The 72,089-nt window shown below is 55.1% G+C and overlaps 3 protein-coding genes across 4 annotated transcripts in view; 1 reads left to right on the top strand and 2 right to left on the bottom strand.

The window, feature by feature from the left end:
* LOC144950391 (uncharacterized) overlaps window positions 1–9,650 on the top strand; it is a 16,370-nt gene extending 6,720 nt beyond the window's left edge. Inside the window, exons 2-6 of the mRNA XM_078880507.1 lie at window positions 2,396–2,548; window positions 3,891–3,984; window positions 5,798–6,183; window positions 8,022–8,206; window positions 8,364–9,650. Of these exons, the coding sequence (XP_078736633.1) occupies window positions 2,398–2,548; window positions 3,891–3,984; window positions 5,798–6,183; window positions 8,022–8,170 (780 nt within the window). The 5' untranslated portion in view covers window positions 2,396–2,397 and the 3' untranslated portion in view covers window positions 8,171–8,206; window positions 8,364–9,650. The remainder of the gene's footprint in view (window positions 1–2,395; window positions 2,549–3,890; window positions 3,985–5,797; window positions 6,184–8,021; window positions 8,207–8,363) is intronic.
* Window positions 9,651–13,260: 3,610 nt separating this feature from the next.
* On the bottom strand, window positions 13,261–28,894 carry PACRG (parkin coregulated). Of its 2 annotated transcripts, none has more exons than XM_078880505.1 (6): window positions 28,768–28,894; window positions 24,825–24,937; window positions 22,566–22,700; window positions 21,109–21,280; window positions 14,498–14,647; window positions 13,261–13,498 (listed from the first exon to the last, which is right to left on the bottom strand). In XM_078880505.1, exons 1-6 carry the CDS (start codon window positions 28,874–28,876, stop codon window positions 13,338–13,340), a joined length of 840 nt encoding a protein of 279 aa, XP_078736631.1. In that variant the 5' UTR covers window positions 28,877–28,894; the 3' UTR covers window positions 13,261–13,337. The 2 variants fall into 2 exon arrangements, with proteins under 2 accessions (XP_078736631.1, XP_078736632.1); XM_078880506.1 differs by having other exon boundaries at window positions 28,763–28,846.
* A 5,656-nt stretch (window positions 28,895–34,550) lies between these two features.
* Window positions 34,551–60,174, bottom strand: LOC144950389 (runt-related transcription factor 3-like). The gene is made up of 7 exons (XM_078880504.1): window positions 60,114–60,174; window positions 43,821–44,179; window positions 41,193–41,349; window positions 40,455–40,559; window positions 39,370–39,483; window positions 36,915–37,073; window positions 34,551–35,008 (listed from the first exon to the last, which is right to left on the bottom strand). The coding sequence occupies exons 1-7, from the start codon at window positions 60,172–60,174 to the stop codon at window positions 34,551–34,553; spliced, it is 1,413 nt and encodes a 470-aa protein (XP_078736630.1).
* Between the last annotated feature and the right edge of the window lie 11,915 nt (window positions 60,175–72,089).

Here is a 72,089-nt window from a genome sequence, read left to right as displayed (position 1 = left end):
GGGTGTTTGTGCGTATGTTGGTGTGTCTGTATGTGTGGGTGTTTGTGCGGATGTTGGTGTGTCTGTATGTGTGGGTGTTTGTGCGTATGTTGGTGTGTCTGTATGTGTGGGTGTAGCGTTTAACGCACCGCGCTACGAACCCGGCGACCCGAGTTCCATTCCCGCTCGTGGCCAACACCGGTGACGATTATCTGACCCGGTCCTGGGCCTCCTCTAGGTCGACTGAGCCTCTAATGGGTACCCGGTGTGGTGTCCAAACATCACCACTATGGAGACAAAGGTGGCCGGGCGTCGTGTGCCGTGCCAGCCTTCATAGGTGTTTGCTCGATAACATAGCTTGCCCCAACAGTCTGTTAAAGGCTATACGGGGAATCTTTGTCATTGTGTGGTCCACCAAAAACAACCCCCATCTCTATGAAATGTTGTCATGGCTGAACCCAATCGACTCTTTCCCTTCATGGCATTTGTAGCCCCCATTGCGGCTAACTGGGGCTCTGGGCGAGTGTGAGGGGCTGATTGCCGCATTATTTTCATTTAAAATGATCACAAAACCGCGTGTTAAATAGGCGTTTATCAACGGTCTCCTGGCCAAACCCCATCTGGCGGATCCGCGAGGCTGAACCGGCACCCTCGGGGTTCCTCCAGAAACGGTAAAAAGCCATTGCGAGTGACCACGTGAAATGTTCAAATGCTCACTGCCGATGAGAGGCTGTCACTTCTCTGTCGGAAGCTGGACCAAAACCGCCTGGATCTCTGGCATTCAGGAGGTCCGGTGGACTGGCTCTTGGTCCAGTCACCATGAGAGATAGACAGTCCTCCACGCAGCAGGGAGTGGCTCTTCCTCTGAGACAAAAGGGGGCATGGGAGGTGTGGGAAGCTGTAATCCCCAGGCTACTGTGGGTTCACCTCTCCACCAATGGGAGGCAAGAATTGGTGGTGGTTGTTTACTGAAGATGAACATCGGTGGATGGATGGAGGCAAGGCCGATGAGTCAGATGCCTCCTATGACCTCCTGTCAGAGGTGCTAGCTAAAGTGCCCCCTCAGGATAGAGTCATCCTTTTGGGTGACTTGAATGCCCGAGTGGGACTGGAGTGATTGGAAGGCATGGGCCAGATCAGCTCAATAACAACGGTAGGAGGCTGCTAGACTTCTGTGCAGCCCATGGGCTTGAAATTACCAATACGCTGTTCCGGCATCGGTGCATCCACACAACATCATGAATGTGTAGAGGTGTTACGGGAAGGCAAACAAACACACCGGGCGTGGTTATGCCTGTACGCCAAGAGGTGCTTACATCCACGTCCGCACCGTTGAGCCTGGGGGGCTAACACGGCGCTGGGATACCCCGCGGCCCCACCCCTCGGGGGGGGAGTTGCTATATAAGGTGGTGAGCCGGAGGGCTCGGGGGGCAGTGTTCAGCCTTAACCAGCGAAGCAAGAAGACCGGCTAGATAGGCCCTGGGACTCCCCTGGATCGCTGTCCTTCTCAGGACCGACCAGGGCAAGCCAGTGGCGTGGCCCCGAGAGCCCAGAGCCGATGCTCTTGTAAGAGCCGGTCTGAGGACTCAGGGTGCCGTAATCCCAGCTTAACCAGAGCTGGGTCAGCTAGCCTCCCCTAGCCCTGTAGTGGAGGACCTAGGAGTAGGCTAGCCGGGACAGAGATTGTGGGATCTCCCTGTTAGACGGGTGAAGGGGCCGATACCCCTTCGAGTGTTGTACATCTCGGCCTGTAATATACAACTGTGGTTAATAAATAAGTGTGCCTCCGACTACGTCGTCCAAGTCTCCTTGAACCTACTACAAATGCATGCCGGGTACAAGCAAGACTATCTGCTGGATGATATAGTGATGGAACAGCCCATATCCTTGACACCAGCACCTACTGTGGAGCTCATGTGCCCACTGACCATCAGCTTGCCATCTGTAAGATGCGCCTGCCATTCTTCCACTCCTGTGGTGAGTGTCCATCTAGGACCACATTCAACCCCACAGTGGCCTGGTCTCAGCTAGCTGATGAAGGTTGCAAGTGAGAATTTCATTTTTTCATCGGCTGCATAACGCTGCTGTGTGGAAGCTAACTGGTGTGTCGCTCCACACGAATTGTCCAGTCTTCTTGGCCGCAGTCATGCCCTCTATTCTCTTTGTTTGCGAAATGTGGACCCCCCCCACTAACGGAACTTCTGCGCCGGTTAAAAACATTCATGCTGGCCTGCCTACGATCTATCCTGGGTTTAACCTGCAGACTGAATCACAGTGTGAGGACCTCACAAATCCTTGAAAGATCTGGACACAGTCCCATCGGTGAGCTTCTCCGGCAGGCAAGGCTGCGTTGTTGCTGCTGATGTTTATGTTGTTGTTGCTGCTGCTGTTGTTGTTGTTGCTGTGGTGGTGGTAGGGATGTCGGAGGGGCGCGGCAATGACAGTGCAGTGGGGGGGCCGCAGACCCCAGGGCCCCAGGAGGGGTCCCCGAACGCCGCCCTCGCCGAGTTGTACGAGGAGTACGAGTACGAGTACAATGTCTCCTTCGAGGGACTCTCCGCTAACAAATGTGAGTACTCCCTCCACCTCCATGGAGAGGAGCACGTGGTACTCCCCCACCCCCCCCCCAAATTTACATGGCTCTGCTGGGGGGGGGGGGGTCCCGACGCTCACCGTTGGTCTCGACGCGACCGCTTGGGCCACAGTTGTTCTACTCTTGCTGCCGTGATGATGCCGGCAGCAGCAGCAGCAGCAGAAGGAGCCATGAGTTCCAGGAGCTCGATGCCGACGTCGAGGTCTGTTGTTGGCCACGACGAGAGCACTGCAGCCGAGAGAGAGAGACAGAGAGAGAGACAGAGAGATAGAGAGATAGACAGAGAGAGAGACAGAGACAGAGAGACAGAGAGAGAGAGAGCGATAGAGAGAGGGAGACAGAGACAGAGAGATAGAGAGAGACAGTTCGTGTGGTGGTTTTATTTTATTTTTCCCTTCCTACCTCTCCAGAGTGGTTTCTGGGACGGTCCATAGTTTGGGTTGCATGGCCACGATCGCACCACTTGCAGCATCGTGTCTCGAGCCGCAGTGATTGGAGCGTGCCAGCCCCATTGTAACCCAACAGTAGTGGTCCCAGGCTGCCAGACTTCTGTGTGACAAGCCGGGGGCCCATGATGACCAGTGCGCCGGGTCCAAGCGAGAATATCGGCAGAGTGACCGATTCACCGAATGCCGTCCCATGTCCTCGACGGCGGAGCTGATCTGCCCGCTGACCATCGTCTGTGCGACACGCCCGCCATTCCTCCACCGCGGCGGTGCGACTTGTGTGTAGGGGACCCGAGCGAGCGAGCGAGCGTGAGTGTACGGGGTCAGGAGGCGGTCGCACTAACAGTGACAACCGCCTGAGTGAATTGACGGCTCAGAACTCGGGGTCGGAGGTCACTAGCACAGTAGAGACGGGGACGGGACCCCAATCAGGGTGCGGGGCTCGACCCACGATCCTCGCACGATCCCCAGAGGGTCCCAGCCCCCCCCCCCAACCTGTCACCCCCCACCCCTTCCACCCCCCCCCCTCCCCGGTAAATTAAAATGTCTGTGAGTGCGGAGGTGTGAATCGGCGAGGGGGGGAGAGTATAGAGCGGGGGGAGGAGGGGTTAAATTGAGTGGGGAGAGGGTGGAGAGTGGGGGCGATTGGAGAGACTGGAGCGTGTAGAGAGGGTGGAGAGAGGGGGGAGTCGAGAGAGGGTGGAGAGAGGGGGGAGTCGAGAGAGGGTGGAGAGAGGGGGGAGTCGAGAGAGGGTGGAGAGCGGCGTAAAAGTCTGAGAGGGATGAGAAGGGAGTAAGAGGCGATTGAAATGGAGTACACAGGTGGGGGAGTGTGACCCCATGACCTCTCGTGCCCCCCCCCCCTGCCCAAGACTCCATCGTGATTGGCTTCTGGATCGGCCTGGCCGCGTTCGTCGTCTTCCTCTTCACCGCGCTGGCGCTCATGGTCAACATGACCAACAGGAGGTGACCCCCCCCCCCCGTGACCCCGCGTGACCCTCACGAGTTCCCAAGATTCCTCACGATTTCCGATGACCCCGTGACCTCCCATAACTTCCCGTTTCCCCTCCTAGAGTACCAGTTCGACCCCGTTCGAACCCTGACGCCTGCTGCTGTATATTTGGAGTTTGCGTGTCTCTCTCTCATCATCATCACGGTGGCTAGGAGATGTTAACTACCTCGCCTGGTATACAGGAGGTCGTGGGTTCGATCCCGACCCTGACGCCTGCTGCTGTATATTTGGAGTTTGCGTGTCTCTCTCTCATCATCATCATCACGGTGGCTAGGAGATGTTAACTACCTCGCCTGGTATGCAGGAGGTCGTGGGTTCGATCCCGACCCTGACGCCTGCTGCTGTATATTCGGAGGTTGCGGTGTCTCTCTCTCTCCCCGTGGTCGCTTGGATTTTTCTCCGGGTCCTCCGTTTTTTCCCCTCCACGTTTAGAATCAACGTCACGCGTTTAGAGATTATTCGCCTACTGCTAATACATTCCCTTATGATGGTGATAATCCACTTTGGTTGAGCTATAACGTTTGATGGCCAGGTCGCTTCTGAATGTGAGCTGTATAGCTCAGTGGGCCTTACCTGGGAAAATAAAAAAATGCTGCAGTTCTGGTTATAAGAAAAAGAATACCCACCTTATAAAATATAGCGCCAGCTCCGTGTGTAAAGACAATATTATCCTTAACAGACTGTAGGATCACGCGCGCAGTCATTAAACGTGAAAGTGACGGCTGCTGCGGAAACATGAAACCTTGGTGACTGTTTTGAGAAACAAGCCAAGCAAAGAACAAGTAAACCCGTAAAAACAAAGTTTTTCACTATAAATCCTTTATATGCGTGGCGGCTAGAGTCTTCTCGTCCTCTGGCTTGAGATGGCTGCCACTTATGGGTCAGATGATTGTCTGCTAGTATTAAGCAATTGGTAATTAAATATTTAATTTGTTTTCCCTAAACAGTGTAAAATGTAGGAATTTTTTTTCACGAAAATTAATTGTCACACACAACGAGTCTGTGTGGAAAATATCAGCTCGATTGGATCACGGGAAGTGGGTTAAAAAACGAGCGAAAGATTTGCACGGTCCTAAGCAAGCAAGCGAACTTAATATAAAGGATTTAGAAATATATTCGCCTGTGGAGGACGCGGGGATCGATCCCGCGACCTTTGGCATGGGAAGCGAGGGCGCTACCAACTGCGCTACTCCGCCACGGCCTGTGGAGGGGTTACGCTCTGGGCTCTTACACTGTGACGTTCAGCCAAAGCCATGAATGAGTTATATTTGAATATATGTAAAATAAATGTTTTTTGCCTAAAAAGTGTACAATTTTTGGAATTTCTTTTCACGAACATTAATTGTCTCGCACAACGAGTCTGTGTGGAAAATGTCAGCTCGATTGGATCACGGGAAGTGGGTTAAAAAACGACTGAAAGATTTGCACGGTCGTAAGCAAGCAAGCAAGCACGCAAGCAAGCAAGCAAGCGAACTTAATATAAAGGATTTAAAAACGGCACAGCATTAGACACGAATAATGGCTGCTGTCTCTATTCCTGGCTGCGTCTCTCCACTCTCACCCTGCCCCTCCCCCTGCCCCTGTCTCTCCCCCTGCCCCTGTCTCTCCCTCTGCCCCTGTCTCTCCCCCTGCCCCTGTCTCTCACCCTGCCCCTGTCTCTCTCCCTCCCCCTGTCTCTCCCCTTGCCCCTGTCTCTCCCTCTGCCCCTGTCTCTCACCCTCCCCCTGTCTCTCCCTCTGCCCCTGTCTCTCACCCCCCCCCCCCCAGCGCGCTGCGAGGGGCGGGGTGCGAGCTGAGCCACGAGCGGCGGCGCTGGCACCGCGGCAGCAGCAGCAGCAGCGGCGGCGCCTCCCCCGGGGGTGCCGCCCGACTGGTGCTGGGCGAGGGCGGCCCGGACCGCGAGGCCGGGCTCCAGGGCCCCGGCCAAGGGGACCCCGGCCAAGGGGACCCCGGCCAAGGGGACCCCGGCCAAGGGGACCTTCCTGAGCCGCGGTCGCCCCCCGCCGCCCCCCCTCGCGCTCCCCCGCGTCGTCCCGGGAGTCCCGGCCCCCCCCCCACCGCGGACCCCGGGTGGGCCGGGATGGCCTGGGCCTCGAGCCGGGACCCCGAGGTGTACTCAGAGTGCCGGATCCCCCTCGTGGGGGGCCTGCCAGGTAACGGGGGGTGCGGCGGGGGGCACAGGGGGTGAGATGGGGGCACTTGGGCAGTAACAGAGATAATTTTTTTCGGGAAATGTATTTAAAGTGACATTTTTTCCGTGAGTAAAGTAATTTAGATATCTTCAGTCTCTACTCTGATCTCTGTCTGTCTCTGCTCTGATCTGATCTCTATCTGTCTGTTTCTGCTCTGATCTCTATCTGTCTGTCTCTGCTCTACTCTGATCTCTGTCTGTCTGTCTCTGTCTGATCTCTATCTGTCTGTTTCTGCTCTGATCTCTGTCTGTCTGTCTCTACTCTGATCTCTATCTGTCTGTCTCTGTCTCTGATCTCTGTCTGTCTGTCTGTCTCTACTCTGATCTCTATCTGTCTGTCTCTGTCTCTGATCTATGTCTGTCTGTCTTTGCTCTGATCTCTATCTGTCTGTCTCTGTCTCTGATCTCTGTCTGTCTGTCTCTACTGTGATCTCTATCTGTCTGTCTCTGATCTCTGTCTGTCTGCCTCTACTCTGATCTCTGTCTGTCTGTCTGTCTCTGCTCTGATCTCTATCTGTCTGTCTCTACTCTGATCTCTATCTGTCTGTCTCTGATCTCTGTCTGTCTGTCTCTACTCTGATCTCTATCTGTCTGTCTCTGATCTCTATCTGTCTGTCTCTACTCTGATCTCTATCTGTCTGTCTCTGCTCTGATCTCTATCTGGATGTCTCTGCTCTAATCTCTATCTGTCTGTCTCTGCTCTGATCTCTATCTGTCTGTCTCTGCTCTGGTCTCTGTCTGTCTCTGTCTCTGATCTCTATCTATCTGTCTGTCTCTGTCTCTGATCTCTATCTGTCTGTCTCTGCTCTGATCTCTATCTGTCTGTCTCTGCTCTGATCTTTATCTGCCTGTCTCTGCTCTGATCTCAATCTGTCTGTCTCTGCTCTGATCTCTGTCTGTCTGTCTTTGCCCTGATCTCTGTCTGTCTGTGCTCTGATCTCTGTGTGTCTGTCTCTGCTCTGATCTCTGTCTGTCTGTCTCTGCTCTGATCTCTGTCTGTCCATCTCTGCTCTGGTCTCTATATGTCTGGCTCTACTCTGATCTCTGTCTGTCTGTCTGTCTCTACTCTGATCTCTGTCTGTCTATCTCTGCTTTGGTCTCTATCTGTCTGTCTCTGCTCTGATCTCTATCTGTCTGTCTCTGCTCTGATCGCTGTATGTCTGTCTCTGCTCTGGTCTCTATCTGTCTGTCTCTGCTCTGATCTCTGTCTGTCTCTGCTCTGATCTCTGTCTGTCTGTCTCTACTCTGATCTCTGTCAGTCTGTCTCTGCTCTGATCTCTGTCTGTCTGTCTCTGCTCTGATCTCTGTCTGTCTGTCTTTGCTCTGGTCTCTGTCTGTCTGTCTCTGCTCTGATCTCTGTCTGTCTGTCTCTGCTCTGATCTCTGTCTGTCTCTGCCCTGATCTCTATCTGTCTGTCTCTGCTCTGATCTCTGTCTGTCTGTCTCTGCTCTGATCTCTGTCTGTCTCTGCTCTGGTCTCTATCTGTCTGTCTCTGCTCTGATCTCTGTCTGCGTCTTTGCTGTCTGGTTGTTGTCAGCGTGGTCATTGTGGCAGGCCCCGGCCTCCCTCTCGCCAATGAGAATCCCCTCTGGCGCTCTCTCGGGCCCTCGCCTCGCTACACAAAATCTCAACGTGAAGCGTGAATCTCGCCAAGCAGATGCTGACCCCCCCCCCACCTTGCCCCCACCCCGCCCCCCGCCCCTCCTTCCCTTGCCCCCCCCCACCTTGCCCCCCCCCACCTTGCCCCCCTCCCTCGCCCCCCCCCCCCCCCCGTTCGCCCTCTGCTGCTGCCGTTCGCAGCGCCGCTCCCCGCGCCGTCGCTCCCCGTCGCCTCTCCCGACGGAGCCCCCCGCGGCGAGGGGCGACCCCATCCACCGGTCTCCCCCCTGGCACTGTCCCCTCCGCCGGTCCCCCTCCCGGGACGACTCCAGCTCTACCCCGACCCCTAGCGGGACGACTCCACCTCGACCCCAACGCCTAGCGCCGTGCGTGGAGATCGTGCCATGCTAGGGTCTCAGCAAACCACTCGCCCACCCACTCACTAACCCACTCACCCACCCGTTCACCAACCCACCCACGTGCTCACCAACCCACCCACCCACTTCTCCCCCACTCACTCACTCACCCTCTTCTCTCTCTCAGAGTTGACTGCTACGGTTGTCATGGCGCTGCAGGGCGCTCGTCGTGCCACGCAGGGAGGCGCCACCACCGCTGCCGCCACAACCGCCACCACCGCCGCCACCACCGCCGCCACCACAACCGCCACCACCGCCGCCACAACCGCCACCACAACCGCCACCACCGCAACCACCGCCGCCACCACCGTCGCCACAACCGCCACCACCGCCGCCACCACCGCAACCACAACCGCCACCACAACCGCCACCACCGCAACCACCGCCGCCACCACCGCAACCACAACCGCCACCACAACCGCCACCACCGCAACCACCGCCGCCACCACCGCCGCCACCACCGCAACCACCGCCACCACAACCGCCGCCACCACCGCCACCACCGCAACCACAACCGCCACCACCGCAACCACAACCGCCACCACAACCGCCACCACCGCAACCACAACCGCCACCACCGCAACCACAACCGCAACCACAACCGCCGCCACCACCGCCACCACCGCCGCCACAACCGCCACCACCGCAACCACAACCGCCACCACAACCGCCACCACCGCAACCACCGCCGCCACCACCGCAACCACAACCGCCACCACAACCGCCACCACCGCAACCACCGCCGCCACCACCGCCGCTACCACCGCCACCACCGCCGCCACAACCGCCACCACCGCAACCACAACCGCCACCACAACCGCCACCACCGCAACCACCGCCGCCACCACCGCAACCACCGCCGCCACCACCGCTGCGTGGTTCTTAGCCCTTCGAATAATTTTAACAAATTTTTGACCATGACGCCGGCGCACCAAATGGCCGTGGTACCCGTGTCGTGGTCACTGCGTGCACGCGATACGGCAGCGTTTACCAGGGGCGGCCTGCCGGGCACCAACCGCGAGACCGCCGCGGCGAGCGGCCTACAGCTGGATCGCGTTACCCGGTGTTTAGGCCTCGGCAAGGTAAGGTCAAAGTTAGGAGTTAAAAACGAGCCTACCTTTACCCTACCTTTTACCTTACCACAATACAATCACTCTACCCTACCTTTTACCCTTTAGCAGGTAAGGTAAAAGGTAAAAAGTAACGAGCCTACCTTTACCCTACCTTTTACCCTTACCCCATACAAATTACCCGATTACAGGGTAATTACTGGGGAACTACACATAAAAAAGGCTTATAACGGTAAATGCTGCAAGGTAGAGCGCTTTATTCATATAGAATACTCTCGATGATTCCAATTTTACATGCTTGATCTTGTCGTTGATGTCATTGTTGTCGTTGTTGTCGTCGTCGTTGTCGTATCCTAAAATCTTATAACTCAATTTTAACCCACTTCCTAATGTGGTATCGACTGCAAACTTGGTATACTTACGTCATACTGATGACAATACTATATTCTATCATAAAAAAATTATATATTTTTAAACATCATTTTTTACATGTTATGTTTCGGCTTGGGTCTAATTGTCCACGCTCAACTGACGTTGGCTGTATTTGGCCACGGTCCTTTATGCTATGGCAAGCTTCGGGGCCACTTCCTGGAGTCGAGTTCTGCCATTACTAGTACATTTCATAAAAGCGTGTTTTAAAAAAAGTTTTTACTTATTAAATGGAGGCCACGGACTGCGCCACGGAGCTTTTAGCGGTAAACAAGGCACCGTATTTACCGGGTAATACTTTGCGCTACCTTTACCCTACCGGGTAATTCTTTCGAGCTACCTTTACCCTACCCTTCACCTTACCCCTTGCCATGTCGACACCTTTACCCTTTACCCTTTTACCCGGTAAAAAGGGTAAATTACCTTACCTTGCCGAGGCCTACCGGTGTTTATCGTTTAGCTACGGATACTGGGGGCCGGGGGGGGGCTGTATAGAACGTGTCGTGTGTTTGTGTTGTTAGATGAAGGCTGCCCGGAGTCTATGGTTTTGTGGGTCAGGCCACGACGGGGTTAATGACCTGGGGGAGTTTGTGTTGTGAGTCCCCTCCACCACCCCACCCGATTCAGCGGATCGAATTAAAGTCGCGTGGCGTGCGAGCGTCTTAACGCGTTGCGGCGAATACTCAGCCGGTGAGCGAGAGAGCGATTGTCACACTCGCTCACCCACTCACACCCACACTCACCCGGTGAGCCAGAGAGCGATTCTCACACTCGCTCACCCACTCACACCCACTCACCCGGTGAGCGAGAGAGCGATTCTCACACCCGCTCACCCACATTCACCCGGTGAGCCGGAGAGCGATTGTCACACTCGCTCACCCACTCACACCCACACTCACCTGGTGAGCCAGAGAGCGATTGTCACACTCGCTCACCCACTCACACCCACGCTAACCCGGTGAGTGAGAGAGCGATTCTCACACTCGCTCACCCACTCACACCCACACTCACCGGGTGAGTGAGAGGGCGATTCTCACACTCGCTCACCCACTCACACCCACACTCACCCGGTGAGCCAGAGAGCGATTCTCACAGCGAGATTCCGCAGCGATTGGAGACCTCGACGTTGGATGTGAAACTGCCTCGGGCAACATTCCAGGATGCGGCGCATTCGCCACTTGTTGTAGATGTTCGCGGTTTGAACTCATCGGCCGCCTTGGTTAATCCAGGTGGTTTAGACGGGGGGTGGAAGACCAGGGGGAGGAAGTGTGGGGCTGTGGGCTGCAGGCTGCCCGGGGAGTGCATGATAGTTACTCTGGAGCGGCGGTAAATTTTTCTCGCTGTCGTTTACGTTCGTCTGGATAACGGGTAGAATGTACGGATACGAGGATAGGTGTATGCCCCCCCCCCCCCCCGCTTAACACCCCAGCCCCCCATGCCTGGGAAGCGATTCACTTCGGGTTGCCACCTGTTCCGGGTTTGACCCGGTTTCGGTCCGGGAATCGGCGTCATCTGCGTTCCGGGTGGCAGCAGCAGGAATTGGTTTGTGCCGGTGTCTCTGCACGGCACCTCACGGCAGGATAGACCTACCAGGTTTGACGTTCATCGATAACTGGGGCTGCTGAAAGTACACCAAAACATTGACCATCGTGGGGGGGGGGGGGGTCATGGTTTCTTGGAAAATAGCCCCGCAATCGGCAAATCAGCGATGGGGCAAGGGTTTGGCGTACATAGCAACGACGAGACGTCCGCATCGTGCGGGAACAATAGCAGTGCGGGCTGGATAGACGACGGCAAAGCGACCGCAATGCACGGACCCTCTTCAGAGGAACCGCTGGTGGTTTCCGCACAGCCAAACGCACGTTTTGTGTTGTGTGTGCCAGCGTGTCGTTTGAGAACCTGGAGCAGAACGAGAAACGGTGTCCGCGCGCGTGTGGATCTCGAGTGGAACAGGTGGTGGCGGCGGTGGTGGCCGATGCGAGAGGTTACAGCAGCATGAATTCCGCAGGCTCGCTGCGCACCAGTCGAATACGTGGAGTGGTTGATTGCAGGGCAATCGCGGGGCGTGCGTGACGAGCCTTGATGAGACACCCAGCGAATGAGATCATCGCAGAAATTCAACCTCTTGAGTTCCTCATGGTGCATTTCATTTGATTGCATATCGTTTTACATTTATATTCAACGTCGACTCGTAACGCTGCCCAGCCGCTAAACGGGACGACTTAGGGAGAGAGAGAGAACGACTCAGCGGTGCCAGGAGGAACCACAGACGAGCAGGGAGGCAGCAGCAGCAGCAGCCACGTGGTGATAAGCCAGCGCTACCAACAATTGCCAAGCTCTGCGGTCCTCTATATATCCAGGTGTTTTGAGCCCACTAATGGGTGAATATTGCGTGTGTGTGTGAGGAAACCGGAGTACACGGAGGAAAATCCGCGCGTGCGATTGGTCAGCACTCTATCCCTTGAACTTCGAACTTCTTTCTCACCGTACATAGCCAACCGTGCTAATCGGTTGGCTCCATCCCGTACAGATGGAACAGATGGAGTCAACATGTTTTGCTATTACCACCTTCTCCTGGCGAGCCAGGAGGGTGAGGCTCCTCCTCGACGCCCATGGAAGGAAGTTTCACGGCATCTGTGTGTGATCCACCAACCCTCGCCGCCTGATCCACAGTGCTGAGTCACATGCCAAGAACATTTAAGTTCAAACCAGGTTCATCATCATCACCAGCCATGAACTATCCACTGCCCGATAAAGGACTCCCACCCCCCCTCCTAAGCCGCCTTTATCATCTCTGTAAGGCCACGCGATGGAACGATCCGTCTAGCGCGCAGCTCTAGACACGCGAGGATCCAATCTCATGGACCGCTCCATCTCCCCAGTGGACGTCCTCTGTCGGGCGCGTTCCATTCCGACCCCCGGTGGAACGGCCCGAGGGCAGCAGCACTCGCTACACGCTGGAGAGTTAAAGCTGCGTGCATTGTCTCTCTGCTGGAGGTGGGGGGGGAGAAGAGTGTTAGCGAATATGACAAAGATTCCCCGTATAGCCTTCAACAGACCGTAGGAGCAAGTGCCGTGAGTCAGTAACACCTACGAAGGCCGGCACGCCACACGAGGGGGTGGGTGGAAAGCACCGCGCCCGGCCGCCTTTGCCTACCCAAAGTTTAAGGCTGAGTCAACCCAGGGGATGCCCTGCACCGGTTCAGATATTCGTCACTGGTGTTGGTGGCCGTGAACGGGAGTCGAACTCGGGTGGCCGGGTTCGTGGCGCAGTGCAGTGCTAACCATAGCGCCACCGCTCCTCACGCTCGCACACGTTGGTGGACATGACTCACACTGATTGAAAAACTTTATTTAAACCATCTCAGTAGAGCGGCGGGAGAGGGGGTTGGGCCAGTCGCGGGAGACTGGGCAAGCTGAGTGGGGGGCCCGGGTAGTTGAGTGGGGGGCCGGGCTGGTTGAGTGGGGGGGGGGCGACTGGTTGAGGGGGGGGTGGCGGGCTGGTTGAGTGGGGGGTGGGGGGGGGCGACTGGTTGAGGGGGGGGGGGAGAGGCCCGGCTGGTTGGGTTGGGGGGGGTGGTCGAGTCAGGGGGGGGTCCCGGCTAGTTGAGCAGGCAGGACTCGTAGGTGGGCACCATGTACTTGATGTTGATGAAGGCATCCTCGCCGCCGTGGCGCTCCAGCGTCTCCAGAGTCTCCTCGATCAGCTCGCCCACGTTCTCGCGCTTCTGCTGGCTGTAGTCGATCTCGTCGCCAGAGTTCCCTACGGGGGGTGGTGGGGGGTGGGGTGTGGGGGAGGGGAACCGGGGAGAGCGTTACCGGAGTGGCACCTGGGGGCAGGCAGAGCTGGTAATGGTGGTGGTGGTGGTAGTAGTGGTATAGGTGGTGGTAGTAGAGGTGGAGGTGGTGGTAGTAGAGGTGGAGGTGGTGGTAGTAGTGGTGGAGGTGGTGGTAGTAGTGGTGGAGGTGGTGGTAGTAGTGGTGGAGGTGGTGGTAGTAGTGGTCGTGGTGGTGGAGGTGGTCGTGGTGGTGGAGGTGGTGGCGGTGGTGAAGATGGCGGAGGTGGTGGGTTTATCTTGGCTGATTGTCTCACGGTGTTCACTTCACTTGGCACTGTCAGGGACAGGCGCTGAGACGGGGTCAGGGCTGGAGAGAGGGTCACAGTCACAGTCAGAGTCATGGTTGTAGCCAGGGATAAGGTCGATCAGGGTCAAGGTTAGAGTCGTCAGGGTTGGAGACAGGAGCAGGGTCAGGGTCACGGTTGGGAGTTTCATATCCGCGCTGCACCGGAGCAACTCGGCTGTTGCTACACGCGATGCAGTAGATTCTGATTACTATCTAAAACAATGTTGCAGGGTTTTAACGTTTTTTAGCGGTGAGAAAGAATGCGTGTACTGGGGCGTTGCACGTGACTGAGTTGCACGTGACTGAGTTGCACGTGACTGAGTTTCACGTGACTGAGTTGCACGTGACTGACTGAGTTGCACGTGACTGAGTTGCACGTGACTGAGTTGCACGTGACTGAGTTGCACGTGACTGAGTTGCACGTGACTGAGTTGCACGTGACTGAGTTGCACGTGACTGAGTTGCACGTGACTGAGTTGCACGTGACTGAGTTGCACGTGACTGAGTGAGTTGCACGTGACTGAGTGAGTTGCACGTGACTGAGTGAGTTGCACGTGACTGAGTTGCAGCACGGGGCTGCTCGCTCGTGTGTGGGCGAGGAGCCCGGCTGGGTGGGGGGGTTCAAGTCTCTGCTCACGGTTCTTGTTCTTGAAGATGTTGAGGATGGGCAAAATCTGGCGGTAGTAGGGCACCAGCGCCTCGCCCACCATGTCGGCCGACAGCACCAGGTGCTGCAGCACCTTGAGCGACGTGCACATCACCTGCGTGTTGCGCGTGTTCAGCGCATCTGGACACACGCACAGACACACACACAGACACACACTCACGTGTAGCCATAGTACACTGACGTGTAGCCATAGTGCACACACACACCCATGTACACATAGTACACACAGACACTGCCGTGTAGCCATAATACACACACACACTGCCGTGTAGCCATAGTACACACACACGCTGACGTGCAGCCATAGTACACACACACACTGACGTGTAGCCATAGTACACACACACACGTGTAGCCATAGTACACACACACACTGACGTGTAGCCGTAGGTGTCTCTGGGTGCGTCTCTGGCATCTCGTCTGAGATGGTGTCTTCCAGGTGCTGAACCCCACTGGCACAGGTGGACCTGTCCAGCGCCAGTGGTTCCAGGCTGGAGGGATTGATGTTACAGTGCTTCAGCAGGTCCTTTTTGTGGTCGTTGAAGCACTTTTTCTGTCCTCCAGCGTTTGGTTGCGCTGAGTTGGCCATAGAGAACTCGACGGAGGAGGCGGTGGTCAGACACGCGGATCACGTGGCCAAGCCTGCGGAGGTGTCATGTGGCCATGCTTGCCTCAATGCAGGACGACTTGGTGTTGGTGAGGATCTCAGTATGTGGAACTTTGTCCTTCCAGGGTAGCCCGAGGATGCGCTGGAGGCATCTGATATGGAAGGCCTCCAGGATGTTAATGTGCTGCCTATATGGGGTCAGGAGTGCACGGTCGTCTGTATATTGCAGTTCAAAGATCTGTTGGGTTCTGGGTTTTGTGTGGGCTTGGAGGCGTCTTAGGTTTAAGAGATTTCCATCCAGACGGTACTGTCGCTGGATTCAGTCGATTGAGTTGAGGGAGTTGTGTGCCAGGCTTGTGATGGCAGCAAGGAGCCGTGTTGAATATGACTGGAGTCAGAAAACGGCCTTGCTTGACCCCGACCTCCACGTTGAAGGGCCCTGATTGAAGCCCACCAAGCACCACTCTGGCATGCATTCCTTCATGGAACTGTTTTAGAATGCTTAGAAACTTGGGAGGCACCTCAAGTTTAACGAGCTGCTGTCAGAGTATCTCGCTGGTTGATGGTGTCGAATGCTTTGGTGAGGTCGATACAAGCTATGAAGAGGTTTTTGTTTTGCTCCTGGAATTTTCCCTACAGTTGCTTTTCCACATGCCGGCCTAGTACCCTGGCATTGAAGTCTCCCATGAGGAGTAGCTTGTCGGTATGTGGTGTGTTTTTAATGGCAGTGTCGAGAGCTTTATAGAAGGCCTCTTTGGTGTCATTGTCTGCTTCTAGTGTAGGCGCATAAGCACTGATGAGCGTGGCAAAGCGCCCCCTATTCAAGGGAATGCGCCACGTCATCAGCCGCTCATTAATGCCAACAGGGGATTCAGTGACGCGTTGAACGATTGAGGTTTTCACAGCATGTTGGCAGCGTTCATCTTCTGGAACACCCTTCCAGGTGTAGCACCAACCTCTGTGAGAGAGTCTTCTCCATGTAAGTGGCTTTCACTGAGCGCTGCAATGTCGATGTTGTATTTCCTGAGTTCATGGGCCACGAGGGCTGTCCTTCTGTACGGTCTGTCGGTTTTTTCGTTGGAGTCCAGGAGGGTGTGGACGTTCCATGAAGCAACTTGAAGGAGTAACCCAGTCTTGGATTTCCTTGAGTTTTGGCCGCTGAATGGGATGCTCCGGTGGTAGCGGCTAACCACTCGGCGTGAGTGAAACAGACAGTTTTTAGACCACCTTTTCTAGGTCCTTTCCCATCAGGGGTGAGCAGTGCGGGGTTGCTCAGACATGATCGAAGCTGCCGAGGAGATACGCTGTCCCATTACGTGTCTTGACGACCTACAAGCCATCGCCGCCTATGTGCAGAGTTTGGCTAGATGCTACCAGTCACATCCTTGACCTGCACGTTCTGCCATTCGCTGTTGCCGCAGGGCTTAAAAAAAGGGGGGGGGGGGGAGGGGTTGGAGAAAAAAGCCTGCGCTGGGAGTGGATTAAGGTGAGAGTCGGTGTGCGCAGTCCCTACGCCAACCATCTTCACTCAAGCCAAACAGACTCAGGTGGCATGAGGAACTCATTACAACCTTCGTCTGACAAGAGCTGCAGGGGACTTCTGGAGATCCAATTTGTTGAAAACCGCCATTGCGGGTCCCCACCACAGATTTGGAGTCAGGGTTTTCTCCCCTAGCCAAAGTTTACCCACAAGGCAGTGGGGTAGTGGTTGTAGATGCCTCTGAGGACCACTGCAGCTCCGAGATCCCCTACTGGGTTGACCTGGTGTCGCGGGACAACCATTACTATGGGCTGCCAACGGGGAGGCACAGTCGGAGTCTTGGCGATGGAGAGGCTCTGTACTGGCAAGGAATACTTACGCACTCGGCTTCCTGTTTCACCATGATGGCTAGCCAGCGGCAGCGTTTGAAAGCAAGGGTAGCAAAACATAGCAAGCAGAGCAGCAGGCAGGCAAGCAAGCAAGCGGGCATGCACCTAAGCTAATTATGTTTACTGCACTAGGTGCATCACATCACCCTGTGGTTTAGGCAACCACCAACCCACCAGCCATATTATATAGTACACACATAGTCCACACACACACAGACTCCCGTGTAGCCATAGTACAACACACACACAGCCACCCGTGTAGCCATACAGACTGTACATACAAAGACAAAGATGCCCTGTATAGTCTGAGAAGACTGTTGGGGCAAGGCCGGCCTTCATTATTTGCCACTGCGCCCCACCGCCTTTGTCTTCAGATAATCATCACATGGTAGGGATGATAATGATGGTGGCGATGATGGTGACGACGATGATCGTGATGGAGACGCCGCTTACTCTTTACGGTAATGCTGATGGTGACGACGAGGGTGACGACGATGATGGTCTCTCCAGTGTTGCCGCTTGTTCAAAGTGGAGAGACCAAGTACTACGAAAGCACTTGCAAATGGCCACATCATCACCCCTCGCACTTTCCTGTTTTTTCACCAGCCAGCCCAGGCCTGCCGGCATACTGGAGCTGGCTTCTCATTATTGCTGGGGACGTCGAATTGAATCCAGGCCCGTTTTTCCCTTGTGGCGGCTGCGGCAAGAACGTCAATGCAAATACTATCCAACGCAACGGTTGTCAAGCTTGGTACCACAAACGCTGCACTACTTTAGCCTGCATCCCCAGTTCAAATTCCGACTGGTTCTGCAAATATTGTACATTATCCACTCCAACAACTCCACCTTGCACAATCACACTAGCACCACCACCTCATCCATTGCAACCACTGTTTCAACCACAACAAAACGTCCACAACAAAAACAACCTAAAAATCCTTCAACTAAACATCAACGGCATCAACAACAAATCTCTTGAACTCAACACCTTCCTACAACAAAACTCCATTAATATAGCCGCCATCCAACAAACAAAATTAAAATCCACTTCTCGCACGCTCAAATTTCAAAATTTCACTTTCCTCCGTCGAGACCAACCAACAGCTGGTGGCGGTCTAGCTTTCCTCATCCATAACCGCATTCAATTGGAAGAAATTTAGATCCCAATGCCTCCTTCTGATATCACCACAGAAGTCTTAAGCATCCGTAGAAAATCCCATCTAGGCCCACTTACTATAATCAATATCTACATCCCACCGACCAGTTCTTGCCCTCCCAACTATCAGTTCAATATAAATCGACTTTTACCAAACAACGACTCAATTGTTATTGGAGATTTCAACGCCCACAACAAACTTTGGCACTCTTCCCTTTCAGACGCACGTGGCGACCTCATTGCCAATATCTTCAACGGCTCCCCCTATGGGGTACTCAATTAAAATATTCAAACCAGAGTTCCATCATCTGGCCCTTCATCCTCACCAGATATATCAATATCGTCAGGAAACCTCCTTTCATCAATCAACTGGCAAGTCTTTACGACCCTTGGATCCGACACCTACCTATTGTGTTGACCCTCAATGCCGCCAAGCCTTCACAAACTCCTTAAAACCGCTTATATTACAACTTAATAAAGCCAACTGGCCACTTTTTACTTCAGAATCAGAAGCATTATTCGCTGACAACATCAACCATATCCACCAATCCGCACATAACTTTGAAAAGGTTTTCAGAAACATCATCGCAACTAGCACCAAGCACACCATCCCGACGGGTTGCTACTATCAACACCTTCCCTGCCTCCCTAAAGAAGCCTCGCTAATAAACCAATGAAACACTATTAGGAATAAAAATCCTACATCACCACAAATCCCAGCCTTCAATATTTAAATCACAAAGCTAATAAATAAAGCCAAGACAGAATGCTGGCACGAGTTTGTTGAATCTTTTGACCACTGCCAAAACTCATCAAAACTTTGGAAGACCATCAAAGCCTTAGACCGACACTCCAGACCACCACCAAATCGTGCAATCACTTTCAACAACAAATCCGTCATAAACAACAATAACATCGCCAACCACTTCAACAAACTTTTCTCATCAGTCGTACCACACTCTTCCAATAAATCCACCTGTCAAAAAATCCGTCAAATCAAGGAACTACCTCTAAACGACACCTCCCAATTTAGCCTTGAAGAGGTGAAACTAATTATTAAAAAAGCCAAAAATAATTCCGCAATTGGCCCCGATGGCATCGCGATGCCCCACCTCAAACACCTCGGCCCCCTTGTCATAAAGTTCCTTGCTTCCACCATCAATGCCTCACTCCAGTGCAACCTCATTCCGGCCATCTGGAAATCATCGACAATCATCCCGCTTTCAAAACCCGGCAAAGACCTAAATCAAGCAACGTCCTACAAGCCGATTTCCCTACTTTGCCCATCAATCAAGATTTTAGAGGCCCTCATCCTTCCAATCATCACCACCAACTTACCTCCATCAGCTCACCAACATGGCTTTCGCCCTGCACACTCAACAACAGCTCTTCAACCTAACCACCCAAATTGCAAACAGTTTCGATGAGAAAAAGCCCCCATGCTGCACTACCGTCGCTTCCCTTGACCTTACAAAGGATTTCGACACCGTTAACAGCCTCACGCTCATCAACATCATCCAGGGTTCCACACTACCATCAGGTCTTGTTTGCTGGCTTACAAATTACCTAAGGGGCCGCCAATAACGCACTCTCTTTCGTGATATTCAATCCTCCTCACGAAACATTCATGCAGGAATACATCAAGGTTCCATAATATCCCCGGCGCTGTTCAACACCTACCTCCACAATCGACCAACTCCTCCAAAAAGAGTACAAGTAGTCAGATATGCTGACGACATCACAGTTTACACTTCTAATCAAAATATATTTAAAATGGAAAATTGCATCAACTCCTATCTAAAACGGCTCAGCACTTTCCTCGCCAATAGATCGCTTCAACTCTCAACATCCAAATCAACAGTCAGCCTTTTCACACCTGATCCTCATCAAGCCAACTTACATCTTTTGACACCATGTTCAGCTTCGCTCAACACGGCAGAAACGTCCACGCAAAAGTTAACAACCGAAATAACATCTTACGAGCTTTAGCCGGCACATCTTGGGGTCGTTAAAAGGAGACTTTACTCCTAACCTACAAAGCCATTGGACGTCCCATCATCAATTATGCCAGTCCCATTTGGTGCCCAAACCTCTACTCTACAGGTTACCAAAAGCTCCAAACCGCCCAAAACCAAGCACTTTGCCTAGCCACATGATGCCACCTCATGGCGCCCATTGACCATCTCCACTAAGAAACCAAAGTTCTTCCGATTAAAGAACACTGCAAGCTTCTCACCGATCAATATCTGGCTTCATGCCACTCGACAACGCATTCTTGCACAAAGCTACTCAAAGCCCCTGCACCTGCTAGGAAAATGAAATCCACCTTGCTTTCCTTCAGCTCTGCCAACGTGCAATCTACTTAACATGCTCTTCCACCAAGTAGCACCACCAAATAATGTTTTAACCACTTGCACATCGCTGGCACCATGCACTGCCTCACCGGCTACAAGCCCAATGTCGTGCTAGGGGGTTGGCCTCCACCCATAGCAAAAATCCATGACCCGGGCAACTCGCACAAAACTGGCTAAATTCCATTCAGGTTACTGCTCCATGCTAGCCGAATACCAAAATCGAATCGACCCAAACGCCCCAAACTGCTGCACTTTGTCCCAAGCAACGCCAGAAGACGTCTCCCATTTTCTCAAGTGCCCAAAACGCGGACCAAAAATTACATCGATTGATCTCTGGTTAAACCCTTCCAAAGTGGCGACACAACACCACCTATAAACAGAAAGTGCGAGGAAAACAACAACAACGATGATGGTGACGATAGTGACAATGGTGATGATGTTTGTGATGGTGACTACGATGATGATGGCGACGGAGGTGCCGCTGACTCTTAAAAAAGATGATGATGGTGACGATGATAGTGACGCTGATGATGGTAATGATCGTGACGATGATGATGGTGACGACGATGATGATGGTGATGGAGGCGCGGCTCACTCTTGACGGGGATGATGAGTTGCGGGATGACGGGGAGGACCTTGGCGGCGCCGTGCTCCAGGAGGTCGTGCACGCCCTGGCGCGCAAAGAACTCGTAGGGGTGCGCCGTCTCGCAGAGGCCGTCGAAGAAGAGCGGCAGGTAGTGGTGGTAGTCCAACTTCTCGATCTCCACCTGGGGAGAGGCGCTCGCTAAATCGTCGGCTCACAGTCGTCTGCCTACTTCTCCACAGTCTGCCTACTCTTCTTCTTGGTTCTTTCGGTAAAGTCACGTAGAAAGGAAACAATGAAATAATAATAATAAAACATAATAAAATTATTCTCACGACGTTTCGGCCACAACGCAAGCAGCCGTCCTCAGGTGAAGAACAGGTCTGTCGGAAAGACAGCGTCTGAATGAAACACCACCAGGCTTGAAGCGTATATTTAAGCTGGGTTGGAGGGGGAAGAGCGCCTTGACAAAATAATTTGCATATCAAGATGAATTTAGCATATTTATTTAAATTCAAATTCCTCTTGATATGCAAATTCTTTTGTCAAGGCGCTCTTCCCCCTCCAACCCAGCTTAAATATACGCTCCAAGCCTGGTGGTGTTTCATTCAGACGCTGTCTTTCCGACAGACCTGTTCTTCACCTGAGAACGGCTGCTTGCGTTGTGGCCGAAACGTCGTGAGAATTATTTTATTATGTTTTACTTTTATCATTTTATTATTTCCCTTCTACGTGACTTTACCGAAAGAACCAAGAAGATGAATCCCTGCAGTCACGAAAGCTTTAAATCGAAGTCTGCCTACTCTTCCACCGTCTGCCTACTCCCCCACAGTCTGTACTCCTCCAGTCTGCCTACTCCCCCACAGTCGACCAGGGTTGAGGCCAGGGTTGGTGGATCACGCAAGTGTTGTGGTGGTTATGCCTCCTGGCGCCTCTGAGTCGCCCCCCCCCCCTCTCTCTATCTCTCGAGGAGCGAGCGGACGCCGCGTAGCGGCGGTGACTCTGCTCCACCGTTACCGTCCCAGGCATCTCCGGCAAACGACGCTCTCCTGGTCCCCCCTCTCACCTCTCGCACCCCCTCCCCACCCCCACCGTGTCTGCGACTAGAAACACCGCGTGCCCAGCAGTGTCACGAGGACCCCTCCTCGGCACCCTCCCCCCTTGCCCTTCTCAAGCTGCGCCTCCTCCCCATCTCCGACCGAGTCCACCTCCTCCGACCGCCCACCACCAACGCGCGACGACTCCACACGGCCAGCGGCGTGGCCAGCGGCGTGGCCACCGCCCCCTCACTGGGCCCCGATCCCCACGTGTCCCGCGCGCACGACGCGGCCTCGGCCGGCACCCGCAGCTCAACGACGACACCGAACCTCAAGTCCTCCTCCCCTTTACCACCCATCGCTGTGCATACCCCTAACTCTGCACGTTCACGGGGGATCTGCATGCCCCCCCCCATCCACCCCGCCGGTCACCTTCCACGCGATGCGGTTGCCCTTGGTGTCGTGCTCCAGGGCGATGGGGAAGTCTCCCCGCTCGTAGAACTTGCGAAACGCCGTCGGCTTGGAGGGGCGCTCGCGGAACGCGCCCGCCGACGGGGGGCCCAACACCTGGGACGAGGGGGGGGGGACAAGTGCGAGGCACGCAGGGGCGGGGGGGGGGAGGCACGTGGAGAATGTGGTTACAGATGAACGGTACGGGGGGGGGGGGGGGCATAGGTGCGAGTAGGGGACACGAGGGGGGGCACATTGTGTGTGCGTGTCTGTGTGTGCGCGCTCGAACAGTGCAGTGGTTGACGCGCTGCGCTATGGACACGGCGACCCGAGTTCGATGGCCAACACCGGTGACCATTATCTGAACCGGTCATGGGCCTCTCCGAGGTTGACTCAGCCTCAAACAGATACGTAGTGTGGTGTGTGGTGCTGGCTACCCACGCCCTCGTGTGCCGTGCCAGCCTTCGTAGGAGCTCCCGAACAGCACTTGCCCCAAACGTCGTGGTCCACAGAGACCGCCTTCCTACTAGTTCCCTGTCCTTCCCCCGCACCTCCGATTAGCATGGTTGGCTACGTACAGTGCGAAAGAAGTTCAGCGCACATACGAGGCTAAACCGGGGGGGGGGGTCTTTATTTGTGCGTTTTTAATCGATAGTGGGAGGGGTGGTGCAATGGTGTGTCCATATAATATCGTGCATGGCCAGCTTCCACCAACTAGGACCACGATCCATACATCTCCCACAACCATCATCGTCGCAATTGTAAGATTGTCAACTCAAAATCGTACACATCAGTGGCATTAAATCATCACCACCACTACACCACCAGCAGCATTACTACCATCACCAACATCACCATTATCCCCCATTATCATAGCTAACATCACTGCTACCATCAACACCATTACCTACACTTCCCCATCACCACCATCACCACAACCAAGATTACCTACACTACCATCACCAACATCACCATCACCAAAATCACCGCTGCCATCATCACCACCACCAGCACACCACCACCATTGTCCACACTACCCCATCGCCAACATCACCAGCACCATCACCACAACCAAGATTACCCACACTACCATCACCGCCACCACCACCACAGCACCATCAACGTTATTCACACAAACATCACTACTGCCGGCATCATAGCCACCATCACCACTTTACCATCAACATCACCGCTACCACCACCCTCACCAATATTACCACCACAACCCCATCACTAACATCACCACCCCTATCAACATTATCTTCACTTCCAACCCCACCACCCCTCTGCCAAAATCACCACTACCATCGCCGAAACCACCATCAAGCGGATATCACCGCCGCGACCATCACTACCAACAACATTACCCCCACAACAACATCACCAACATCGCTAACGGCAAGTGCCGTTAGCGAGCACCTATAAGGCCGACACGGAACATAAAGGGGATGGGTGGCCAACACCACGCCCGACCGCCTTTGTCTCCCCAGTGGTGATGTTTACACACCTTCATCAGGTACTCATTTGAGGCTGAGTCGACCTAGGGGAGGCCCAGGACCGTTTCAGATAATCGTCACTGGTATTGGTTTTGTACTACTATCATGTTTGTGTGTTGTCGTTGGAACGTTCTTACCCGCCCCTACTGGGCATCTGTGAAAACGATCTTTATAGGTCATCGGAGTCCTGCAGCGTAAATAAATATTCTGATCCCGGCTCGCCGGATTCGTAGCGCAGCGCGCTGATCGCTACACTACCGCTCCCCCCACACCCCCATCACCAACATCACCAACAACAACAACAGTACCCCCACTACCAGAGCCAAATCACCGATACCAGCACCAACAACAAAATCCACACCACCATCACCACCAAAGACAAAGATCCCCCGTATCGCCTTAGACTGTAGGGGCAAGTGCTGTTAGCGAGCACCTGTGAAGGTCGGCACGGCTTGCGATTGGGTGGGTGACCAGCACCACGCTCGGCCACCTTTGTCTCCCCAGTGGCGATGTTTACATACCGCACCAGGTACTCAATTTGAGGCTGAGTCGACCTAGGGGAGGCCCAGGACCGGTTCAGATAATCGTCACCGATGTTGGCCGTGAGCGGGAATCGCACTCGGGCTGCTAGGTTCGTAGCGCAGCGCGCTGACCACTACACCACCACCATCACCACCACCATCATCACCACCATCATCACCACCACCATCACCAGCAGCAGCAGCAGCCACCACGAGGATCTCACCACGGCGTTCTTCATCCTCGCCTTCACGGTGAAGCCCTGGGTCATAGCGCCATCTCCACTCCTGCCGCTGCCGTTGCCTCCTCTCATCACCTCCATGGCCAGGGGCATCGCCACTGCACACACGGGGGAGGAGATGATGGGGGAGACGTGAGGGAGGGGGGGAGATGATGGGGGAGAACGTGAGGGGGGGAGATGATGGGGGAGACGTGAGGGGGAGGAGATAATGGGGGAGACGTGAGGGAGGGGGGGAGATGATGGGGGAGACGTGAGGGAGGAGATGATGGGGGAGACGTGAGGGAGGGGGGGAGATGATGGGGGAGAACGTGAGGGGGGAGATGATGGGGGAGACGTGAGGGGGAGGAGATAATGGGGAGACGTGAGGGAGGGGGGGAGATGATGGGGGAGACGTGAGGGAGGAGATGATGGGGGAGACGTGAGGGAGGGGGGAGATGATGGGGGAGACGTGAGGGAGGAGATGATGGGGGAGACGTGAGGGAGGGGGGGAGATGATGGGGGAGAACGTGAGGGGGGAGATGATGGGGGAGACGTGAGGGGGAGGAGATAATGGGGGAGACGTGAGGGAGGGGGGGAGATGATGGGGGAGACGTGAGGGAGGAGATGATGGGGGAGACGTGAGGGAGGGGGGGAGATGATGGGGGAGAACGTGAGGGGGGAGATGATGGGGAGACGTGAGGGGAGGAGATAATGGGGAGACGTGAGGGAGGGGGGGAGATGATGGGGGAGACGTGAGGGAGGAGATGATGGGGGAGACGTGAGGGAGGGGGGAGATGATGGGGAGAACGTGAGGGGGAGATGATGGGGGAGACGTGAGGGGGAGGAGATAATGGGGGAGACGTGAGGGAGGGGGGGAGATGATGGGGGAGACGTGAGGGAGGGGGGGAGATGATGGGGGAGAACGTGAGGGGGGGAGATGATGGGGGAGACGTGAGGGGGAGGAGATAATGGGGAGACGTGAGGGAGGGGGGGAGATGATGGGGAAGACGTGAGGGAGGGGGGAGATGATGGGGGAGACGTTGAGGGAGGAGATGATGGGGGAGGCGTGAGGGGGAGGAGATAATGGGGGAGACGTGAGGGGGCAGATGATGGGGGAGACGTGAGGGGGGAGATGATGGGGAGACGTGAGGGGGGAGTTGATGGGGGAGAGACGAGGGAGGAGATAATGGGGAGACGTGAGGGGGAGATGATGGGGGAGACGTGAGGGGGAAATGATGGGGAGACGTGAGGGGGGGAGATGATGGGGGAGACGTGAGGGGGGAGATGATGGGGAGACGTGAGGGGGGAGATGATGGGGGAGACGTGAGGGAGGGGGGAGATGATGGGGGGAGACGTGAGGGAGGGGGGGAGATGATTGGGAGACGTGAGGGAGGGGGGAGATGATGGGGGAGACGTGAGGGGGGGAGATGATGGGGGAGACGTGAGGGAGGGGAGGAGATAATGGGGAGACGTGAGGGGGGGAGATGATGGGGGAGACGTGAGGGGGAGGAGATAATGGGGGAGACGTGAGGGGGGGAGATGATGGGGGAGACGTGAGGGGGAGGAGATAATGGGGGAGACGTGAGGGGGGGAGATGATGGGGGAGACGTGAGGGGGGAGATGATGGGGGAGACGTGAGGGGGGAGATGATGGGGGAGACGTGAGGGGGGAGATGATGGGGGAGACGTGAGGTGGAGATGATGGGGGAGACGTGAGGGAGGGGGGGGATGATGGGGGGAGGACGTGAGGGAGGGGGGAGATGATGGGGGAGACGTGAGGGGGGGGGGGGAGATGGGGATGAGGGGAGACGTGAGGGGAGATGATGGGGGAGACGTGAGGGAGGAGATGATGGGGGAGACGTGAGGGGGGAGATGATGGGGGAGATGTGAGGGGGAGATGATGGGGAGACGTGAGGGGGGAGATGATGGGGGAGACGTGAGGGGGGAGATGATGGGGGAGACGTGAGGGGGGGAGATGATGGGGGAGACGTGAGGGGGGAGATGGGGGAGACGTGAGGGAGGGGGGGGAGATGATGGGGGGAGACGTGAGGGAGGGGGGGAGATGATGGGGGGAGACGTGAGGAGGGGGGAGATGATGGGGGAGACGTGAGGGGGGAGATGATGGGGGAGACGTGAGGGGGGGAGATGATGGGGGAGACGTGAGGGGGGAGATGTGAGGGGGGGAGATGATGGGGGAGACGTGAGGGGGGAGATGATGGGGGAGACGTGAGGGGGGGAGATGATGGAGGAGACGTGAGGGGGGAGATGATGGGGAGACGTGAGGGGGAGATGATGGGGGAGACGTGAGGGGGAGATGATGCGGGAGACGTGAGGGGGGAGATGATGGGGGAGACGTGAGGGGGGAGATGATGGGGGGAGACGTGAGGGGGAGATGATGGGGGAGACGTGAGGGGGGAGATGATGGGGGAGACGTGAGGGGGGAGATGATGGGGGAGACATGAGGGGGGGAGATGATGGGGGAGACGTGAGGGGGGAGATGATGGGGAGACGTGGGGGGGGAAGATGAGGGGGAGACGTGAGGGGGGAGATGATGGGGGAGACGTGAGGGGGGAGATGATGGGGGAGACGTGAGGGGGAAGATGATGGGGGGAGACGTGAGGGGGGAGGTGATGGGGGAGACGTGGGGGGGGGAGATGATGGGGGAGACGTGGGGGGGGAGATGATGGGGGAGACGTGAGGGGGAAGATGATGGGGGAGACGTGAGGGGGGAGATGATGGGGAGACGTGAGGGGGGAGATGATGGGGGAGACGTGGGGGGGGGGGGAGATGATGGGAAGACGTGGGGGGGAGATGATGGGGAGACGTGAGGGGGGAGATGATGGGGGAGACGTGAGGGGAAGATGATGGGGGAGACGTGGGGGGGGGGGGGAGATGATGGGGGAGACGTGGGGGGGAGATGATGGGGGAGACGTGAGGGGGAGATGATGGGGGAGACGTGAGGGGGGGAGATGATGAGGGAGGGAGATTCATTATACAAGGAGGCGATGGGGGGGGGGGGGGGGGTGTCAGAAGGAGATGTAAGAGAGATGTAAGGAAGATGTAAGGGAGATGTAAGTGTACAACACGTGAGATGTACGGGAGATGTAAGGGAGGTGTAAGGGTACCACACGGGAGATGTAAGAGAGATGATGTAAGGGAGATGTAAGAGAGATGATGTAAGGGAGATGTAAGGGAGGTGTAAGGGTACCACACGGGAGATGTAAGAGAGATGTAAGAGAGATGATGTAAGGGAGATGTAAGGGAGATGATGTAAGGGAGGTGTAAGGGTACCACATGGGAGATATAAGAGAGATGATGTAAGGGAGATGTAAGGGAGATGATGTAAGGGAGGTGTAAGGGTACCACACGGGAGATTTAAGAGAGAGATGTAAGGGAGATGTAAGAGAGATGATGTAATGGAGATGTAAGAGAGATGATGTAAGGGAGATGTAAGGGAGATGTAAGGGAGGTGTAAGGGAGATGTAGAGAGATGATGTAAGAGAGATGTAAGAGAGATGATGTAAGAGAGATGTAAGAGAGATGATGTAAGAGAGATGTAAGGGAGATGTAAGAGAGATGTAAGGAGATGATGTAAGAGAGATGTAAGGGAGATGTAAGAGAGATGTAAGGGAGATGTAAGGGAGATGTAAGGGAGATGTAGGAGAGATGATGTAAGAGATGATGTAAGGGAGATGTAAGGGAGATGTAAGAGAGATGATGTAAGAGAGATGTAAGGGAGATGATGTAAGAGAGATGTAAGGGAGATGATGTAAGAGAGATGTAAGGGAGATGTTAGAGAGATGATGTAAGAGAGATGTAAGAGAGATGATGTAAGGGAGATGTAAGGGAGATGTAAGAGAGATGATGTAAGGGAGATGTAAGGGAGATGTAAGAGAGATGATGTAAGAGAGATGTAAGGGAGATGTAAGGGAGATGTAAGGGTACCACACGGGAGATGGAGTCGAGACGCTGCGTTGCGGCAGAGAAGCGAGCGGCGCCGTTGGAGCGGCGTCGTCTCCACGGCTCCAGTTTGTCAACACCGGTTGCCATGGCGACCATCGCCACCTTGGCAACGGGGCCACGTCACCCCCCCCCCACCAAACTCCCCCCTCCACCAGCCCCCAGCCCCACTGACCCCGCCCCTCCCACCAATCGCCTCCACTCATCACCGCTAATTGCCTATTAATTCCATCCGAATTCCATCTGAATTGCATTTTAATTGAAAACGACCACCGCTGCGGGTGCCCCCCCGGGTGCCGTTGACGCGCGTAGAGCAAACAACCCCTCGAAGGCAAAGGCCCCCCGGGTAGCCTTCGCAGACCGCTGGGGGCAAGTGCTTGCTGCGAGTAGCAGTGGATAGAGCAAGCGCCCATGACATCCGGCCGGCACTGCGGCGGCGCACGAGCGTTGTGGGTGGGCCAGCACGGTGGCCCGGCCGTCTTTGTCTCCCCAGTGTCGATATTTACTGCACCCCCCACCCAGCCGCCAGGCACATCAAGGAGGCATTGGTGCTGCCCGGGCACGGGGCGCTGCTTCCCCACGTGTCCCCCTCCTATCTTCGTTATCTCTTAGAGATGTATCGTCATTAACTCTTACAAATGTATCTTCATTATCTCTTAGACTCGTATCTGCATTATCTCTTAGAAATGTATTTTCATTATCTCTTAGACTTTCATCTTCGTTATCTCTTAGAGATGTATCGTCATTAACTCTTACAAATGTATCTTCATTATCTCTTAAACTTTAATCTTCATTATCTCTTAGACTCGTATCTGCATTATCTCTTTGTGTGACGGGGGGGGGGTGTTTGAGAAATGTGACGTCACATCAAAATGCACAACTTTAAATAAATATAGACAACACGTTCTACTTAATTAAATAGACTTTTTCATAAATTATGTTCCTACACATTAAATACGCACTACAATGACAATAGTTTAAAGCGATTTGAAGCATGTTTTATTTTCAAAATGGAAATATGGTTCTGGTGACAAGAGAACAGGCGGGAGTGGTTAAGGAGGGGTGTGGGGTAGTGATGGGGGTAGTGATGGGGGTAGTGATAGGAGTAGGGGTGGTGACAGGGGTAGTGATAGGAGTAGTGATAGTGGTTGGGGTAGTGATAGTGATAGGGTAGTGATAGTGGTTGGGGTAGTGATAGTGGTTGGGGTAGTGATGGGGGTAGTCATGGGGGTAGTGATAGGGGTAGTGATAGGGGTAGTGACAGGGGTAGTGATAGGGGTAGTGACAGGGGTAGTGATAGGGGTAGTGATAGTGGTTGGGGTAGTGATAGTGGTTGGGGTAGTGATGGAGGTAGTGATAGTGATAGGGTAGTGATAGTGGATTGGGTAGTGATAGGGGTAGTGATAGTGGTTGGGGTAGTGATAGTGGTTGGGGTAGTGATGGGGGTAGTGATAGTGGTTGGGGTCGTGATAGTGGTTGGGGTAGTGATAGGGGTAGTGATAGGGGTAGTGATAGTGGTTGGGGTCGTGATAGTGGTTGGGGTAGTGATAGGGGTAGTGATAGGGGTAGTGATAGGGGTAGTGATAGTGGTTGGGGTCGTGATAGTGGTTGGGGTAGTGATAGGGGTAGTGATAGGGGTAGTGATAGGGGTAGTGATAGTGGTTGGGGTCGTGATAGTGGTTGGGGTAGTGATAGGGGTAGTGATAGGGGTTGGGGTAGTGATAGTGGTTGGGGTAGTGATAGTGGTTGGGGTAGTGATAGGGGTAGTGATAGGGGTAGTGATAGGGGTAGTGATAGTGGTTGGGGTCGTGATAGTGGTTGGGGTAGTGATAGGGGTTGGGGTAGTGATAGGGGTTCGGGTAGTGATGGGGTAGTGATAGGGGTAGTGATAGGGGTTGGGGTAGTGATAGGGGTTGGGGTAGTGATAGTGTTAGTGACAGACTGATAGTGATCGTGTTAGTGACAGACTGATAGTGATAGATGGTTGGGGTGTGTCTGGGTGCAGAGAGTAGCGGTAGCAGCAGGATGATGATGGTGATGTTGGACTTGGGGAGCAGCGACGCGGGGAGGTTGTTTTCAGGTCGGAACGGAAGCATCAGCAGGGGCTGTGTTGAGCGCGTTGACTTATTACGATTAAGATGCCAACCACGTCAAGACTCGCGGCACACACCTCATCATGCACATGCAGCCGATACCCGAGTGTGAGCGAGTGTGTGCGCGTCCCTGGGAGATCGACGGGGAGCGGTGGAGTCGCGGTTAGCGCTACGCTGCGCTATGGACCCGGGCGACCCGAGTTCGATCCCCGCTCACGACCAACACCGATGACGATTATCTGAACCGGTCCTGGGCCTCCCCTAGGTCGACTCAGACTTATACTGTATCCGGTGTTTTGTTTAAACGTCTTTACTGGGGAGACAAAGGCGGCCGGGCGTGGTGCTGGCCACCCACCCCCTCGTATGCCGTTCTGGCCTTAATAGGTGCTGCTAACAGTTAACGCAGGGACTCACAGATGTGCACGAACAGACACATACATACACACACAGACTCACTCAACATAGACTCACTCATACGTTGAATCATGCTCTAACTCACTCATAGACACAATGACTCATACTAAGACACGTAAACTTACACATACAATACTCAAACATGGTAGGCGTGCAAAGTACGAGAAAGGTACATGCTCGAGAGACAAAGGCGGCCAGAAGCAGTGGGCCGTCCCGGCTTTAATAAGCGATCGCTGACAGAGCTCGTCCCTCCAGTCGACACGGGGGGGGGGGGGGATCTTTGTCAGTGCACCGAGCCTGGCACAAGCCCCGTGGGGAGGGCGCCGTGAGGCTGCAGCGGCCCCGCTGTGGTGGCGGCGAGGGGAATGATTGATCCTGGCCGGTGATGAAGATGCACAACACACGCGCGTCTGTGTGTGTGTAACGCATACAGCAAGAGCACACACACGCACGTGCATCTAGCTCACAACACAGACTGCGTGGTCTCTCGCGTGATGTCTGGCCAGTGAGGAAGAGTAGGCCAAATACCCCCCTCTAGAGGGGGGGCTCTGTAGAGGTCCCTCTAATGGAGGCCCTTCCGCCAGCAGTTGCACTTGCAGAGGCTGCGCCTTTTCCCGTATACATAGTATTGATGTCGGTGTTGACGATGTCTTAACAGATGATGTTGCTGCTGCTGCTGGTGGTGGTGGTTGTTAATGTTGATGATGTGATGACGCTTGGTGATGATGATGTTATAATTATTATCATGATCCTGTTGCCGCTGATGATGATGCTCCACCGTCCGTCTAATTAACACACGGAACTCAACACGCAAAAATGTATGATGGGCGACGTTTCGGGTAATGACCCTTGTTGTTTGTTTATTTGTACAAAATAAGTGCCGACGTAAAAAAAGAACACAAATATATCCCGAATTCCGCCACGACTCGTGACGAACGACTACATAGCCACGGGGGGAGAGGGCAATGGGGGAGGGGGGCACGGGGGGAGAGGGGGGGGCACGGGGGGAGAGGGGGGGCACGGGGGGGCACGGGGGGAGAGGGGGGCACGAGGGGAGAGGGGGGGCACGTGGGGAGAGGGGGGCACGAGGGGAGAGGGGGGGGCACGGGGGGAGAGGGGTGGGCCACGGGGAGAGAGGGGGGGGACACGGGGGGAGAGGGGGGGGGCACGAGGGGAGAGGGGGGGACACGGGGGGAGAGGGGGGCACGGGGGGAGAGGGGGTCTCTGCAGAGAGAGGTGGTCTGGACCACGTACCCAAAACAGTCGTAGCAACTGGACACGCCACAGTCCTGAACATCACTCATTTCCCCTCGGCATCAGGAACAGTGGGGAGCGACGGGCACGATGTCAACCCCAGCTGCAAGCGAGGATAAAATTCCCGCTTCCAACTTTGATCAGCTAGCTTGAGACCAGGACACTGTGGGTTTGAATTATGTCCTTGGGCAGGCGCATCTTACAGATGGGCAGTGTGCAGATCAGCTCCACGGGAAGTCCTGGTGTCAAGGACATAGGCCCACATTTACTGTTGGATCACGATGTAGTCCAACAGAAGTCCTTCGCTCAGACGCGGCGTGCATCCGTGATGTCGTGTGGATGTGCCGATGCCGGAACAGCGTGTTGGTGATTCCAAGCCAATGTGCTACACAGAAGTCTAGCAGCCTCCTCCCGTTATTATTAAGCTCATCTGCCCCATGCCGTCCAAATCACTCCAGCCCAGGTGTCTGCGTCACGACCCACTCGGGCATTAAAGTCACCCAAGACGATGACCCTATCCGGAGGGGCCACCTTAGCAGAACCTGGGGCAGGAGTTCTTCGAAGGCGTCTGACTCATCGTCCTCGCCACTGATGTGCATCACCCACACACTCGCAACAACCGCCATTCAGCACTAAGCGGCGGTGGTGATGTTACGAAGCGCTTGTGCCAGGCTAGGTGCACTTCACACACACGCACGCACACAAAGCGGGAACGTATCCTCCTCCTTTTCCTTCCAGAGAAGAGAGAAATAAATAGAGAGTAACACGAACGCGCACAAAAAAACAAACCGGAGCTACACTTAAAGCCGTTCCAATCATTATCTGCGAATAAAAAAAATGACAATAAAAATAGCAATAAAAAATAAAATTTAACTTTAACGACAAATGACAGTGATAGGCTCTGTTGCTCTATCTGAAATGCTGACGGCAACCCCCCCCCCCGGCATAACCCGCCCCCCCCTCCCCGCATAACCCCCCCCCCCCAGCCCCTCCACCCCGACCCCCCCCCCGGTTACCCTCTCCCACCCCTCGTCCCCTGCCCCCACCACGATCTGACGATATGATCGTCGCCAATCCGGTTCGCGGTTCGATTCCATACAACCAGAAAGAAAAAACATTGATATTCAAAGAAAAGTGTTGGATGGCGGGTAAATGGTAGCTACTACTGTAGTAGCTACTATAAATGTAGTAGCTACGGGCCCCGCACTTTCAAGGGCCCCGTGCTAAATGCTTTCAAGCGATCAATTCCTGTTCAGTGATTCTGCACTTGCTCTAGTACTGTAGTACTATACCGCCTTCAACTTTATGAACGACTGGGTGTTTAAGGTTAGCGATTTGGTGTCTGTGAGAAAAGTGTTTGGGCAGCAATGCACCCAGGGATCACTGGGGTCCCGGGGTCTCTGCAACCCCCTTTATCCCCTCGAACACTCAAGAATGGCGCTGGCCGCTATGACTGCTGGTTACCCAGCAACATGGAGCGATGACAAAATCCGCGGCTGGGTCAAAGGTTAGGGCTAGGCTAATGGGTCATATGGTAAGCGTTAGGGATAGTCCAATGGCCCATCCGTTGTTGGATCAGGTGTTACGGTAATGGATCAGTTGGTTGGGGCTAACCCAATGACCCATGCGTGGCTGGGTTAGGGTAATAGGCAAAACGGGGAAATTAGTTAGGGTCTAGGGTTAAAGATATGCAGGTTACCGGTTAGGGATCAGAGTTATGTTATAGGTAAGCCTCGGGTTAGATCTAAGATTCGGGTTCAGGCTAGGGGGTTATAGGTGGGGTCTAGAAAAAGGGCTGCGGTTATGTCTCAGGCTATGTTCATGGTGAAGGTTAGAATTTGTGTTAGTTGTTAAAAGTGATGGAGAGAGCTGGAGTTAGGGTCATGGTTCCGGCTAAGTTTCTGGTTAGGCGTCTACCTGAACACCCACGTGACATTTGACATCACCATCAGCCAATCAGCACGCCTCCCCCACCTCACTCTCCGCTCACCCCGCGCCTCTGTATCTGCACGCTACACGGGCCGCTGGTAGGGCCGCCACACGGCCTCCTCCATGGCCCGCACGGCCCCCAGGGCCCCCGGCGAGACGCTGGGGCAGCTGCCGTCACTCTCTGTGCCCTCGGCGCAGGCCCCCACGGACCCCGGCAGCTCGGGGGACCTCTGGTCGGAGGCGCCCGCCACCAGCGACAGCTGATAGCCCCCCGCCGCTCCCGATGGGGGCGCGCCGTAGAAGAGCGCGTAGGGGCCCGAGGGGGGCCCCCCGTTCTGGTAGGCGGAGGAGGGGGCGTGTCGCGGAGGAGAGCCCGGGTAGGGGGGGGGCAGGTAGGCGTGGTAGCGCGGTGAGGGCGGTGGCGCCGGGGTCAGGTGGGGGTAGGCGAAGGCCCCCGGGTAGTGGAGGCGGGGGTCCGGCAATGCAAACTGCCCGTCGTGGTGCAGGCCCATGCGGGATGGGTTGAACACCCCCTGCAGGTCTGTGTGGGGGGGGAGCAGGGGGGGGGGGTCGGTGGATCACATGCACACGCAGTCTCGTTTTCATTCGTCACATTTTCGGGGGCGGAGGGGGTTAGTCTGCATCGTGAATTTGCTCAAATGTGTTGTCGGAAGACCCTCCACCAGCAACATTTACTCGCTGTCTATAATCATCACCGTAAAGCATTTCCCGCAGCCCGAGACGCCGCGCACCAAACTTCGGTCAAAACTCGCTGTCTGGCGCTGCAACGGCGACGACCGGGGATGACCTCTGCTGCTTCCATCGTCGCGTTTCCCTCGGCACACAAACAGTTTTATTGCCGTTTGTTCCTGGCCACTTGGCGGTCTCTGGGGCATGCGCTCCACGAGCGTGCGTTGCATTTGAAGGGCAGCGTGCGGGTGACGCGCGACATAATGGGGGTGGGGCTAGGGTAACGAAGGGGGAGGGAGGGGGTAACTTCTCAAACGCCTGCTGGTTTGATCACCACCAGCGTCCAACCACCGGGTCGCCGCATTTGAACTTTTTTCGCAACCTACCGCAGCCACCCGTACTGGTCGGAGAGCTTCGGGAGACCACGGAGACGTCTGTGGTGAAGGCTCTCGTCCAGTTGACGTAGAGTCCAGTTGACGTAGAGTCCGGTTGACATAGAGTCCAGTTGACGTAGAGTCCAGTTGACGTAGAGTCCGGTTGACGTAGAGTCCGGTTGACGTAGAGTCCGGTTGACGTAGAGTCCGGTTGACGTAGAGTCCGGTTGACGTAGAGTCCGGTTGACGTAGAGTCCGGTTGACGTAGAGTCCGGTTGACGTAGAGTCCGGTTGACGTAGAGTCCGGTTGACGTAGAGTCCGGTTGACGTAGAGTCCGGTTGACGTAGAGTCCGGTTGACGTAGAGTCCAGTTGACGTAGAGTCGTTGACGTAGAGTCCGGTTGACGTAGAGTCCAGTTGACGTAGAGTCCGGTTGATAACGTAGCATCCGGTTGCTGTAGCAGCGCGGCCACAGCAACCGCCGCCTTCTGGGTCCCGACCCGTAGTCGACGCTTGGACTTCTCCGAGCGCTCCAGGCGCCCTTCTCTGACCCTTTACATGAGCGCCGCTTGCCACCGTCGATCTTCGAGAGAGCGGTCACAAAGACGAAGCGCGCAGGGCCGAGCGCGCATGGCTTTGGTCGACCGCTGCCAAGATGAGCGACCCGCCGTCGTGACGCGCGGTTCGTTGAAGCGCTTCCCCCCCCGGCACAGGTCTAAACGTGACCTCTGCCCTTCTTGGGGATTAACCAAGAGGCAGGGTGCAAACTGTGGCGAAATCCGTGGACACCACCGACCAACACCGCCGCTGCCATCACCGGCATCGCCAACGCTCTCCACCCTCCGCCATCTGACAGCGCAGCTGCCACGTGCCTCCCTCGGGCCGGTAACGCTCGTGGAGGCCCACCGCTCTGTCGTAGGTCTTGCCCCCCCCCCCACCTCCCCCAGTCGCCGGACTCGCACCGACCGCTGCGACCGCTTCGACCGCGGTCTCGGCAGCCGGTCCCCCCCACAACCACCCTGCACACTCCCACCCAGCGCGGCCGATTTGTTGCCCGATCGCACCCGGCAGGGATGCTCGTCAGCTCCAGGGGGGCTTCTGCGCTGCACGTCCCGTCCCGGTTACGGCCGACCCGGGTCCCCGGAGCGTCACGGCAAGGGTTGGCGGGAGCGGCCTGGAGGAGGGCCGCCTCGGACGAGGCCACTCGGGACAACTTGGCTCTTCCCTCGTGGTCTTCGAACGCTCACGACAACGACATCCCCATCGTCGCCGCCACATCCCTCCCTTGCGTGCCGCGACTCCCCACCCCTCTCAACTCGCCCCACCACTCCCCCAACTCTCCCAGCCCTCCCCCTTCCCTCCCCTCCCTTCGGACCACCGTACCTTGCGTTGAGAGGGTCCGCGCCGGGGAGAGGGGCCCTGATGTGGACCCCATGCCCGATGGGGCCCCCACCCCCACCTGGGGTAGGTAGGAGGGGTACGGCTGCTCGAAGGGCCACGGTGGGGAGGTTTGCGCGCTGCGGGGACCCCCTCCCTCGGAGCCTGCGGGATATGGGGGGGGGGGAAGCGGGGGAGGGGGGGAAGCGGGGAGGGGGGAGGGGGAGGCGATGATGTGGAGCTGAGTGGACTTGCCGAAGACCGGTACCAGCGGTGTCAACATGGGCCTCTGTGGAGGACGCTGCTGGGCCAGTTGGGAGGCAGTCGCCTTCCGGCAGCAATGGAGGACGGAGGAGCGACGCTTACAACAGCGATCAGAGCGCCCGGCGGATAAAACGCGGCGAGTTGGAACAGTAGAGGGCACAGGTGGTGCGTTGGGCCATCCGCCCATCTGTAACATGACGAAACCAGCGCTCGTCCGCTGTGTACCTGCTGCCGCTGCTGAGATCCACCCGGCTCGAGGCAGCCGAACGGAGTCGTTCATCTGCTGCACTGCTCAGTGCTCTGGAGCATCTCTGCCGACTGATGTGACAATCGGTGCTTTTACGACCGGAGCTAAAATATTGATTTTTTTCCCTTTTGCTCCTCGTGTTTAGCTTTGATTTTGTTAGCGCCACACGCGCTTCCATCTCAGCTGTTTGCTGAACGCGCGCGTTACAATTCTTGGATCGATCGGATTGATTGAATTGTCTCTGCCGGTGATCTCGTGTGGTCAACGCACGACACATGGGCCCCTGGCCCCGCGCGAAACGCCCCCTAACGGCGGGCCGAGCGTTGCGCACTCCACGTGACAGCCCCCCCCCCCACTCCGTTGTGACGTCACCGCCACAGGGCGGCCACCGACGGCTGTGACCGCACGTGCCGGCATGTCGATCGCCGTGCGTGTGGCGTCACGTGGCTAGGGTCTCACCATGCGTGGGGGTCACGTGGCTAGGGGCTCACCGTGCGTGGGGGTCACGTGGCTAGGGTCCCACCGTGAGTGGGGGTCACGTGGCTAGGGGCTCAACGTGTGTGGGGGTCACGTGGCTAGGGTCTCAACGTGTGTGGGGGTCACGTGGCTAGGGGCTCACCGTGAGTGGGGGTCACGTGGCTAGGGGCTCACTGCGTGTGGGGTCACGTGGCTAGGGGCTCACTGTGTGTGGGGGTCACGTGGCCAGGGGCTCACTGTGTGTGGGGGTCACGTGGCTAGGGGCTCACTGTGTGTGAGGGTCACGTGGCTAGGGGCTCACTGTGTGTGGGGGTCACGTGGCTAGGGGCTCACTGTGTGTGAGGGTCACGTGGCTAGGGGCTCACTGTGTGTGGGGGTCACGTGGCTAGGGTCTCACAGTGTGTGGGGGTCACGTGGCTAGGGTCCCACCGTGAGTGGGGGTCACGTGGCTAGGGGCTCACCGTGAGTGGGGGTCACGTGGCTACGGGCTCACTGTGTATGGGGGTCACGTTGCTAGGGGCTCACTGTGTGTGGGGTCACGTGGCTAGGGTCTCACAGTGTGTGGGGGTCACGTGGCTAGGGTCCCACCGTGAGTGGGGGTCACGTGGCTAGGGGCTCACCCTGCGTGGGAGTCACGTGGCTAGGGTCTCAGCGTGTGTGGGGGTCACGTGGCTAGGGGCTCATCATGCGTGGGGGTGACGTGGCTAGGGTCTCACAGTGTGTGGGGGTCACGTGGCTAGAGGCTCACAGTGTGTGGGGGTCACGTGGCTAGGGGCTCAACGTGTGTGGGGTCACGTGGCTAGATGTCCCACCGTGCGTGGGGGTCACGTGGCTAGGGGCTCACCCTGCGTGGGGGTCACGTGGCTAGAGTCCTACCGTGCGTGGGGGTCACGTGGCTAGGGTCTCACAGTGTGTGGGGGTCACGTGGCTAGGGGCTCACTGTGTGTGGGGTCACGTGGCTAGGGGCTCACAGTGTGTGGGGTCACGTGGCTAGGGGCTCACTGTGTGTGGGGTCACGTGGCTAGGGGCTCACTGTGTGTGGGGGTCACATGGCTAGGGTCTCACCGTGTGTGGGGGTCACGTGGCTAGGGGCTCACTGTGCGTGGGGTCACGTGGCTAGGGGCTCACTGTGCGTGGGGTCACGTGGCTAAGGGCTCACTGTGTGTGGGGGTCACGTGGCTAGGGTCTCACTGTGTGTGGGGTCACGTGGCTAGGGGCTCACCGTGTGTGGGGGTCACGTGGCTAGGGTCTCACCGTGTGTGGGGGTCACGTGGCTAGGGTCTCACTGTGTGTGGGGTCACGTGGCTAGGGGCTCACTGTGTGTGGGGTCACGTGGCTAGGGGCTCACTGTGTGTGTGGTCACGTGGCTAGGGGCTCACCGTGTGTGGGGGTCACGTGGCTAGGGGCTCACTGTGTGTGGGGTCACGTGGCTAGGGGCTCACTGTGTGTGTGGTCACGTGGCTAGGGGCTCACCGTGTGTGGGGGTCACGTAGCAGGGGCTCACGGGACCGAGCTGCAGCAGCCTCTCGGGGAAGAGTCCCCCCATCGAGTTGGACTTGAGCATGTCCTCCTGCCTCTGTCTGTGTCCTGTGGTGGAGGGAAAGGGAGGGTGAGTGTCTGTGTGGGAAATCAAGTGACTGAACGCCTGGGTCAGTCACCTGGGTGGGTGTCTGGCTGGGTGAGTGTCTAAGTAGGTGTCTCGCTGAGTGTCTAGGTGGGTGTCTGGCTGGGTGAGTGTCTACCTGGATTTCTGGGTGGGTAACTTGATGGACAGTCTGTAGTGATTTAATGTGTAAGTGAACAATAGAGTGGGTGAGAGAGGAGTGGATGGGTGAGTGGGTGTGTGGCTGAGCGGTGGTGTAGCGGTTAGCGCTACGCTGCGCTACGAACCTGGCGACCCGGGTTCGATTCCCGCTCATGGCCACCGGTGACGATTTCCTGAACCGGTCCTGGGCCTCCCCTAGGTCGACTCAGCCTCAAATGAGTACCTGGTGCGATGTGTAAACATCGCCACTAGGGAGACAAGGGCGGCCGGACGTGGTGTTGGCCACCTACCCCCTCGTGTGCCGTGCCGGCCTTTATAGGTACTCGCTAACAGCACTTGCCCCTATAGTATGTAAGGCTATACGGATAATCTTTGTCTTTGTCTTTGTGTGGCTAGGTGGCTGGGTGGGTGATGGGGGGGGTGAGGGGGTGAGGGGGTGAGGGGGTGGGTGAGTCAGTGGGTGGGTATGTGAGCGAGCGGGGCTGGGTGGGTGAGTAGGTGTGTGGGTGGGTGAGTGTGTGGGTGAGTAGGTGAGTAGGTGAGTAGGTGGGTGAGTGAGTGAATTAATGAGTGGGTGGGTGGGTGAGTAGGTGGGTGGGTGGGTGAGTAGGTGGGTGGGTGAGTGTGTGGGTGAGTAGGTTGGTGGGTGAGTAGGTGTGTGGGTGAGTAGGTGGGTGAGTAGGTGGGTGGGTGAGTGAATGGGTGGGTGGGTGGGTGAGTGAATGGGTGGGTGGGTGGGTGGGTGAATGAGTGGGTGAGTGAGCGGTCGGGACTGGGTGGGTAGGCGACTCACTCCGTGGCTCACGAGGCCCGTCCACCGTCACCTTGATAGCGCGTTGATAGGTGGCCACCTGTGGTGGGCTGGTGAACACGGTGATGGTCAGGTTGAGGCTCTTGCCTGGGGGGCGGGGCGACAGGCACGGGAGAAGGGCGCAGTAGTTGGGTCACTCTCTGGAACAATGGACGAGGTTGGGAGGTCAAAGCGAGGTTATGGGTCTCTCTGTGAGTCTATGGGTCTCTGTGTGAGTCTATGGGTCTATATGCGAGTCCATGGGTCTTTGTGTGAGTCCATGGCTCTCTGTTTGAGTCTATGGGTCTCTGTTAGTCTATGGGTCTTTGTGTGAGTCTATGGGTATATGTGTGAGTCTATGGGTCTTTGTGTGAGTCTATGGGTCTCTGTGTGAGTCTATGGGTCTTTGTGTGAGTCTATGGGTTTCTGTGTGAGTCTATGGGTCACTGTATGAGTCCATGGGCCACTGTGTGAGTTTATGGGTCTCTATGTGAGTCCATGGGTCTCTGTGTGAGTCTATGGGTCTCTGTGTGAGTCTATGGATCTCTGATCCACCTGCCACTTTTTAAGTCGTGCAATACCCCCGACTCCAATGCCCCCACCCACCCAAGTGTTGCTCCTCCCCTCCTCTCCCCCAGTGACCCCCTTCTACCCCCCACTACCACCCATGGTCCCTCCCTCCCCAAATCCAAAATCCCCCCCTCGCCGCCCCTTCCCCCACCACCGCCCCCCCCCCCCCACCTCGCCCGCTCCTCCCCACGAAGCGCAGGTCGTTGAAGCGCGCCACGTGACCCTTCATGACGGCACTCGCGTTGCGCAGCTCCGCCGAGTAGTTCTCGTCGTTCCCGGCCATCACCGCCACGGGGGTGCCGTCCGGAACGTCGGCCATCGCCATCACCTGCGGGGCGTGCGGCAGTGGTGAAGGTCGTGACGTCGTGAGGGGTTGGGGGGGGGTAGTGGGCAGGGTGAGGGCGGGTATAGCGGTGCTCTGATGACATCGAGAGTCCGAGCGATCGGTCTCGGTCGAGGAGGAGGAGGCGGAGCAGCGTCTGTTTTCCCAGAGGGCGGGATTCAGTCGGGGTGACCACGCGGGAGTCACGTGATTTACGGGAGCCTCGAGCTGGTTTAGAGAGAGAGAGGTGTCGTGACAGGTCCACGTGACCCACTCACCCCCCCCCCCCTTTGCTACCATTCACCACTGGTGCAAAGAATCGGCCGCTACCCCCCCCCACCTCGGGGATTTCCTCTCCCCTCCCTTTGGTTTCCGCGGTCCAAAATTTCCACCCTGAACCCATTTCCTCTCCAGCCACCTCGAGTTCATTTCTCATCACCACCACCACCATCGCCACCACCATCGCCACCACCATCACCACCAGCATCACCATCGCCACCACCATCACCACCAGCATCACCATCGCCACCACCACCATCACCACCACCATCGCCACCACCATCACCACCAGCATCACCATCGCCACCACCATCACCACCAGCATCACCATCGCCACCACCATCACCACCACCATCATCGCCACCACCATCACCACCAGCATCACCATCGCCACCATCTCCACCACCACCATCGCCACCACCATCACCACCAGCATCACCATCGCCACCATCTCCACCACCACCATCACCACCAGCATCACCACCAGCATCACCATCACCACCACCACCATCGCCACCATCGCCACCACCATCACCACCACCACCATCGCCACCATCACCACCACCAGCATCACCACCAGCATCACAATCACCACCACCATCACCACCAGCATCACCACCAGCATCACCATCACCACCACCATCACCACCAGCATCACCATCGCCACCATCACCACCACCATCACCACCACCATCGCCACCATCACCACCACCACTAACCACCACTGTCATCCAGCACTGTGCGGAGGCGGCAGCAGCGGCGAGGGTTGGTGGATCACGCACAGACGGGGGTGTGAAACTCCCCTCTACACGTGGGTGGGCTGTGGAGGAGGATCCGTAAGCCCGGTTCGCCAGCAGATGGCAGCACAGCAAAATGCGTGGACTGATCTCCCCCTCTTTGTCTTTCGTTTGTTGTCCTTCCCCGCACCTCCGATTGGCAGGGTAGGCTACGTACGGTGCAAAAGAAGTTCTGCATACACATATACGTACCCCTGGCTCTGCCAGGAGAAGGCGGTGCAGCAAAGTGCGGACTAATCTCCATCTGTTGATTCCGTCTGTACGGGGGGGGGGGGGGGGTCGAGCGTTGCCCCCTCGCCCAAGGCGTCGGGTTTTCTCGGTGATTAATAAACCAAGCTCGTCCGTAAGCAGCTCCAAACATCCTGCAAATAAACAGCCAACGCAGCAGCGGCAGCAGGACCCTCCTGAAGAACATTCCTGCTACTCTTGGATAACCATGGGCGCCCAGCTTGACACGGCGTAGGCTTTCGCGACCAATATTAGCGGTGAAAGAGGCGCCCGTGGCTGTCATGAGAGACGACGTCACAAAGACGTCACAGGGCGAGGTGGCACCGTGCCAATAGAGCAGCAGCTCACAAGGCCGACACGCGGCTCGGTGGCAGTCACTGCTACACATTCACTTTGAAAGGATGACCATGCAGGCGAAGTTGAATGTCAAGCGACTGGGTACTGATCAGCCGAAAATCGACATCGACCGGCCTTCAGGCGACCGGGGGAAAGCAATACGTGAGGACATTTCGCCAGAGCTGGTGTGCTAGCAAGGCCTGGCTGTGTGGATGTGCAAATCAGAATTCACTTTTCTGTTTCCCTTGCAGACTGCTTCGCACTTCCACCTCAGACAAGACCTGGAGTGCCTCCCGTTGCTGGACGAGACGGTCACCTCACTTCCACGGCAAGGCCAATGGCACGAAGGGGCTTCTCTTCGTGAGAACACCGTCTCTTCAGAGGGCACTCACAACAGCCCCACCTCGTGGCAATGTCACGAGACGCCCCTGGGAGTGGAGCGGCACACTTCGAATCCGGGCCACCCGGATTCGATTCCCGCTCACGGTCAACGCCAGTGACGATTATCTGAACCGGTCCAGGGCCTCCCCCGAGGACAACTCAGCCTTAAATGTGCACCCGGTGCGGTGTGTCGACATCGCCACTGGGGAGACAAAGGCGGCCGGGCTTGGTGTTGGCCACCCACCCCTTCGCGTGCCACAATACCGGCCTTCATAGGTGATGATACTCGCTAAAAACACTTTCCCCAACAGTCTGTTCAGGCTTTACGGGGGATCTTTGTCTTTTCGTGATGGTGGTGTGGCGGGTTTAACGACACTGATATTTACACGATCTAACACCCCCCCCCAAATAAATACATAAACTATGGATCACGAGCACCCCCCCCCCCCGCCCCACCTTGAAGGCGACGGGCAGAGTTTTGTTGCAGCGCCAGTGTGGGGGCAGCGCGGAGCAGAGGAAGTTGGGGCTGTCCGTGCGCAGCATCTCGCTGCTCTGCTCCCCCAGCCCCAGCGCCAGCCCGGCCTCCTCCGGGGGGGCTCCCCCCACCTGGGAGCCCGGCCCAGGGTGCCCGGCCTGAGCGTGGGAGGGGGTCTGCTGCTGCTGCAGCTTCCCCAGGCTGAGTGGAGGGCTGCAAGGGGCAGACGGCTGCTGCTGCTGATGATGATGATGATCCTGGTGCTGATGATGCTGCTGCTGTTGCTGCGCGTGAACCTGGGAGCCGTGGAGCAGCGGAGAAGAGATCTCCACGGGTTTGCCTGGGACGCGGGGAGACACGGGGGTGGGACACGGGGATGAGACGCGGGGTGGGACACGGGAGACACGGTGTCTTGAGACTGCCTTGAGAACAGATTGCGTGACAAGATGCGTGCGTGGGTGTTACCAAGAGCACTTCGCAACTTGGGAATTATAATCACGACCAACCAGGTGGTCATCATTACCAACATCCCGAACATTCTGTCACTGTCATCACCATCGCCGTCGTCACCATCATCATCACGATCACAAACATTCTCACTCTCACCACCAGCACCACTGTCACCATCAGCCGTGCTGGACCCCACGTTTACAACGTTTATGGAAAAAGTCGAGGGCGGCTCTCGAATGTGAAACTTGTAATTCACTTGCTGACCAGCGGGTGGCAGTACAGCAACAAGGCGTCAGCTGAGCGAGGTTCTGCATTGCCCAAGGGGAGGGAGCTGTCTCCCCCCTCCGCTGGGGGTTTTTCTCCTGGCTCTCCACTTTGCATGTATCAAATGCTGAACTTCTTTTGCTCCGTACGCAGCCAACCGTGCTTACTCGGAGGTGTGGAGGTGGGGGGACAGCAAACTAAACACAAAGAGCAGTGGTACAGAAATTCGTTTTCAATGTAGTATAGCGGTGTAGCATATAGTGTAGTGTATAGTGCACTGTAGAGTAGTGTAGTATATCATGTATAGTGTCGTGTATGTTGAACTTGCTGATCGGAGGCACGGCACCGTGGGTGGGGGGAAGGACAACACTACTAAACACAAACGCAATTCTTAAGACATTTGTTTTCGATATAAATAATTTAAAAGTGCATATTGGTCCAGTGGCATCCTAATATCGGTTGATATCGTCACTGCAACCATCACCACCACCATTTCTATTTAGGGTGGAAGTGTGCATCGATTAATCGACGAGTACCAATTCGTAAGTGCCACGACACGTGCTTGTTGCATCACGTGTGTAAGAATTGACGATTGTCCCATTTGTGAACGTTGCATGCTTTAGCGTGGGTTCATGTAATCATCGGCACCTTGGAAGTTGATAGTTCGTGATGTCACTGCTTACGAACGCTTCCTTAAAGAGTCTCCTTCAGGCTTGCAGTGCGTGGACGAGTTTGACACAGTGATGCGATGCAGCGAGTGGTTTGGCCAGCGACCCATAGATTCACGCAGTGATCCACAGACTCACACAGTGACCCACAGACTCACACAGTGATCCACAGACTCACACAGTGACCCACAGACTCACACAGTGATCCACAGACTCACACAGTGACCCACAGACTCACTTAGTGACCCACAGACTCACACAGTGATACACAGACTCACACAATGACCCACATACTCACTTAGTGACCCACAGACTCACACAGTGATCCACAGACTCACACAGTGATACACAGACTCACACAGTGACCCACAGACTCACACAGTGATCCACAGACTCATATAGTGACGAACAGACTCACACAGAGACCCACAGACTCATATAGTGACGAAAAGACTCACACAGAGACCCACAGACTCACACAGAGACCCACAGACTCACACAGTGATCCACAGACTCATATAGTGACGAACAGACTCACACAGAGACCCACAGACTCATATAGTGACGAAAAGACTCACACAGAGACCCACAGACTCACACAGAGACCCACAGACTCACACAGTGATCCACGGACTCATATAGTGACGAACAGAATCACACAGAGACCCACAGACTCACACAGAGACCCACAGACTCATATAGTGACGAACAGAATTACACAGAGACCCACAGACTCACACAGAGACCCACAGACTCATATAGTGACGAACAGACTCACACAGTGATCCACAGACTCACATAGTGATCCACATATTCACACAGTGACCCAGAGATTAACGCAATGACCCACATACTCGGTGATACAAGAACGGAGAGATGCATGAGTGGACTTGCACTGAGAGTCGGAGAGAGGGGCACGTGGATGAGAGCACACGCAGATTTATTGGCATCAACCAGCAGTGGATACTCCGTGACGATGAAAGCACGGAGATATGCGTGTCTGGCATTACACCCACAGAGGAAGGAGCACGTGGATTGGCGAGCACACGCAGTGTGATGACATCGTCATCGTCACCACCACCATCATCCAAACGTCCAGAGGGGAGAGTTCGAATGATTGACGACGGTGATCGAGACTGCCAACGGGAATGGGGAACGCGTCTCGCTAGCAGCGTCCCCCCCGCACCACGACCGTGGAGGAGACGGAGCGGTGATGATGATGATAGTGATGCCAGTGGCAGGAGACCTCCTTAATCCAGCAGTTGATCGAACATGGCTGATGATCCGTCTGGACCCTTGTTCCCTCCCGGGGTCTACCGCTCGGTACCCCCTCACCGCCCTCGGCCACGAGCAGAGGTCCCGCGCGGTCCGCACGGAGCGGGTTCGTGATCCCGCCCTCGTCGCGCGCTTATCGCGGCCTCGCGGCCCCGAGTGGAAAGTTGTTATTTTAATAAATAAATAAATCGCGCGCGACGCCGATCCGCTGCGCGGGGGAGATTAGAGACGTGCGGTGGAGACGACAAAGCGTGGCGAGCACGATACAGCACAGCCAGCACATCATAGCACAGCCAACACAGCCAACACAGCCAGCACATCATAGCACAGCCAACACAGCCAACATAGCCAGCACATCATAGCACAGCCAACACAGCCAGCACATCATAGCACAGCCAACACAGCCAACATAGCCAGCACATCATAGCACAGCCAACACAGCCAACACAGCCAGCACATCATAGCACAGCCAACACAGCCAGCACAGCCAGCACAGCCAGCACATCATAGCACAGCTAACACAGCCAACATAGCCAACACAGCCAGTACATCATAGCACATCATAGCACAGCCAACACAGCCAACACAGCCAGCACATCATAGCACAGCCAGCATAGCCAACACAGCCAGCACATCATAGCACAGCCAACACAGCCAACATAGCCAACACAACCAACACGTCATAGCACAGCCAACACAGCCAACACAGCCAGCACATCATAGCACAGCCAACACAGCCAGCAAAGCCAACACAGCCAACATAGCCAACACAGCCAGCACATCATAGCACAACCAACACAGCCAACACAGCCAGCACATCATAGCACAGCCAACACAGCCAGCACAGCCAACACAGCCAACACAGCCAGCACAGCCAGCACATCATAGCACAACCAACACAGCCAACACAGCCAGCACAGCCAACACAGCCAGCACAGCCAGCACATCATAGCACAACCAACACAGCCAACACAGCCAGCACAGCCAGCACATCATAGCACAGCCAACACAGCCAGCACATCATAGCACAGCCAACACAGCCAGCACAGCCAACACAGCCAGCACATCATAGCACAGCCAACATAGCCAACACAGCCAGCACATCATAGCACAACCAACACAGCCAACACAGCCAGCACAGCCAGCACATCATAGCACAGCATAGCACAGCCAACACAGCCAACATAGCCAACACAGCCAGCACATCATAGCACATCATAGCACAACCAACATAGCCAACACAGCCAGCACAGCCAGCACATCATAGCACATCATAGCACAACCAACACAGCCAACATAGCCAACACAGCCAGCACATCATAGCACAGCATAGCACAGCATAGCACAACCAACATAGCCAACACAGCCAGCACAGCCAACACAGCCAGCACATCATAGCACAGCCAGCACAGCCAACATAGCCAGCACATCATAGCACAGCCAACACAGCCAACATAGCCAGCACAGCCAGCACATCATAGCACAGCATAGCACAACCAACATAGCCAACACAGCCAACACAGCCAACACAGCCAACACATTATAGCACAGCCAGCACATCATAGCATAGCCAACACAGCCAACACAGCCAACACAGCCAGCACATCATAGCATAGCACAGCATAGCGCATCATAGCATAGCACAGCACAGCATAGCCATAGCACAGCCAACACAGCCAACCCAGACCGCCATTATCCTCAACATGAGTAGTCAATGGATCGCCCGCGTGTGTTGCACAGTGGCTGAGCGCAGGGCCCCAAACGCCACGCGGCCAGCAACACACAGCACGACGGTGGGCGCCACTGTGGCTAGGAGATGTTAACTACCTCGACTGGTGTGCAGGAGGTCGTGGGTTCGATCAAGATCCTGGTGCCTGCTGCTGTATATTTGGAGTTTGCGTGTCTCTCTCATCATCATCATCATCACGGTGGCTAGGAGATGTTAACTACCTCGACTGGTCTACAGGAGGTCGTGGGTTCGATCCCGACCCTGGCTCCTGCTGCTGTATATTTGGAGTGTGCGTGTCTCTCTCCCACCCTAGTTACGTGGATTTTTCTAAGGGTCCTCCGGATTTTCTCTCCACATTTAGAAACACGCGTTTAAAGTATTTGACTGCTATACATTCCACACCGTGATAAGCCACTTCATTGTGCTATTATTTGTGGGCAGGTAGCTTCTGAAAAAGAGCTACATCGCTCAGTGGGCCTTACCTGGTAAAATAAACATAGTTTATCGTTTTAGTTTTCGCACTAACGATGATGCAATAGACGAGAGAGTAACGGGCGAGTTTGTTGTGAGAGCGTCGGGAGAGAAGAGACGACGATGGTGATGATGGCGATGATGATGGCGATGATGATGGTGGTGACGATGATGATGGTGGTGGCGATGATGATGGTGGTGGCGATGATGATGGTGGTGGCGATGATGATGGTGGTGGCGATGATGATGGTGGTGGCGATGATGATGGTGATGACGATGATGATGGTGTTGGCGATGATGATGGTGGTGGCGATGATGATGGTGGCGATGATGATGGTGATGGCGATGATGATGGTGATGACGATGATGATGGTGGTGGCGATGATGATGGTGGAGGCGATGATGATGGTGATGGCGATGATGATGGTGATGGCGATGATGATGGAGATGGCGATGATGATGATGGTGGTGGCGATGATGATGGTGGTGGCGATGATGATGATGGTGGTGGCGATGATGATGGTGGTGGCGATGATGATGATGGTAGTGGCGATGATGATGGTGGCGATGATGATGATGGTGGTGGCGATAATGATGGTGGTGGCGATGATGATGGGAGGACAGAATTCCAGAGTGGGGCAGTGTGAGGAAAGAAACAGGGAGATAAGTTATATGACCTGCAGCGTGGTGAGTGAGTGGGTGAGTAGGTGAGAGTGTGGGTGAGTGGGTGGGTGAGTAGGTGGGTGAGTGGCCGTGTGAGTAGGTGAGTGGGTGAGTGTGGGCGAGTGAGCAGGTGAGAGTGTGGGTGGGTGGTGGGTATGTGATTGCGTACGTGGGTGGTTGTGTGGATGAGTGGGTGGGTGGTTGAGACGTGTTGTTGTGGCCTGCAGTGTGGTGGTGATGCTTCAACGAGGTGCGAATGATGAGACGAGCTTGAGTCATCCCAGCGTGGCTGGGCCGTGGTTGAGAGTGGATCTTCTACGTAGTTGCGGTAGTGTCGTGGTTAGCGCGTTGCACTGCGAACCCGGCTACCCGAGTTCGATTCCCGCTCACGGACGACACCGGTGATGATTATCTGAATCGATCCTGGGCCTCCCCTCGGCCGACTCAGCCTCAAATGAGTAGCTGGCGCAGTGTATAAACATGAGCACTGGGGAGACAAAGGCGGCCTGGCGTGGTGCTGGCCACCCACCCCCTCGTGTGCCGTGCCGGCCTTCATAGGTCACTTGCCCCTACAGTCTGACCCTGCACCCCTCCTGGACACCTGTGAAAAGGATCTTAATAGATCATCAGATTCCTCCTCCAGGATAACTCAAGATGATGTCTGTACGTATATTTAACTTCTTTCATACCGTACGTACCCAGCTGTGCTCATCCGATGTGCGGGGAAACACAAACTAAACACAAAAAGCAGCTCTAAAGAAATTATTCCAATGCACCACCTGTGCCCCCTCTTAGGCTAACTTGTTGAGTTTTATTCGCCCGGCGCTCCACTCGTTGTTGTGAGCGTTGCTCCTTTGTTGTTGTTGGAGGGCGACTGCCTCCAACTGCCCAGCAGCGTCCTTCACGAACCACCTCTACAGAGGCCGATATTGACACCCTGGTAGCAGTCAACGGCAAGTCCACTCAGCTCCACATCCCATTGCACCACATCACTCCATCTCTTTTCCAGCCCGTGCCGCACCCGTTTAGCCCCCTCGATCAGGCCCAACATAACGTGGGCACGCGGGTGGCTGCGGGCTCCATGACCCAGCCAATGCAACAGCCTCGCCTGCAGGAGGAGCTCACACGTGAGATTGTGCTCAGATCTCCCAGAGCCCTCCACGTGTCGCAAGCACAGAGACCGAGAACATCCGCAGCTTCGTGTGGAACGTCATGCCAGGTAGCTTACACACACACGCATACACATTGACCCATGTACACATACACCCTAAACCGTACACACACAGTACACGCTGATGTGCCGTGATGTTCTAGATGGGCCAGAGAGCTGAGTGATTGCCGAGTTTCACATCTCTGCTCTGAGTCTGGAGCTCACGAGGCCACAGCATCACCACCAGCAGCAGCAGCAGCGAGCCGAGGAATTCACCGCGCGCGGAGTGTGACGCTGGTGCCGACAGAAAGCGACCGACGCACACCCAAAAGCAAAAATAAAGACGCAGACCCCCCATGTAGCCTTCACAGACTGTAGGGGCAAGTGCTGTTAGCGAGCAGCTCCTATGAAGGCGGCACGGCACACGAGGGGGTGGGTGGCCAGCACCACGCTCGACCGCCTTTGTCTCTCGAGAGACGATGTTTACACACCGCACCAGGTGCTCATTTGCGGCTGAGTCAACCTAGGGGAGTCCCAGGGACCGGTTCAGATAATCGTCACGGGTGTTGGCCGTGAGCGGGAATCGAACTCGGGTCGCCGGTCTCGTAGCGCAGCGCGCTGACTACTACACTACCGCTCCCCGTACAAAGGCACACACAGAGACACTCACTCACAGTCTACCCGTGTAAACATGCGCGCACACACACGCGTGTGTGTTTAATATAGTGTTGCTGTGCATATATACAGCATTGTATATGTGTACTAGTGTGTAGTGTGTATGCGAGTTTGTTGATGTGTGTGTAGGGAGCGGTGGCGCAGTGGTTAACGCAACAGCGTTAGGAATCCGGCAATCCGAGTTCGATTCCCGCTCACGGCCAACATCGGTGAGGAATACCTGACCCGGCCCTGGGACTCCCCTAGGTCGACTCAGACTTATACTGTATTCGGTGTTTTGTTTAAACGTCTTCACTGGGGAGACAAAGGCGGCCGGGCGTGGTGCTGGCCACCCACCCCCTCGTGTGCCGTTCTGGCCTTAATAGGTGCTGCTAACAGTAAACGCAGGGACTCACAGATGTGCACGAACAGACACATACATACACACACAGACTCACTCAACATAGACTCACTCATACGTTGAATCATGCTCAGACTCACTCATAGACACAATGACTCATACTAAGACACGTAAACTTACACATACAATACTCAAACATGGTAGGCGTGCAAAGTACGAGAAAGGTACATGTTCTTACGTAGATTCGCACATAGACGCACGATTAGACTCACTCAGAGACAAAGACATCGACTCACACATAGACACGGACATAGACTCACACATAGACACATAGACTCACACTTAGATACGTAAACTTACACCTAGACTCACGCTTAGACTCACAGATAAAGACTCAATCAGAGACAAAAACTCACACAAGGACAAACTCAGAGACAAACACTCATTCAGAGACAGACTCACACAGAGACAGACTCACTCAGAGACAGAGATTCACACAACAACTCACTCAGAGACTTACTCATAAGACAAAGACTCACTCAGAGACAGAGACTCATTCAGAGACAAAGACTCACTCAGAGACAAAAACTCACTCAGAGACTCACTCAGAGACAAAGACTCACTCAGAGACAGATACTCATTCAGAGACAAAGACTAACTCAGAGACAAAGACTAACTCAGAGACAAAGACTCACTCAGAGACAAAAACTCACTCAGAGACTCACTCAGAGACAAAGATTCACTCAGAGACAAATACTCACTCAGAGACTCACTCAGAGACAAAGACTCACTCAGAGACTCACTCAGAGACAAAGACTCACTCAGAGACAAAGACTCACTCAGAGACAAAAACTCACTCAGAGACTCACTCAGAGACAAAGACTCACTCAGAGACAGAGACTCACTCAGAGACAAAGACTCACTCAGAGACTCACTCAGAGACTCACTCAGAGACAGAGACTCACTCAGAGACAAAGACTCACTTAGAGACTCACTCAGAGACAAAGACTCACTCAGAGACAAAGACTCACTCAGAGACTCACTCAGAGACTCACTCAGAGACAAATATTCATTCAGAGACAAAGACTCACTCAGAGACAAACACTCACTCAGAGACTCACTCAGAGACAAAGACTCACTCAGAGACTCACTCAGAGGCTCACTCAGAGACAAAGACACACTCAGAGACAAAGACTCACTCAGAGACTCACTCAGAGACAAAGACTCACTCAGAGACAAAGACTCACTCAGAGACAAAGACTCACTCAGAGACTCACTCAGAGACAAAGACTCACTCAGAGACTCACTCAAAGACTCACTCAGAGACAAAGACTCACTCAGTGACAAAGACTAACTCAGAGACAAAGACTCACTCAGAGACAGAGACTCACTCAGAGACTCACTCAGAGACAAAGACTCACTCAGAGACAAAGACTCACTCAGAGACAGAGACTCACTCAGAGACAAAGACTCACTCAGAGACAAAGACTCACTCAGAGACAAAGACTCACGACTCCGTGGCAGTTGTGGTTGAGGCGGCACAACGAGTTAACTGGGGGGGGGGGGGGAGTCACTGATGGGGGGGGGGTAACTAATAGGAGAGTCACTGATTGGGGGGATCACGAATTGGGGGGCAGAGAGTCGGATGGGAGGAGGAGGGAGGGCGAGGGACGGGAGTGATTGAAACACCGCACGAAGGCACTCTGGGTAATTGCGAGCAAATCGAGCAAGTGACGTGCACCCCGTCTGTGAGTCTCCACAGGAGGAATCCGATGAGCGACAAAGCTCTTTTTCACAGATGCCATTTAGGGGCACGGGGTAAGAACGTCACAACAAACACTACTAAAACAAGATGGGAGTGCAAGTTATAGGAAAGGTACGCAAACCAATAAAAAGATACAAAATAATACTACAAATGTTTTATATCTTGCCAGAATAAGCCCACTAAGCTCTTGGGTTGTTTTTCAGAAGCGACGTGGCCATCACAAATGATAACCTAACCAAGTGGCTTATCACGTGGACATTTATAGCAGCCGCCAAAATACTGTGTGTGACTCCCTCGTGAGTTTTTTGTGATGTGACCCTAAATCAGTATTTGAAGGCGGACTGGTATGACGTCCACTACCTCGCCTGGTCTACAGGAGGTCGTGGGTTCGACCCCGACCCTGACGCCTGCTGCTGTTTATTTGGAGTCTGCGTGTCTCTCTCCCATCATCATCATCACGGTGGCTAGGAGATGTTAACTACCTCGCCTGGTCTACAGGAGGTCGTGGGTTCGATCCCGACCCTGACGCCTGCTGCTGTATATTTGGAGTCTGCGTGTCTCTCTCCCATCATCATCATCACGGTGGCTAGGAGATGTTAACTACCTCGCCTGGTCTACAGGAGGTCGTGGGTTCGACCCCGACCCTGACGCCTGCTGCTGTTTATTTGGAATTTGCGTGTCTCTCTGCGTGGATTTTTTTCTACGGATCCTCCGATTTTTTCTTCCACATTTATAAACATACATTGAGATTATTAATATTATTTTGCTGATATAAATGTCCCAATGATGAGCCACTTTGTTGAGCTCTCATTTGTGGTCGCCAGGTCGCTTCTGAACGATAAGTTCCTTGAGTGGGTTTTGCGTGGTAGTTTGGGGATGGTTTCGTGTTGTATTTGTTTGTGTGTTGGGTAATTTGTTTACCTTTCTGGTACTTTGCACCCCTATCGTGTTTGTGTTTGTTGTTGTGATGTCCTTACCCCGTGTCCCGACTGGACATCTGTGAAAAAGAACTTCATAGCTCATCGGATTCCTGCTGCAGTGTGAATACTACATTCTGATTCTGAACGCAGTGAAGTGAAAACGTGGGCCAGCGAAGGGATGGAGGAGTAATTTGGGACGCACCGAAGCCGACACTAAAAAGTCACGGAGGCAAACATGCGGCCTGAGGTCGGCAGAGAACCCGATGGGTGATTTAAACAAAAAAATCCGGAACAAAATAATAGATAAAATAATAGAAAAATAATATATAAAACAATGAATAAAAGTTCGCAAAGAAGCCCGGAGAGAGACGCGCGCGCGTGGCAATTACGTCGCGAGACGTCGAGAGAGGAACACGCGGATTAGAGAGATGCAAGCGGATGGAGTGGCATCATCATCATCATCCAGACTGTTAATGAGAGGCGTGAGTGGGGCCTGGGTAGGGACACGTCACGGCGAGAAGGGAGCGTGACGGATATTGGCATCACATCGGTGTTCATCCAACAATGGACAGACCACGACCACAGCGATAGAAGAACGGAGAGACGCAGGGATGGAATTACACCGAGAGACGGAGAGAGGAGCACGTGGATCGGAGAGCACACGCAGTGTGATGGCATCGTCGTCGTCGCCATCATCATCATCATCCAGACTGTTAATGAGAGAGGCGCGAGTGGGGCTCGGGGCAGGAGACGTCACGGCGAGAAGGGAGCGTGCCGACGGGCGACGGGAATAGTGGCAGCGATGATCATGATCACGATGATCATCACAATGATCATCATGATCATGACCATGATGATAATGATCATGATAATGATGACCATGATGATGAGCATGATGATGAGATCAGTTGGCGTGTGCAGGCGACGTGCGGATTTTGGCATCCGAAGGGTCGGGAGAGGGGGGCCCGGCGGATTCGCGGAGGCCTTCATCCAGCAGTGGATTGACCCTGGCTGATGATGATCATGAAGTTTATTAACGATTATTGGTTCAAGACGTTTCAATTAGCAAATAGGGAACGAAGTGATTAGCGTGATCACGCGCGGTAGCGCATCGCACACAACAATCAGTAAATTAGCAGCTGAGTCTGTCGCGTGTGTGTTGTCGCGTGTGTGTTGTCGCGTGTGTGTTGTCGCGTGTGTGTTGTCGCGTGTGTGTTGTCGCGTGTGTGTTGTCGCGTGTGTGTTGTCGCGTGTGTGTTGTCGCGTGTGTGTTGTCGCGTGTGTGTTGTCGCGTGTGTGTTGTCGCGTGTGTCACGACCCAACCTCAAATGAGTACCTGGTGTAGCGGCGTGTAGGCAACATCACCACAAGGGAGACAAAGGCGGCCGGGCATAGTGCTGGCCACCCACCCGCTCGTGTGCCGTGTTGCGGCCTTCATAGGTGCTGCTCGCTAACAGCACTTGCCGCAACAGTCTGTTCAAGGCTATACGGGGGATCTTTGTCTTTGCCTTGTAATATTGACACAGTCGCGTGTCTCGTGAATGTTGTCTGTATAACACAGCCAAAGATCCCCCGTATAGCCTGCAGCAGGCTGTTGGGGCAAGTGCTGTTAGCGCGCGGCTGTGAAGACCCGAACGGCGCACGAGTGGGTGGTGTGGCCGGCACCACGCCTCACCCATCGCTCATGTCGATTATTAAACGACACACCAGGCACTTTCTTAGGACTAAGTTTACTTGGGGGGGGGGGGATCGAGTTGAGATGTTAGTGACTTGATGTTGAGCTGGAAACTAACGGGTGCAGTGCGCCTGCTCGCCACATACATACAGAGACAAAGATCCCCCGTGTAGCCTTAACATACTGTAGAGGCAAGTGCTGTTAGCGAGCACCTATGAAGGCCAGCACGACACACGAGGGGGTGGGTGGCCAACACCACGCCCGGCCGCTTTTGTCTCCCCAATGGCGATGTTTACACACCACACCAGGTACTCATTTGAGGCTGAGTCAACCTAGGGGAGGTCCAGAACCGGTTCAAACAATCCTCAGCGGTGTTGGCCGTGAGCAGGAATCGAACCCAGGTTCGTAGCGCGGCGCGCTAACCGCTACATTACCGCTCCACACATATATACACATACACACGTATATATACACACATACACACACATATATACATACACAAACACACACATATATATACACATACACGTAAATATACACACACATACATACACACATACACACACATACATACACACATATATATACACACATACACACACATATATACATACACAAACACACACATATATATACACATACACGTAAATATACACACACATATACATACACACATACACACACATACATACACACATATACATACACACATACACACACATACATACACACATATACATACACACATACACACACATACATACACACATATACATACACACACATCTATATATTCACGCGCGTGGTCACCGGTAACGAAATCCACATCACACACGTGCACAGACACACACACACGTGCACAGACACACACACACACGTGCACAGACACACACACACACGTGCACAGACACACACACACACCTGCACAGACACACACACCACGTGCACAGACACACACACGTCACGTGCACAGACACACACACGTCACGTGCACAGACACACACACGTCACGTGCACAGACACACACTCGTCACGTGCACAGACACACACCACGTGCACAGATACACACCACGTGCACAGACACACACACGTCACGTGCACAGACACACACTCGTCACGTGCACAGACACACACCACGTGCACAGATACACACCACGTGCACAGACACACACACGTCACGTGCACAGACACACACACGTCACGTGCACAGACACACACACGTCACGTGCACAGACACACACCACGTGCACAGACACACACACGTCACGTGCAAAGACACACACACGTCACGTGCACAGACACACACCACACGTACACAGACACACACACGTGCACAGACACACACACCACACGTGCACAGACACACACACCACGTGCACAGACACACACACACCACGTACACAGACATATACACCACACGTGCACAGACACACACACCACGTGCACAGACACACACACACACGTCACGTGCACAGACACACCACACGTGCACAGACACACACCACGTGCACAGACACACACACGTGCACAGACACACACCACGTGCACATACACACACCACGTGCACAGACACACCACACGTGCACAGACACACACCACGTGCACAGACACACACACGTGCACAGACACACACCACGTGCACATACACACACCACGTGCACAGACACACACACGTCACGTGCACAGACACACCACACGTGCACAGACACACACACGTGCACAGACACACACCACGTGCACAGACACCCCACACGTGCACAGACACACACACGTGCACAGACACACACACGTGCACAGACACACACACGTGCACAGACACACACCACGTGCACAGACACACGTCACGTGCACAGACACACACCACGTGCACAGACACACACACACGTGCACAGACACACCACAGTGCACATACACACACCACGTGCACAGACACACACACGTCACGTGCACAGACACACACCACGTGCACAGACACACACACGTGCACAGACACACACCACGTGCACAGACACCCCACACGTGCACAGACACACACACGTGCACAGACACACACACGTGCACAGACACACACACGTACACAGACACACACACGTGCACAGACACACACCACGTGCACAGACACACACACGTGCACAGACACACACCACGTGCACAGACACACACACGTGCACAGACACACACCACGTGCACAGACACCCCACAAGTGCACAGACACACACCACGTGCACAGACACACACACGTGCACAGACACACACACACGTGCACAGACACACACCACGTGCACAGACACACACACACGTGCACAGACACACACACGTACACAGACACACCACACGTGCACAGACACACACCACGTGCACAGACACACACACGTGCACAGACACACACGTACACAGACACACATACCACGTGCACAGACACACACACACACACGTGCACAGACACACAGCACACACGTGCACATACACACACCACGTATACAGACACACCACACGTGCACAGACACACACACGTGCACAGACACACCACACGTGCACAGACACACCACACGTGCACAGACACACACACACGTGCACAGACACACACCACGTGCACAGACACACACACACGTGCACAGACACACACACACGTACACAGACACACACATACGTACAGACACACACACACGTGCACAGACACACACCACGTGCACAGACACACACACGTGCACAGACACCCACCACGTGCACAGACACACACACACGTGCACACGTGCACAGACACATACACACACGTGCACAGACACACACCACGTGCACAGACACACACACCACGTGCACAGACACACCACACGTGCACAGACACACACCACGTGCACAGACACACACACCACGTGCACAGACACACACACACGTGCACAGACACACACCACGTGCCCAGACACACCACGTGCACAGACACACAACACGTGCACAGACACACGCTACACGTGCACAGACACACACTACACGTGCACAGACACACACCACGTGCACAGACACACAACACGTGCACAGACACACGCTACACGTGCACAGACACACACTACACGTGCACAGACACACAACACGTGCACAGACACACACACGTGCACAGACACACGCTACACGTGCACAGACACGTCACGCACGTGCACAGACACACACCACGTGCACAGACACACACCACGTGCACAGACACACACCACACACTGTTGGTGGCCGTGAGTGGGAATCGAACTCGCCTCACCGGGTCCGTAGCACAGCGCGCTAACCGCTGCGCCACCGCTCACCACTGACTCACCAGCAACAGAGACACACGCAGACTCACACAAACTATCCACATACTCACAGAGCCGCACTCACACAAACTATCCACACACTCACAGAGCCGCACTCACACACTCACAGAGCCGCACTCACACACACGCATGGACTTGCACACAACTCGCACACACACACACTCACACACTAACCTCGACTCGCACACACACACACTCACACACCTCGACTCGCACACACACACGCATGGACTTGAGCACAGACTCGCACACACATACACTCACACACTCGACTCACACACACAGACACTCACACACTAACCTCGACTCGCACACACACACACATGGACTTGAGCACAGACTCGCACACACACACACTCACACACTAACCTCGACTCGCACACACAGACACTTACACACTAACCTCGACTCGCACACACACACGCATGGACTTGCGCACAAACTCGCACACACACACTTCGACTCGCAAACACAGACACTCACACACCTCGACTCGCACACACAGACACTCACACACTAACCTCGACTCGCACACACACACGCATGGACTTGCGCACAAACTCGCACACACACACACACTTCGACTCGCAAACACAGACACTCACACACCTCGACTCGCACACACAGACACTCACACACTAACCTCGACTCGCACACACACACGCATGGACTTGCGTACAGACTCGCACACACAGACACTCACACACCTGGACTCACACACACTTACACACATGGACTTGAGCACAGACTTGCACACACAGACACTCACACACCTCGACTCGCACACACACACACAGACACTCACACACCTCGACTCGCACACACACACACATTTTGACTTCGACATTTAGAGTACCGAGTCGTCCCCTGTACTCTGTCGGTCCCCGTTAGTGAGTCTCCATTGTGACTGTGAGTCTCCGCGTGTCTCACCTCGTGAGAAGCTCTGCGCGTAGGGGCTCGGGAACGACTCGAAGATGCTGTTGGACGCCATGGCCCGAGTCGGTGGGTCCCGGAGCAGCGGAGCCGCAGCGAGAGGCTCGCGGCCAGACGCGACTCGCGGGGAGCCGCACGAGCGGAGAGCGGACGCGGGGTGCGGGGGGGGAGGAAGGGGGGCGAGGGGCGGGGTGCGGGGAGAGGGGGAGCGAGGGGCGGGGCGAGGGGGGGCGAGGGGTGGGTGCGGGGGGAGCTGTGAGGGAGGAGACGCGCGGCGCTGAGCGACGTCGGGAACGCGAGGACGGAGGAGAGCGCTGAGCCGAGCGGTAGCCCAGGTAGAGTCCAGGTGTAGTCCAGGTGTAGCCCAGGTGTAGCCCAGGTGTAGCCCAGGTAGAGTTCAGGTGTAGCCCAGCTGTAACCCAGCTGTAGCTCAGATAAAGTCCAGCTGTAGCCCAGCGGTAGCCCAGCTGTAGCCCAGGTGTAGCCCAGGTGTAGCCCAGGTAGAGCCCAGGTGTAGAGTCCAGCTGTAGCTCAGCTGTAGCCCAGGTGTAGTCCAGCTGTAGCTCAGCTGTAGCCCAGGTGTAGTCCAGCTGTAGTCCAGGTAGGGTCTAAGTGTGTCCCAGCTGTAGTCTATCTGTAGCCCAGCTGTAGTCCAGGTAGGTGTCTAAGTATGTCCCAGCTGTAGCCCAGGTGTAGTCCAGCTGTAGCCCAGGTGTAGTCCAGCTGTAGCCTAGGTAGGGGTCTAAGTGTGTCCCAGCTGTAGCCCAGGTAGGGGTCTAAGTGTGTCCCAGCTGTAGCCCAGCTGTAGCCCAGGTAGAGTCTAAGTGTGTCCCAGCTGTAGCGCAGGTAGGGATCTAAGCGTGTCCCAGCTGTAGCCCAGGTAGGGGTCTAAGTGTGTCCCAGCTGTAGCCCAGGTAGGGGTCTAAGTGTGTCCCAGCTGTAGTCCAGGTAGGGGTCTAAGTGTGTCCCAGCTGTAGCCCAGCTGTAGCCCAGGTAGGGGTCTAAGTGTGTCCCAGCTGTAGCCCAGGTAGGGGTCTAAGTGTGTCCCAGCTGTAGCCCAGGTAGGGGTCTAAGTGTGTCCCAGCTGTAGTCCAGGTAGGGGTCTAAGTGTGTCCCAGCTGTAGCCCAGCTGTAGCCCAGGTAGGGGTCTAAGTGTGTCCCAGCTGTAGCCCAGGTAGGGGTCTAAGTGTGTCCCAGCTGTAGCCCAGGTAGGGGTCTAAGTGTGTCCCAGCTGTAGCCCAGCTGTAGCCCAGGTAGGGGTCTAAGTGTGTCCCAGCTGTAGCCCAGGTAGGGGTCTAAGTGTGTCCCAGCTGTAGTCCAGGTAGGGGTCTAAGTGTGTCCCAGCTGTAGCCCAGCTGTAGCCCAGGTAGGGGTCTAAGTGTGTCCCAGCTGTAGCCCAGGTAGGGGTCTAAGTGTGTCCCAGCTGTAGCCCAGGTAGGGGTCTAAGTGTGTCCCAGCTGTAGCCCAGGTAGGGGTCTAAGTGTGTCCCAGCTGTAGCCCAGCTGTAGCCCAGGTAGGGGTCTAAGTGTGTCCCAGCTGTAGCCCAGCTGTAGCCCAGGTAGGGGTCTAAGTGTGTCCCAGCTGTAGCCCAGCTGTAGCCCAGGTAGGGGTCTAAGTGTGTCCCAGCTGTAGCCCAGCTGTAGCCCCGGTAGGGGTCTAAGTGTGTCCCAGCTGTAGTCTAGGTCGCGATCGTGCTCCTGTCGCGCTTCTGTCGGGACACCGACGCGTTTGCGCATGCGTGCGTGTGTGTGTTTAAAGTGTGTGTAAGTGCGTGTGTGTGCGTGTGAGTGCGTGTGTGTGTGGGTAAGTGGGTGTGTGTGTTTAAAGTGTGTGTAAGTGCGTGTGTGTGTGTGTGAGTGCGTGTGTGTGCGTGTTTGAAGTGTGTGTAAGTGCGTGTGTGTGAGTGCGTGTGTGTGTGTCTCAGTTAATGCGTGTGTGTGTGAGTGGGGTGGAGCGGTGGCGCAGTGGTTAGCGCGCTGCGCTACGAATCCGGCCACCCAAGTTCGATTCCGGCTCCAGGCCAACATCAGGTGACATTTCTCTGAACCGGTCCTTGGACGAGTAGCTGGGGCTGTGTGTCAACGTCGCCATTAGGGAGACAAAAGCGGCCGGGCGTGGTGCTGGCCGGCCACCCCCTCGTGCGGCGGGGTCCGGCCTTCACTGGGGTTTCTGGCTCGCAGCACTTTCCACAACAGTCTGCGAAGGGTGTACGGGGCTTCTTCATCTTTGTTTTCGCGAGTGTGTGAGTGAAACACGAGCGTGTCTGTCATTGTGTACGCGTGGAGAGCGGTGGCGCAGCGGTTAGACGCAGCGGCCCACGAGAGTGAGAGTGAGTGTGTGAATGCGCACACACACACGCACACACACACGCGCACACGCACACACATGCACACACGCACACACTCGCGCACACACGCACACACTCACGCACACACACACGCACACACACTCACACACGCGCACACACGCACGCACACACACACGCACACACACACGCGCACGCACACACGTGCACACACGCACACACACGCACACACACGCGCATACACCCGCACGCACACACACACGCATACACACGCACACACACACGCACACACACGTACACACACACACGTACACTCACTTCCTCCGACCCCATCTCGCTCTGCAAAACTCCATCTGATCCCCTCGCTGCCTCGGATAAGGGGGATAGAGGTGTGTGTCCCCCCCCTTCCCCTGGGGTCCCCTTCTGCTCGTGGGCCCTCTTAGTGAGACCCCTTCCATTGGGGGCCGGGGACCCCGCAATCACGGGGGTCGTGGCGGGGGGGGTTCGTGGCGAGGGGGGGTGTTTGAGAGGCGCGTGTCTGTGTGTGTGTGTCTAAGTGTGTCTGTGTGTGTCTAAGTGTGTGTCTAAGTGTGTGTTTAAGTGTGTTTGTGTGTGTGTGTCTGTGTGTGTGTGTAAGTGTGTTTGTGTGTGTGTGTCTAAGTGTGTGTGTCTGTGTGTCTAAGTGTGTGTCTGTGTGTGTGTTTAAGTGTTTGTGTGTGTGTATGTGTGTGTGTCTAAGTGTGTCTGTGTCTGTGTGCGTGTGTCTGTGTGTGGGGAGCGGTGGTGCAGCGGTTAGCGCGCTGCGCTATGAACCCGGCGACCTGAGTTTGATTCCCGCTCACGGCCATCACCAGTGATGACGATCTGAACCGGTCCTGGGCCTCCCCTAGGTTGACTCAGCCTCAAATGAGTACCTGGTGCGGTTTGTAAACATCGCCGCTGGAAAGACAAAGGCGGCCGTGTGACGTGCCAGCCTTTATAGGTGCTCGCTAACATCACTTGTTAAGGCTATAGGGGCGATCTTTGTCTAAGTGTGTGTTGTGTGTGTGTTCTGTGTGTTGTGTGTGTTGTGTGTGTTGTGTGTGTCTCTCTTTTTAAAGATAGCCTTCATACCTACGATCCATCCTGAATTTAACCAGACTGGATTGTGTGAGGAGTTCACTAATTATTGAGAGATCTGAACAAAGTCCCATCGGTGAGCTCCTCCGGCAGGCGAGGCTGCATTGGCTGGGTCACGTATCCCGCATGCCCGCCACGGGCTAGAGAAGAGATGGAGTGATGTGGTACAGGAGGACGTGGAGCTGAGTGGACTTGCCGGTGACTGCTACCAGAATGGCCTCTGTGGAGGAGGAGGAGGCTCGTGAAGGACGCTACTGCGCAGTTGGAGGCAGTCGCCCTCCGGCAACAACGGAGGGCGGAGAAGACGCTCACAACAACGAGCGCAGCGCCGGGCGGCTAAAGTGCAGAGCTGCCACAGTAGGGGGCACAGGTGGTGCATCAGCCAGTCATCTCGGTCATCTCAGTCAGTCAACCCACGGCACCTGCTGGGTCTGCCCCGTGACCTCCTGCCAGCGAGCCATCGCCACTTCACGTGGCCTCGAAGTGCACCTAGCCTGGCACAAGCGCCCTGGTGACGTCACCGCCACTGTGTGGCGAATGGCGGTTGTTGTCTCTGTGTCTCTCTCTGTGAGTCTCACTCCTAGGTCGCCTCAGCCTCGAATGCGTCTCTGCTGCGACGTGTAAACATGAGCACAAAGGAGACAAAGGCGGCCGGGTGTTGTGCTGTCCACCCCAGCCCCTTGTGTGCTGTGCCCGCCTTCAAGAGCATCTTAGAGGCTATACGGGGGACCTTTGTCTTGTGGTGAGTGTCAGTCGTGGGGAGCGGTGGCGCAGCGGTTGGCACTGCACTTGCGCTACGAACCCGGCCACCCGAGTTGACTGGGCCTCCCCTAGGTCGACTCAGCTGTAAATGACGGGGTGTGGTGCCGACCTCCCGCCGCCTCTTGTGCCGTGCGGGCCTTCAGAGGTTCTCCTCACGAGCAGCACTTGCCCCGCCAGCCTGCGCGGGCTACCTGGGGGCTCTTTGTCTGTCTGTCCGCGCGCGTCTCTCAGTGTCAATGTGCCGCACGTCTGTGTTGAGTGAACTGGATGTGTCTGTGTTGAGTGAACTGGATGTGTCTGTGCGTCCCCTAGGTAGACTCGGCCTTAAATTACCGTCGTACCTCGTGCACTGCGTAACATCCGCATCGGTGGAGACAAAGGCGGCCGGGAGCGGTCCGGACCCACCCCAGCGGGACTTTCACAGGTGGCTTGCTGGCTCAGAGCACTTGTCCCGCCAGCCGGCGCGGGCTACCTGGGGAAGCTGTGTCTGTGTATGTGTGTGTGTCACGCCCTTGGGGTGATTCATCTCGTTCCATTTCGCGAGAAATGCCGCGACGCGCGCACGTGCCTGTACAGTGCGCGCGGTGCACTGTACACCTTTAACACAAAAAAGGCAAAGTTCCCTCCCCCACCCGTGTAGCCTGCGGAGGAGGTGGGGGCAAGTGCCGTGAGTAGCGAGCAGCAGCTATGAAGGCCGCCACCGCGGCACACGAGGGGGTGGGTGGCCAACACCGCGCCACGGCCGCCTTTGTCTCCCCAGGGGCGATGTTTAACACACTGCACCGGGTACTCATTTGAGGCTGAGTCGACCTAGGGGGAAGGCCCAGGACCGGTGCAGAGAATCGTCACCGGTGGCCCGGGTTCGTGGTGTGCCGCTCCACGACTACACAAAGACAAAGATCCCCCGTGTAGCCTTCACAGACTGTTGGGGCAAGTGCTGTGAAGGCGGCACACGAGGGGGTGGATTGCAGCAGCGCGCACAACCAAACACCACCAAGTTTCCCCATGTCCCCAGAGGGGCGCTCGTGCCAGGCCAGGTGCACGCTGAGGCCACCACGTCACGTGTTGAAGGAGGAGGAGGGGGTCCCAGGTGGTATCGGCTTGGCTGACGAGATGCACGAGAGACAAAGGCGGACGCGCACGTCCAAAATCACGGCGCGGTGGGGGGATAAGGTGCACACAATCACATAAACACACAAACACACAAAAACACAAACACACAATCACACAAACACACAATCACAAACACAAACACACAAAAACACAAACACACAAAAACACACAATCACATAAACACATCGACACACAAACACACAGTCACACAATCACCCAAACACACAATCACCCAAACACACAATCACACAATCACACAAACACACAATCACACAATCACACAAAACACACACTCACATAAACACACAATCACACAAACACATCGACACACAATCACACAAACACACAATCACACACAAACACACAATCACATAATCACACAAACACCCAAACACACAATCACACAAACACATAAACATACAATAACACAATCACCCAAACACACAATCACACAATCACACAAACACACAAACACACAATCACACAAACACACAAACACATAAACATACAATAACACAATCACCCAAACACACAATCACACAATCACACAATCACACAAACACACAATCACACAAACACACAATCACACAAACACACAAACACATAATCACATAATCACACAAACACCCAAACACACAATCACACAACACATAAATACACAATAACACAATCACCCAAACACACAATCACACAATCACACAAACACACAATCACATAATCACACAAAACACACAATCACATAAACACACAATCACACAAACACATCGACACACAATCACACAAACACACAATCACACAAACACACAAACACACAATCACATAATCACACAAACACCCAAACACACAATCACACAAACACATAAACACACAATAACACAATCACACAAACACACAATCACATAATCACATAAACACATAAACACACAATAACACAATCACACAAACACACAATCACATAAACACACAAACACATCGACACACAATCACACAAACACACAATCACACAATCACACAGACACAAACACACAAACACATAAACACACAATGACACAATCACACAATCACATAAACACACAAACACACACTCACACAAACACACAAACACATCGACACACAAACACATCGACACACAATCACACAAAAACACAATCACACAAACACACAATGACACAATCACATAAACACACAAACACATCAACACACAAACACAATCACACAAACACACAATCACACAATCACATAAACACATAAACACATCAACACACAATCACACAAACACACAATCACACAATCACACAGACACAAACACATAAACACACAATAACACAATCACACAAACACATTACACACAATAACACAATCAGACAAACACACACACACACAATCACATAAACACACAATAACACAATCACACAAACACACAATCACACAATCACACACACACAAACACATCGACACACAAACACATCGACACACAAACACACAATCACACAATCACAAACACACAATCACACAATCACACAATCACACAATCACAAACACACAATCACACAAACACATCAACACACAAACACATCGACACACAAACACATCGACACACAAACACTCAAACACACAAACACATCAACACACAATCACAAACACATCGACACACAAACACATCGACACACAAACACACAATCACACAAACACACAATCACACAAACACAAAAACACATCGACACGCACGCGTAGACACGGACACACAGACACACCCTCGTGCAAACACGCGCACAGTCTAAGACAAAGATCCCCCGTGTAGCCTGTAACAGTCTGTAGGGGCAAGTGCTGTTAGCGAGCACCTGTGAAGGCCGGCGCTGTGGCACACGAGGAGGTGGGTGGCCAGCACCACGCACGGCCGCCTTTGTCTCCCCAGTGGCGATGTTTACACACCGCACCAGGTACTCATTTGAGGCTGAGTCAACCCAAAGGAGGCCCATAACCGGTTCAGATAATCGTCACTGGTGTTGGCTGGGAGCGGGAATCGAACTCGGGTTACCGGGTTCGTAGCACAGCGCGCTAACCACTGCACCACCGCTCCCCTACAGTCTGAACACACACAGTCACACCCTAATGCAAACACACCGCTACAACCGCCATTCGCCACTAAGTGGCGGTGACGTCACCACGACGCTTGTGCCAGGCCATGTGCACCTTGAGGCCACGTGAAGTGTCGAACGCCCGCTGGCAGGAGGTCACGGGGCAGACCCAGGTGCCACGGGTCGACTGACCGAGATGACCGAGATGACTGGCTGATGCACCACCTGTGCCCCCTACTGTGCCAACTTGCTGTGCTTTAGCCACCCGGCGCTCCGCTCGTTGTTGTGAGCGTCGCTCCTCCGCCCTCCGTTGTTGTTGGAGGGCGACTGCCTCCAACTGCCCAGTAGCGTCCTTCACGAGCCTCCTCCACTGAGGCCGATCTTGACACCGCTGGTACCAGTCATCGGCAAGTCCACTCAGCTCCACGTCCTCCTGTACCACATCACTCCATCTCTTCTCTAGCCCGTGCCGCGCCCGTTTAGCCCCCTCGATCCGGCCGAACAAAAGCTGTTTAGGCATGCGGTGGCTGGGCATGCGGGCTACATGACCCAGCCAACGCAGCCTTGCCTGCCGGAGGAGCTCACTGATGGGACTTTGCCCAGATCTTTCAAGGACTTGTGAGCTCCTCACACAATCCAGCCTGGTCAAACCCAGGATGGATCGTAGGCAGGCCAGCCTAAATGTTTCCAACCGGCGAAGATGCTCCACTAGGGGGGTCCACGTTTCGCAAGCGTAGAGAAGGGAGGGAATGACCGTGGCCGAGAAGACCTGAAGCTTCGTGCGGAGCGACAGACCAGGTAGCTTCCACACAGCGTTACGCAACCGATGAAAAGATATTGCCGCTCGACTGATTCGGAGTGAGACCTCTGCTGATAAACTGGAGCTGGTCATGAGCACACTGCCCAGGTATGGGAAACTCTCTACTCTCTCCACAACTGCCCCATCACCGATTGGGAGTTGTGGGGGCGGAGTGCCCGATGGTACAAAATACCCAGGCAGGTGCTTAGTTTTGGTGGGGCTGATGGTAAGGCCCCACCTCTTAGTGGCACACTCCAGCCTCAGCAGCAGCGTCTCCAACTCCTCTTCTGAATGAGCAGCTATTACCAAATCATCGGCATACATAACGTGGTTGACCAATAGGGAGCCATCCCTTGATCGCACCCGGGCGTCGATCAGCCTCCCATTATATCTGTACCAAATGGTAATTCCCCCGGTACAGCTATTGAAGGCTTCACGAACTACGCAGTCGAAATAGATGTTAAATAATGTGGGAGCCAGAGGACATCCCTGTCGCACCCCAAGGTGTACAGGGAAAGGCTCCGACTCCCGGCCACGTAGTTTTACCCGGGCCCGCTCACCATCATGAAGGTCCTTAATGATCGTGAGCAGAGGGTCAGGGACTCCGAAAGCACGAAGAACAACCCAGAGCCCAGTCCTACTGATGGTATCATAGGCCTTGACCAGGTCAATAAAGCAGAGATGTAGGTCTTTTTGGAATTCCCTACACCTCTGCTGTAGCAGACGGACAGAAAATATGGCATCTGTGCAGGACCGCCCTTTCCTGAAACCACATTGGGGCTCCGCAAGCCTCTCCTCAGCATGCCTAGCAAGGCGATGTTGAATAATCCTTGCCAGGACCTTACCCGGCACACTGAGGAGTGAGATGCCCCTGTAGTTGTTACAGTCTGTGCGGTCCCCCTTCTTAAAGAGGGGGACCACCAGGGCATCCTTCCAGTCCTGCGGAACCCGTCCAGTGGTCCAGACTGTTGTTATGATGTCATATAGGGCAGTCTGTGCACAAACGCCACCCTCCCTCAGCATTTCGCCTGGGAGATCATCTCTGCCCGGTGCCTTCCCTGGTCTCAGACTCCGGATCGCCCTCAGTTCTTCCTCAACAGCCGGTACCTCAGCCAGCCACTCACAGGGGGTGACCTCTTCCAATATTTGAGGCACCGCAGCCTCAGCAGGGTTATCCCCACTTTGTGCCATGATGTTTTCCTGGCTGAGAGATTTTCCCTCCCCCAGGACCTCACAGAAATGCTCAGCAAATCTGCAAACCTGTTCCTGGGGGTCGGAGATTGGATCACCGTTTTTTCCTCTAATGATGGTAATAGGTGTGGCGCTGCAGGTTACTTTTTTGATGGAGTTAAATAGTGATTTGTGATCGCGGGCCACTGAGGCAGACTCCATCTCCTCAGCAACCCGCGACCACCACCCATCCTTACAGCGCCTTACGGCTCTCCGAACCTCCGAGCGAAGGCTGCGGTAAACCTCCTCATTCTCTGACGTGGGATGCTGTAGGCGATGAGAGTGGGCCTGTCGCTTTTTCTCAATTAACCTGAACACCTCCTCCGTCAGCCAGGGTTCCCGGGGAGGTCTGGACCGCGTACCCAAAGCAGCCATTGCAGCTGCATGAGTCACAGTCTTAAACCTCGCCCATTTACCCTCGACATCAGGTGGAGTGGGGGACGATGCCAACCCCAGCTGCAAGCGATGATGAAATTCTCGCTTGCAACTTTCATCAGCTAACTTAGACCAGGCCACTTTTGGTTGGAATGGGATCCTGGGTGTACACCCACCACCGGAGTGGAAGAATGGCAGGCGCATCTTACAGATGACTAGTCGATGGTCAGAGGGCAGATCAGCTCCACGGTAGGTCCTGGTGTCAAGGACATGGGCTCGCATCCGCTGGTCCGTCACTACGTAGTCCAGCAGATGTTCTTGCTTGGACCCGGCATGCATCCATGATGTTGTGTGGATGCGCCGATGCCGGAAGAGCGTGTTGGTAATTACAAGCCCATGGGCTGCACAGAAATCTAGCAGCCTCCTACCGTTGTTATTGAGCTGATCTGGCCCATGCCTTCCAATCACTCCAGACCAGGTGCCAGCATCATGACCAACTCGGGCATTGAAGTCACCCAACAAGATGACTCTGTCCCGAGTGGCCACTTTAGCCAGCACCTGTGACAGTAGGTCATAGAAAGCGTCTGACTCATCGGCTTTGCCTGCATCCCTCCACGGATGTTCGTCTTCGGTGGGGGCGTAAGTAACCACGACCACCACTCCTCGCCTCTGGTTGATGGGAAGGCGAGCCCAAAGTATCCTGGGGCTTACAGCTTCCCACACCTCACCGCCACGCTCCCACGCCCCCTTCATTCTTTTGTTCAGAAGAAGAGCCACACCCTGTTGTTTGGCAGTCTCCTGCCCCGAGTAGAGGACTGTCCACCCCTCATGGTGGCAGGAGCCAGAACCGGTCCACCGGACCTCCTGAATGCCACAGAGATCCAGGCGGTACCGGTCCAGCTCCCGACAGAGGAGTGGCAGCCTCTCCTCCGCAGTGAGCGTTCGAACATTCCACGTGGCCATCCGCAATGGTTTTTCGTTGTTACTGGAGGAGCCCCGAGGGTTAAAATTCAATCTCCTGGCTCCGCCAAATGGGGTTTGGCCAGGAGACGTCATAAAAGCCTGACCCCCCGGGGCCTCCGGCACAAGCTTATTAATTACAGGTTTATGTTTAAATCGTAGTTTAGTGGTGGTTAATTGAAGGTGGAGGGGTTACCAGCCCCTCGCACCCGTCCAGAGCCCCCGTTTAGCCACTGTGGTGGTCACAGACGCCATGAGGGGAGAGGCCAATGGGCATTGGCCCTCCCCCCACAGCACTGCCCACGACAGTGTTGCCCGTCCGGCACCGCGAGGAGGTAGGAGGTTGTTTTGCCGGACAAACCGCTACACACACGGAGACACACCCTCGCGCAAACACACGCAAACACACACACGCAAACACACACACGCAAAAACACACACGCAAACACACACACGCAAACACACACACGCAAACACACACACGCAAACACACACAAACACACACACACAAACACACACACACAAACACACGCACACACAAAGACAAAGATCCCCCGTGTGAGTCTTTAACAGACTGTTGGGGCAAGTGCCGTTAGCGATGCACTTAGGAAGGCCGCCGGCCACGCCACACACGTGGACTCAGAAATAGCCAACACCACGCCCGGCACACTGCAGGACTCATTTGAGGCTGAGTCGGCCTAGGGGAGGCCCAGAACCGGTCATGTAATCGTCACTCGTGCTGGTGGCCGTGGGCGGGAATCGAACTCGGGTTGGCCGGGTTTGTAGCGCAGCGCGTTCACCGCTGCACCACCGCTCCCCACCAACTCCACAAACTCCACTAACCATAACTTCCACTAACCATAACTTCCACTAACCATAACTTCCACTAACCATAACTTCCACTAACCATAACGTCCACGAACCAAAACTGCACTAACCACCACTACACGCGCGCACACACACGTACAGTTACACAGACACACCCTCATGTACGTGCATGCATAGGTACAAAGAGAGTTACACACACACGCACTCACCCGCGTGGCGGAAGGAATCATCTACCTGGCGACTCTATGTACTATTGATGCTATTCAATAATCAATAAAACTAATTCAGCCCATTATTCCTCGAGGGTTGATGCATTGATTAGAGTACCACTCCAAATTGATAGACTCACCCTCGCCATAGGAATGTGGTATTTCCACCGCTGGCTCTACAGGGCTGCAAACACA

This window comes from Lampetra fluviatilis, chromosome 57 (assembly GCF_964198595.1).
Source record: "Lampetra fluviatilis chromosome 57, kcLamFluv1.1, whole genome shotgun sequence".
NCBI lineage: Eukaryota > Metazoa > Chordata > Hyperoartia > Petromyzontiformes > Petromyzontidae > Lampetra > Lampetra fluviatilis.
This window is presented reverse-complemented; position numbering and strand designations above follow the sequence as displayed.

Bases quoted from the DNA above. Each gene is read 5' to 3' on its own strand.
- PACRG (XM_078880505.1), bottom strand. From the start codon at position 28,876: ATGGTCGCCATGGCAACCGGTGTTGACAAACTGGAGCCGTGGAGACGA. The intron at 24,938-28,767 runs GTGTGGTACCCT...CCGTGTGTGCAG, and splicing joins GCGTCTCGACTCCATCTCCC to TGGCGATGCCCCTGGCCATG. The intron at 21,281-22,565 runs GTGACCGGCGGG...GCCTCTCCCCAG, and splicing joins GCAACCGCATCGCGTGGAAG to GTGGAGATCGAGAAGTTGGA.
- LOC144950389 (XM_078880504.1), bottom strand. From the start codon at position 60,174: ATGGCGTCCAACAGCATCTTCGAGTCGTTCCCGAGCCCCTACGCGCAG. The intron at 39,484-40,454 runs GTGAGTCGCCTA...CCTCCACCACAG, and splicing joins CGGGCCTCGTGAGCCACGGA to GACACAGACAGAGGCAGGAG. The intron at 35,009-36,914 runs GTACGGTGGTCC...CCCCCCACACAG, and splicing joins GCGGACCCTCTCAACGCAAG to ACCTGCAGGGGGTGTTCAAC.